General features: G+C 43.2%; 2 protein-coding genes and 1 long non-coding RNA gene across 3 annotated transcripts; 1 reads left to right on the top strand and 2 right to left on the bottom strand.

The window, feature by feature from the left end:
- Positions 1–22794: 22794 nt before the first annotated feature.
- Positions 22795–25924, bottom strand: LOC123061799 (GDSL esterase/lipase At5g45910). Its single transcript, XM_044485066.1, has 5 exons — positions 25390–25924; positions 25056–25271; positions 24813–24964; positions 24458–24731; positions 22795–23307 (listed from the first exon to the last, which is right to left on the bottom strand). The coding sequence occupies exons 1-5, from the start codon at positions 25907–25909 to the stop codon at positions 23072–23074; spliced, it is 1398 nt and encodes a 465-aa protein (XP_044341001.1). The 5' UTR covers positions 25910–25924; the 3' UTR covers positions 22795–23071.
- A 6717-nt stretch (positions 25925–32641) lies between these two features.
- LOC123061797 (ABC transporter B family member 4) lies at positions 32642–39782 on the bottom strand. Its single transcript, XM_044485065.1, has 12 exons — positions 39468–39782; positions 39334–39388; positions 38421–38596; positions 37917–38138; positions 37589–37827; positions 35760–36285; positions 35413–35686; positions 34678–35311; positions 34366–34594; positions 33994–34260; positions 33641–33904; positions 32642–33408 (listed from the first exon to the last, which is right to left on the bottom strand). The coding sequence occupies exons 1-12, from the start codon at positions 39726–39728 to the stop codon at positions 32764–32766; spliced, it is 3792 nt and encodes a 1263-aa protein (XP_044341000.1). The 5' UTR covers positions 39729–39782; the 3' UTR covers positions 32642–32763.
- On the top strand, positions 38374–40271 carry LOC123061798 (uncharacterized). The gene is made up of 2 exons (XR_006429312.1): positions 38374–38613; positions 39294–40271. It is a non-coding gene; the product is annotated as an uncharacterized lncRNA (long non-coding RNA).
- Positions 40272–72089: the final 31818 nt, after the last annotated feature.

Below are 72089 nucleotides of genomic sequence, written 5' to 3'. Positions count from 1 at the left end.
CTGCTCTATAGCCATCCTAACATTCTCTGTTGCCAGGTCTGCTTTAGCCTGGGCAATCTGATCTTTCACCTTTGCAATCTCCGCATTGTGTTGATCCCTGGCTGCTGCATCCACCTCCGCGACCATCAACGTTGCCAAAGCGTCGAACAAATCAGACAAGACTTGGGCCGGAGGCGGCGCTGAGCTTCCTGCCCCTGCTGGTGTGGCTGTTGTTGAACCGGAGAGCATTGCTGCGGCGGTAGATGAATGAGGCGTCGATTGTGTGCCGGCCATGAAGATGGCGGACCGATTTGGTAGATCGGGGGAATCCGGAATACTGTTGCCCTCGGATCCTCCATCAATCCGGCCGTCCTGCAACTGGTAAAGTGATTCGGTCTCTCCAGAATACTCGTCATCAGAACAGACCACGGTCTCTCCATCTGACACCGGCCCGTCCTCGTACCTGGATCCATGGATGACACCCACGAAAACATGCCTTGCCTCGGGCTGAACCGGCGAAGAACTTGCACGCCGAGCTGTTTCGATGATGTCGGTGCAGATGTCTGGCTGAGGGGCTGGTTCACCGATCTTGCCGATGAAGACGTGAATCCCACCAAAGGGGACCCAGTACCCGTACTCGATTGAATCGGCCTCGGGACCCCATCCTCCATTGTCGATGTAGAGCTTGCCGTGATGACTCTTCGTCATCCGGCCCACAGCATATCCCTTAAGTCCATCGAAGCTGCCCTTCAAGAACTCCAAACCATCGTGCGATAGCCCCACGGTGGGCGCCAACTGTCGTGGGTTTGTCACGGCAGATGTCCTTGTGAAAGGACTTAGTTGTGGAGCCATCACGTGTTAGCTTTAAGGGGTTAAACCAGATAAAGGGACACGGGGAATTTTATACTAGTTCGGCCCCTTCGAGGAAGGTAAAAGCCTACGTCTAGTTGTGATTGGTATTGCTAGGGTTTCGAAGGCTAGGGAGCGAATCCGCTTTGTCTGGCTCTCGAGTTGTTGTCTGTTGTCCTGAACTGCTGCCGGGTCGTCCCCTTATATACATGGGCGGCGCCCGTCGGTTTACAGAGTCCCGAGACCGACTCATAAACATGTCCCGTTCGGTCTCCACTCTTTCTATCTTACAATACAAGTTTCATACAAATGCCGGTTCACGGCTACGGGCCTTAAACTGGTTCTGGGCCTTGGACCTTTCCTCTTCTGTCTACATGGGCTTCAAGCATAATCAACTATGGATGAAGTCAACCCGGCCTTTCCTGGCCGGTTTACGCCCAGTAGTAATATCCCCAACAGGGGCCTTCTCTCTTTTTATGGCCTTTTCCCCTTTTTTATATTCCTCACTTGGGACAATGCTCTAGAAAATGATGATCATCACACTTCTATTTATTTACAACTCAATGATTACAACTTGATACTAGAACAAAAGATGACTCTATATGAATACCTCCGGCGGTGTACCAGGACATGCAATGAACCAAGAGTGACATGTATGAAAGAATTATGAATGGTGGCTTTGCCACAAATACTATGTCAACTACATGATCATGCTAAGCAATATGACAATAATGAATGTATCATGATGAACGGAATGATGGAAAGTTGCATGGCAATATAGCTTGGAATGGCTATGGAAATACCATAATAGGTAGGTATGGTGGCTGTTTTGAGGAAGATATAAGGAGGTTTATGTGTGAAAGAGCGTATCATATCACGGGGTTTGGATGCACCGGTGAAGTTTGCGCCAACTCTCAATGTGAGAAAGGGCAATGCACGGTACCGAAGAGGCTAGCAAGGATGGAAGGGTGAGAGTGCGTATAATCCATGACTCAACATTAGTCATAAAGAACTCACATACTTATTGCAAAAATCTACAAGTCATCAAAAACCTCGGTACTACGCGCATGCTCCTAGGGGATAGATTGGTAGGAAAAGACCATCGCTCATCCCCGACCGCCACTCATAAGGAAGACAATCAAATAACACCTTATGTTTCAAATTTGTTGCATAAAGTTTACCATACGTGCATGCTACGGGACTTGCAAACCTCAACACAAGTATTTCTCAATTTCACAACTACTCAACTAGCACGACTTTGATATTATTACCTCCATATATCAAAACAATCATCAAGCATCAAACTTCTCTTAGTATTCAAAACACTCTTAAGAAAATTTTACTAACTTTGAATACCTAGCATATTAGGATTTTAAGCAAATTACCATGCTATTAAGACTCTCAAAATAATCTAAGTGAAGCATGAGAGATCAATAGTTTCTATAAAAAAATCCATCACCGTGCTCTAAAAGAAAATAAGTGAAGTACTAGAGCAAAAATTATATAACTGAAAAGATATAAGCGAAGCACATAGAGTATTCTCACAAATTCCAAATCATGTATGGCTCTCTCAAAAGGTGTGTACAGCAAGGATGATTGTGGTAAACTAACAAGCAAATACTCAAATAATACAAGACGCTCCAAGCAAAACACATATCATGTGGCGAATAAAAATATAGCTCCAAGTAAAGTTACCGATAGTAGTAGACGAAAGAGGGGATGCCTTCCGGGGCATCCCCAAGCTTTGACTTTTAGGTGTCCTTAGATTATCTTGGGGGTGCCATGGGCATCCCCAAGCTTAGTTTCTTGCCACTCCTTGTTCCATAATCCATCAAATCTTTACCCAAAACTTGAAAACTTCACAACACAAAACTTAAAGTAGAAAATCTCGTGAGCTCCGTTAACGAAAGAAAACAAAATACCACTTCACGGTACTGTAATGAACTCATTATTTATTTATATTTTTGTTATACCTACTTTATTCCAACTTCTCTATGGTTTATAAACTAATTTACTAGCCATAGATTCATCAAAATAAGCAAACAACACACGAAAAACAGAATCTGTCAAAAACAGAACAGTCTGTAGTAATCTGTAGCTAGCGCAAGATCTGGAACCCCAAAAATTCTAAAATAAATTGCTTGACGTGAGAAATTTATCTATTAATCATCTGAAAAAAGAATTAACTAAATATCACTTTCCAAATAAAAATGGCAGCAGTTCTCGTGAGCGCTAAAGTTTCTGTTTTTTACAGCAAGTTCAACAAGACTTTCCTCAAGTCTTCCCAACGGTTCTACTTGGCACAAACACTAATTAAACACAAAAAGACACAACCAAAACAGAAGCTAAATAATTTATTTATTACTAAGCAGGAGCAAAAAGCAAGGAATAAAAATAAAATTGGGTTGCCTCCCAACAAGCTCTATCGTTTAACGCCCCTAGCTAGGCATAACAAGCAAGAATAGATCTAGGTATTGCCCTCTTTGGTAGGAAATTCTTCAATGAGGCATCTACCATATTTAGGAATTTCTTTATTTTTATTAATTATCAAACTTTTAGGCACAAGATCGAAAAATTCATTAGTAACAAATGGTTCCTTAATGATAGCAAAAAGATTGGGATGAACACTTATAGATTTGAGATCCGCATTTTCCTTACTAGATGATTCACCCTTATTTTTAGGAACGTACATAAGCTTGGCAACTTGAGTGGAAGGACTTGGAGTATTCTTTCTGGAAGAAAAGGCGGTTCCCAAGTTGGTAATAATATTCTCAAGTTTATCGATCCTAACGGAATCGTGATTTATTTTCTCATTAACTATGGGTTCCTTTTCTTTAATATCTTTCAAAGTAACTCCTACTTTAGATCCATATTGAGAGATTCGGCTGTGGATCTTTTTATCCAAATTTTTAATTAACTCTACGGTAGCAACCTTATTTTCAATAATTTCAAGCCTTTTCATTACATGCTCCAAAGTTAATATAGTTCCATTAACCAAAAGAGGGGGAGCCAAATAAATCTAACATAGCATTATAAGAATCAAAAGTATGGCTACCCAAAAAATTCCCTCCGGTAATAGTATCAAGAACATAACGGTGCCAAGGAGTAATGCCTACATAAAAATTGTGAAGGAGAATGGTAGTAGATTGCTTCCTAGCAGATTTATTTTGAGCATTGGAAATTCTATACCAAGCATCTTTTAGATTTTCACCCTCCCTTTGCTTAAAATTTAGAATTTCATTCTCGGGAGACAACGGAGAAGATAAGGGACTAGCCATAACGACAAGCAAGCAAACTAACACACAAGCAAACAAAAATCAAGCGGATAAAAAGGGCAAATAGAGAGGGAGGATAGAGAGAGAGGGTGAATAAAACGGCAAGGGTGAATTGGGGGAGAGGAAAACGAGAGGCAAATGGCAAATAATGTAATGCGGGAGATGAGGGTATGTGATGGGTACTTGGTATGTTGACTTTTGTGTAGACCTCCCCAGCAACGGCGCCAGAAATCCTTCTTGCTACCTCTTTTAGCACTGTGTTGGTTTTCCCCAAAGAGGAAGGGATGATGCAGCAAAATAGCGTAAGTATTTCCCTTAGTTTTTGAGAACCAAGGTATCAATCCAGTAGGAGGCTACACACAAGTCCCTCGTACCTACACAAAACAAATAAATCCTCACAACCAACGCAAATAGGGGTTGTCAATCCCTATAAGGCCACTTACGAGAGTGAGATCTGATAGATATGATAAAGATAATATTTTTGGTATTTTTATGATAAAGATGCAAAGTAAAATAAAGGCAAAGTAAATAACTAAGTAGTAGGAGATTGATATGATAAAGATAGACCCGGGGGCCATAGGTTTCACTAGTGGCTTCTCTCGAGAGCATAAGTATTCTACGGTGGGTGAACAAATTACTGTTGAGCAATTGACAGAATTGAGCATAGTTATGAGAATATCTAGGTATGATCATGTATATAGGCATCACGTCTGAGACAAGTAGACCGACTCCTGCCTGCATCTACTACTATTACTCCACTCATCGACCGCTATCCAGCATGCATCTAGAGTATTAAGTTAAAAACAGAGTAACGCCTTATGCAAGATGACATGATGTAGAGGGATAGACTCATGCAATATGAAGAAAACCCCATCGTGTTATCCTCAATGACAACAATACAATATGTGCCTTGCTGCCCTTACTGTCACCGGGAAAGGACACCGCAAGATTGAACCCAAAGCTAAGCACTTCTCCCATTGCAAGAAAGATCAATCTAGTAGGCCAAACCAAAATGATAATTCGAAGAGACTTGCAAAGATAACCAATCATACATAAAAAATTCAGAGAAGATTCAAATATTATTCATAGATAGACTTGATCATAAACCCATAATTCATCGGCTCAACAAACACACCGCTAAAAGAAGATTACATCGAATAGATCTCCACGAGAGAGGGGGAGAACATTGTATTGAGATCCAAAAATAGAGAAGAAGCCATCTAGCTACTAACTATGGACCCGTAGGTATGAAGTAAACTACTCACACTTCATCGAAGAGGCTATGGTGTTGATGTAGAAGCCCTCCGTGATCGATGCCCCCTCCGGCGGAGCTCCGGAACAGGCCCCAAGATGGGATCTCGTGAATACAAAAAGTTACGGCGGTTGAATTAGGGTTTTGGCTCCGTATCTGATCGTTTGGAGGTACATGGGTATATATAGGAGGAAGAAGTACGTCGGTGGAGCAACAGGGGGCCCATGAGGGTGGAGGGCACGCCTCGGGGGGCAGGTGCGCCCCCCTACCTCGTGGCCTCCTGTTAGTTGGCTTGACGTAGGGTCCAAGTCTCCTGAGTTGTATTCGGTGAGAAAATCACGTTCCCGAAGGTTTCATTCCGTTTGGACTCCGTTTGATATTCCTTTTCTTCGAAACCCTAAAACAGGCAAAAACAACAATTCTGGGTTGGGCCTCCTATTAATAAGATAGTCCCAAAAATAATATAAAAGTGGATAATAAATCCCAATAATGTCCAAAACAATAAATAGTATGGCATGGAGCAATCAAAAATTATAGATACATTGGAGACGTATCACCCACCATAGTGGGAGGCTGACTTGTGGGCCTACTTAGTTGTCGGGGATGGAAGGCTTTGTCAACTTAGTCAATATGAATGATTCTAGATCCAATGACCGTACGATGTCCATCCGACGGTCGTAGTGCTTCTTTAACCTCTGGTCTTCTTGCTCCAGCCGCCCAAACCAGTGACGGTCGTGCTTCCTGCTCCTGCCTTTCGTGGCCGGCTGTGCTGCCGCGGAGGCCTCACCGCCACCTACTACTCCCACCATTGGCCAGGCCATCCACTCACCCACACCCCCTGTTATTCTACAGCGACAGCATCCTCACACCGCAGCCAAACCAGTGAACCCTCATACTCCTCTCCGTGTGGGCTTCCACTGCCGCATCTTCCCCGGCTCCTCGTCGTCCCCTTCCTAGGCCTCGCCGTCGTCCACCGCCCTGGTGCTCTCGGCGCGGCATGGTCAACGTGGTTAAGGACCGACTTCCATCGGAAGAGTGCTGTACATGGAGAGGCTGACAGCTGGGTCCATGGCCGCAGCAAGGAAGTGCATCCTTATTACGCAGAAAATAATGATTCCTCCACCTAACAGCAGGGACCCACCGGACGGGCCAACGTATTTTGCGAAAAAAATGATTCGCCCCCTGACTGCTGGGACCCACCAGCTACATCTTTGCACGCAAGGAAGTGTGTCCATATTACTGGCAAAAAAATGATTCGCCCCCTAACTTCTAGGACCCACCAGCTACATCTTCGCACGCAAGGAAGTTCCTGACAGTCGGGACCCACCTGGTCGAAGCATACGTAGCGTTGTCATTCTGGTCGCGAACGTGTATGTACATACGATCGGTCTGTCTGTAGGCTGCAGCGATGAACCGTGGCCGTGTAAAGAAGGGCATGTGTCGTAGTATATACGCGCATGTGTCGTAGAAGAGGCGCGCATGTAGCATGTACACGTACGTACAGCCAGGGTGCAAGAAAGTAAATACGGCCACATACGTACATATGGGCGGGGTTTCGAACGCCTACTCGCGCATACGTACGACCAGGGCTCGTGTACATGGCTGGGTTGGAACGAAGAAGCTGCGCCATCGTCGTGTTCATGGGGAGGCAACAGAATGCGCCGTGTTCATCAGGAGGCAATAGGATACGTCGTGTTCATCAGGAGCCAACCGGCTTGGACGAAATAGCCGATCGAAACAAGGCCTGGCGTACCGCAAAACGAAGGAAACGGCCTTGTGTTCGACCGGCCACGGTTGAAACGGGATCTTTTTCATCGGGAGGGGTCTGGTGTGCCGCAAAACGGAGGAACCGTACTTCTCTTGGACCTCCTACAGTCAAAACGAGGTCCTGTTGATTGGGAGGGGTGTGACGTACCGCAAAATGGAGGAAACGGACTCGCGTTGGAGCGCTACGGTCGAAACGAGGGTCCTGTTCATCAGGAGGGGTGTGGCGTACCGCAAAACAGGACTCCACGGGATACCGTTCATATCCACCGTCGACTGCCTCCACGGGCTACTGTTCATCCACCGTCGACCTCCTCCAGCCTCCACCTACGACTATTCATCCACGGGCTCCTGTTCATCCAGCCTCCACCGCTCCTCCACCAGCTACTGTTCAACCAGCCCTCTCCACGGGGTCCTGTTCAACCACCCCTCCACCGGCTACTTTTCAACTAGCCCTCCACGGGGTCCTATTCATCCAGCCCTCCATGGGGTCCTATTCATCCAGCCCTCCATGGGGTCCTGTTCATCCACCCCCAACCGGCTCGATCGAGGTCATGTTCATCCAGCGGCAACGGCCTCTACTACCACGGGGTCCTGTTCATCCAACCCCCCACCGGGAACTGTTCATCAACCCCCCCCCCTCAACAACGCTCACTGTTCATCAAGGGAAGGAGGTAGAAGGTTCGATCGGTTTCAGTTAGCAGCAGTAGCGAAGTGTTGGAAATATGCCCTAGAGGCAATAATAAAAGTATTATTATTATATTTCCTTGTTCATGATAATTGTCTTTTATTCATGCTATAACTGTATTATCCGGAAATCGTAATACACGTGTGAATACATAGACCACAATATGTCCCTAGTGAGCCTCTAGTTGACTAGCTCGTTGTGATCAACAGATAGTCATGGTTTCCTGGCTATGGACATTGGATGTCGTTGATGACGGGATCACATCATTAGGAGAATGATGTGATGGACAAGACCCAATCCTAAGACTAGCACAAAAGATCGTGTAGTTCATTTGCTAGAGCTTTGGCAATGTCAAGTATCTCTTCCTTCGACCATGAGAGCGTGTAACTCCTGGATACCGTAGGAGTGCTTTGGGTGTATCAAACGTCACAACGTAACTGGGTGACTATAAAGGTGCACTATAGGTATCTCCGAAAGTATCTATTGTTTTATGCGGATCGAGACTGGGATTTGTCACTCCGTGTAAACAGAGAGGTATCTCTGGGCCCACTCGGTAGGACATCATCATATGCGCAATGTGACCAAGGAGTTGATCACGGGATGATGTGTTACAGAACGAGTAAAGTGACTTGCCGGTAACGAGATTGAACAAGGTATTGGATACCGACGATCGAATCTCGGGCAAGTAACATACCGATAGACAAAGGGAATTGAATACGGGATTGATTAAGTCCTTGACATCGTGGTTCATCCGATGAGATCATCGTGGAACATGTGGGAGCCATCATGGGTATCCAGATCCCGCTGTTGGTTATTGACCGGAGAACGTCTCGGTCATGTCTACATGTCTCCCGAACCCGTAGGGTCTACACACTTAAGGTTCGATGACGCTAGGGTTATAAAGGAAGTTTGTATGTGGTTACCGAATGTTGTTCGGAGTCCCGGATGAGATCCCGGACGTCACGAGGAGTTCCGGAATGGTCCGTAGGTAAAGATTTATATATGGGAAGTCCTATTTTGGCCACCGGAAAATGTTCGGGATTTTTCGGTATTGTACCGGGAAGGTTCTAGAAGGTTCCGGAGTGGGCCCCACCTGCATGGGGGGACCCACATGGACGTGGGTAGTGGGGGCAAGGCCCCACACCCCTGGTCAAGGCGCACCAAGATCCCCCCTTAGAAGGAATAAGATCATATCCCGAAGGGATAAGATCAAGATCCCTAAAAAGGGGGGATAACAATCGGTGGGGAAGGAAATAATGAGATTTCTTTCCTCCCACCTTGGCCAACGCCCCAATGGACTTGGAGGGCAAGAAACCAGCCCCTCCACCCCTATATATAGTGGGGAGGTGCATGGGAGCTATACACGAAGTTCTGGCACAGCCCTACCTCTCTTCCTACTCCTCCTCTCCCATGGTGCTTGGCGAAGCCCTGCTGGATTGCCACGCTCCTCCACCACCACCACGCCGTTGTGCTGCTGTTGGATGGAGTCTTCCTCAACTTCTCCCTCTCTCCTTGCTGGATCAAGGTGTGGGAGATGTCACCGGGCTGTACGTGTGTTGAACGCGGAGGTGCCATCCGTTCGGCACTAGGATCATCGGTGATTTGAATCACGACGAGTACGACTCCATCAACCCCGTTCACTTGAACGCTTCCGCTTAGCAATCTACAAGGGTATGTAGATGCACTCTCTTTCTACTCGTTGCTGGTCTCTCCATAGATAGATCTTGGTGACACGTAGGAAAATTTTGAATTTCTGCTACGTTCCCCAACAATGGTATCAGAGCCAGGTTTATTGCGTAGATTCTTTGCACGAGTAGAACACAAAGTAGTTGTGGGCGTTGATGTTGTTCAATATGCTTACCGTTACTAGTCCAATCTTGTTTCGACGGTATTGTGGGATGAAGCGGCCCGGACCGACCTTACACGTACTCTTACGTGAGACAGGTTCCACCGATTGACATGCACTTGGTGCATAAGGTGGCTAGCGGGTGCCAGTCTCTCCCACTTTAGTCGGAACGGATTCGATGAAAAGGGTCCTTATGAAGGGTAAATAGCAATTGGCATATCACGTTGTGGTCTTGCGTAGGTAAGAAACGTTCTTGCTAGAAACCCATAGCAGCCACGTAAAACATGCAACAACAATTAGAGGACGTCTAACTTGTTTTTGCAGGGTATGCTATGTGATGTGATATGGCCAAGAAGAATGTGATGGATGATATGTGATGTATGAGATTGATCATGTTCTTGTAATAGGATTCACGACTTGCATGTCGATGAGTATGACAACCGGCAGGAGCCATAGGAGTTGTCTTTATTTATTGTATGACCTGCGTGTCATTGAAGAACGCCATGTAAACTACTTTACTTTATTGCTAAACGCGTTAGTCATAGAAGTAGAAGTAGTCGTTGGCGTGACAACTTCATGAAGACGCGATGATGGAGATCATGATGATGGAGATCATGGTGTCGTGCCGGTGACGATGATGATCATGGAGCCCCGAAGATGAAGATCAAACGGAGCAAAATGATATTGGCCATATCATGTCACTATTTGATTGCATGTGATGTTTATCATGTTTATGCATCTTGTTTGCTTAGGACGACGGTAGTAAATAAGATGATCTCTTACAAAATTTCAAGAAGTGTTCTCCCCTAACTGTGCACCGTTGCTACAGTTCGTCGCTTCTAAGCACCACGTGATGATCGGGTGTGATGGATTCTTACGTTCACATACAACGGGTGTAAGACAGTTTTACACAGCGAAAACACTTAGGGTTAACTTGACGAGCCTAGCATGTGCAGACATGGCCTCGGAACACGGAGACCGAAAGGTCGAGCATGAGTCGTATGGTAGATACGATCAACATGAAGATGTTCACCGATGATGACTAGTCCGTCTCACGTGATGATCGGACACGGCCTAGTTGACTCGGATCATGTGATCACTTAGATGACCAGAGGGATGTCTATCTAAGTGGGAGTTCATAAGATGAACTTAATTATCCTGAACATAGTCAAAAGACCTTTTGCAAATTATGTCGTAAGCTCGCGCTTTAGTTCTACTGTTTAGATATGTTCCTAGAGAAAATATAGTTGAAAGTTGATAGTAGCGATTATGCGATCAGTAGAAAGCTTATGTCCTTAATGCACCGCTCAGTGTGCTGAACCCCAACGTCGTTTGTCGATGTTGCGAACATCGGACATACACGTTTTGATAACTACGTGATAGTTCAATTAAATGGTTTAAGTAGAGGCACCAAAGACGTTTTCGAAACGTCGCGGAACATATGAGATGTTTCGAGGGCTGAAATTGGGATTTCAGGCTCGTGCCCACGTCAAGAGGTATAAGACCTCCGACGATTTTCTTAGCCTGCAAACTAAGGGAGAAAAGCTCAATCGTTGAGCTTATGCTCAGATTGTCTGAGCACAACAATCACTTGAATCGAGTGGGAGTTGATCCTCCATATGAGATAGTGATGTTTCCCCAAAGTCATTGCCACCAAGCTGCTAGAGCTTCGTGATTAACTATAACATATCAGGGATAGATATGATGATCCTTGAAATATTCATGATGTTTGACACCGCGAAAGTAGAAATCAAGAAGGAGCATCAATTGTTGATGGTTGGTGAAACCACTAGTTTCAAGAAGGGCAAGGGAACAAAGGGATACTTCATGAAACGGCAATTCAGCTGCTGCTCTAGTGAAGAAACCCAAGGTTGAACCCAAACCCGAGACTAAGTGCTTCTGTAATAAGGGGAACAACCACTGGAGCAGCATTACCCTAGATACTTGGTAGATGAGAAGGCTGGCAAGGTCGATAGAAGTATATTGGATATACATTATGTTAATGTGTACTTTACTAGTACTCCTAGTAGCACCAGGGTATTGGATACCGGTTCGGTTGCTAAGTGTTAGTAACTCGAAATAAAAGCTACGGAATAAACGGAGACTAGCTAGAGGTGAGCTCATGATATATGTTGGAAGTGTTTCCAAGGTTGATATGATCAAGCATCGCACGCTCCCTCTACCACCGAGATTGGTGTTTGCGTTGAGCATAGACATGATTGGATTATGTCTATCGCAATACGGTTATTCATTTAAGGAGAATAATGGTTACTCTATTTTTGAATAATACCTTCAATGGTCTTGCACCTAAAGGAATGGTTTGTTGAATCTCGGTCGTAGTGATACACATTTTCATGCCAAAAGATATAAGATAGTAATGATAGTACCACTTACTTGTGGCACTGCCATGTAAGTCATAATGGTATAAAACGCATGAAGAAGCTCCATGTTGATGGATCTTTGGACTCACTCGTTTTTGAAAAGTTTGAGACATGCGAGCCATGTCTATTGGTGTATATGCATGAAGAAACTCCATGCAAATGGATCGTTCGGACTCACTTGATTTTGAATCACTTGAGATATGCAAATCATACCACATGGGCAAGATGACTGAAAAGCCTCATTTTCAGTAAGATGGAACAAGATAGCAACTTGTTGGAAGTAACACATTTTGATGTGTGCAGTCGAATGAGTGCTGAGGCATGCAGTGAATATCATTATGTTCTTACTTCACAGATGATTCGAGTAAATGTTGAGTATATTTACTTGATGAAACACAAGTCTGGATTATTGAATGGTTCAAGTAATTTCAAAGTGAAGTAGCAGATCATTGTGACAAGAGGATAAAATGTATATGATATGATCATAGAGATGAATATCTGAGTTACGAGTTTTGGCACACAATTAAGACATTGTGGAAATTGTTTCGCAATTAATACCGCCTGGAACACCATAATGTGATGGTGTGTCCGAACATCATAGTTGCACCCTATTGGATATGGTGCGTACCATGATGTCTCTTATCGAATTACCACTATCGTTCATGGGTTAGGCATTAGAGACAACCACATTCACTTTAAATAGGGCACCACGTAATTCCGATGAGATGACACCGTATGAATTATGGTTTAGAGAAACCTAAGTTGTCGTTTCTTAAAAGTTTGGGGCTGCGACGCTTATATGAAAAAGTTTCAGGTTGATAAGCTCGAACCCAAAGCGAATAAAATGCATCTTCATAGGAAACCCAAAACAGTTGGGTATACCTCCTAATTCAGATCCGAAAGCAATATGGATTGTTTCTAGAATCGGGTCCTTTCTCGAGGAAAAGTTTCTCTCGAAAGAATTGAGTGGGAGGATGGTGGAGACTTGATGAGGTTATTGAACCGTCTCTTCAACTAGTGTGTGACAGGGCACAGGGAGTTGTTCCTGTGGCACCTACACCAATTGAAGTGGAAGCTTATGATATTGATCATGAAACTTCGGATCAAGTCACTCCCAAACCTCGCAGGATGACAAGGATGCGTACTACTTCAGAGTGGTACGTAATCCTGTCTTGAAGGTCATGTTGCTAGACAACAATGAACCTACGAGCTATGGAGAAGCGATGGTGGGCCCGGATTCCGATAAATGGCTTGAGGCCATAAAATCTGAGAGAGGATCCATGTATGAAAACAAAGTGTAGACTTTGGCAGAACGGCTCGATGGTCGTAAGGCTAATGAGTACAGATGGATTTCAAAAGGAAGACGGACAATGATGGTAAATGTCACCATTAAGAAAGCTCGACTTGTCGTTAAGATGTTTTCCGACAAGTTCAAGGAGTTGACTACAATGAGATTTTCTCACTCGTAGCGATGCTAAGAGTCTATTGGAATTATATTAGCGATTACTGCATTATTTATGAAATCTTGCAGATAGGATGTCAAAACATTGTTTCCTCGACGATTTTAATGAGGAAAGGTTGTATGTGATACAACCGGACGGTTTTGTCAATCCCGAAAGATGCTAATAAGTATGCAAAGCTCCAGCAATCCTTCTAAGGACTGGAGTGAGCATCTCGGAGTTGGAATGTATGCTTTGATGATGATAAAATTTTTTGGGTTTGTACAAAGTTTATGAGAAACTTGTATTTCCAAAGAAGTGAGTGGGAGCACTATAGAATTTCTGATGAGTATATGTTGTTGACATATTGTTGATCAGAAATGACGTAGAATTTCTGGAAAGCATATAGGGTTATTTTGAAAGTGTTTTTCAATGGAAAGCCTGGATTAAGCTACTTGAACATTGAGCATCAAGATCTATAAGGATAGATCAAAATGCTTAATAATACTTTCAAATGAGCACATACCTTGACATGATCTTGAAGGTGTTCAAGATGGACCAGTCAAAGAAGGAGTTCTTGCCTGAGTTGTAAGGTACGAAGTTAAGACTTAAAGCTCGACCACGGCAGAATAGAGAGAAACGACGAAGGTCGTCCCCTATGCTTAAGACGTAGGCTCTTCAGTATGCTATGCTGTGTACCGCACCTGAAGTGTGCCTTGCCATGAGTCAGTCAAGGGGTACAAGAGTGATCCAAGAATGGCTCACAGGACAGCGGTCAAAGTTATCCTTAGTAACTAGTGGACTAAGGAATTTTCTCGATTATGGAGGTGGTAAAAGAGTTCGTCGTAAAGGTTACGACGATGCAAGCTTGACACCTATCCGGATAGCTCTGAGTAGAGAGACCGGATACATATAATGGAGCAATAATTTAGAATAGCTCCAAGTAGAACAGTTGTTTGGAATAGCTCCAAATAGAGCGTGGTAGCTGCATCTAGGAGATGACATAGAGATTTGTAAAGCACACACAGATCTGAAAGGTTCAGACCCGTTGACTAAAACCTCTCTCACAAGCAACATGATCAAACATAAAACTCATTGAGTGTTAATCACATAGTGATGTGAACTAGACTACTGACTCTAGTAAACTCTTGGGTATTAGTCACATGGCGATGTGACCTGTGAGTGTTAATCACATGGCGATGTGAACTAGATTATTGACTCTAGTGCAAGTGGGAGACTGTTGGAAATATGCCCTAGAGGCAATAATAAAAGTATTATTATTATATTTCTTTGTTCATGATAATTGTCTTTTATTCATGCTATAACTGTATTATCCGGAAATCGTAATACACGTGTGAATACATAGACCACAATATGTCCCTAGTGAGCCTCTAGTTGACTAGCTCGTTGTGATCAACAGATAGTCATGGTTTCCTGGCTATGGACATTGGATGTCGTTGATAACGGGATCACATCATTAGGAGAATGATGTGATGGACAAGACCCAATCCTAAGCCTAGCACAAAAGGTCGTGTAGTTCATTTGCTAGAGCTTTGCCAATGTCAAGTATCTCTTCCTTCGACCATGAGAGCGTGTAACTCCTGGATACCGTAGGAGTGCTTTGGGTGTATCAAACGTCACAACGTAACTGGGTGACTATAAAGGTGCACTACAGGTATCTCCGAAAGTATCTATTGTTTTATGCGGATCGAGACTGGGATTTGTCACTCTGTGTAAACGGAGAGGTATCTCTGGGCCCACTCGGTAGGACATCATCATATGCGCAATGTGACCAAGGAGTTGATCACGGGATGATGTGTTACGGAACGAGTAAAGTGACTTGCCGGTAACGAGATTGAACAAGGTATTGGATACCGACGATCGAATCTCGGGCAAGTAACATACCGATAGACAAAGGGAATTGAATACGGGATTGATTAAGTCCTTGACATCGTGGTTCATCCGATGATATCATCGTGGAACATGTGGGAGCCATCATGGGTATCCAGATCCCACTGTTGGTTATTGACCGGAGAACGTCTCGGTCATGTCTACATGTCTCCCGAACCCGTAGGGTCTACACACTTAAGGTTCGATGACGCTAGGGTTATAAAGGAAGTTTGTATGTGGTTACCGAATGTTGTTCGGAGTCCCGGATGAGATCCCGGACGTCACGAGGAGTTCCGGAATGGTCCGTAGGTAAAGATTTATATATGGGAAGTCCTTTGGCCACCGGAAAATGTTCGGGATTTTTCGGTATTGTACCGGGAAGGTTCTAGAAGGTTCCGGAGTGGGGCCCACCTGCATGGGGGGACCCACATGGACGTGGGTAGTGGGGGCAAGGCCCCACACCCCTGGTCAAGGCGCACCAAGATCCCCCCTTAGAAGGAATAAGATCATATCCCGAAGGGATAAGATCAAGATCCCTAAAAAGGGGGGATAACAATCGGTGGGGAAGGAAATAATGAGATTTCTTTCCTCCCACCTTGGCCAACGCCCCAATGGACTTGGAGGGCAAGAAACCAGCCCCTCCACCCCTATATATAGTGGGGAGGCGCATGGGAGCTATACACGAAGTTCTGGCACAGCCCTACCTCTCTTCCTAATCCTCCTCTCCCATGGTGCTTGGCGAAGCCCTGCTGGATTGCCACGCTCCTCCACCACCACCACGCCGTTGTGCTGCTGTTGGATGGAGTCTTCCTCAACCTCTTCCTCTCTCCTTGCTGGATCAAGGCGTGGGAGATGTCACCGGGCTGTACGTGTGTTGAATGCGGAGGTGCCGTCCGTTCGGCACTAGGATCATCGGTGATTTGAATCACGACGAGTACGACTCCATCAACCCCGTTCACTTGAACGCTTCCGCTTAGCGATCTACAAGGGTATGTAGATGCACTCTCTTTCTACTCGTTGCTGGTCTCTCCATAGATAGATCTTGGTGACACGTAGGAAAATTTTGAATTTCTGCTATGTTCCCCAACAGGAATCACTCGGGTTCAGTTAACAGCAAGGGATCGATCGGTCGGGTTCAGTAACGTAGCTAGTGCAATCGCTCGGGTTCAGTTAGAGCCCAACACCTCGCTCGGGTTCAGTTAGAGCGCAACGCCTCGCACACACGCGCGTACGTGTACGAGAGAAACACGCATCGCTCGGCCCCTGACCACCCACCGTAACTGGGAACTCCTCGATATTTTCCTCGCCCTTGCTTCTACCACGCTGTCATGCACGGCCCAAAGAATGTCATGCAGTTGCGTCTCTGGCCCGCCCAGGACGAAAAGCCCATTTTTTGTCATGATTTTTTGTCATAAAAGTAGGAGCCCCCACATCTATGATGATACCGGGTTTTGTCACAATTATCATCATAGAAGTGTCATAAGCATGACAGGAAAAAAATCGTTCGACCCAAAATGTTACAGATGTATCTTTTTTGCCAGTGTTGATAGTGTGATCAAAGCATATGGTTTTATACAGACTTTCGGAGAAGCCTGTATTTACAAGAAAGTGAGTGGGAGCTCTGTAGCATTTCTAATATTATATGTGAATGACATATTGTTAATTGGAAATGATATAGAATTTCTGATAGCATAAAAGGATACTTGAACAAGAATTTTACAATGAAAGACGTTGGTGAAGCTGCTTATATATTGGGCATCAAGATCTATAGAGATAGATCAAGACGCTTAATTGGACTTTTACAAAGCACATACCTTTATAAAGTTTTGAAAAGGTTCAAAATGGATTAGTCAAAGAAAGGGTTCTTGCCTGTGTTACAAGGTGTGAAGTTGAGTCAGACTCAATGCCCGACCACTGCAGAAGATAGAGAGAAAATGAAAGGCATTCCCTATGCCTCAGCCATAGCTAGGTTCTATCATGTATGCAATGTTGTGTACCAGACCTGATGTGTGCCTTGCTATAAGTTCAGCAAGGAGGTACCAAAGTAATCTAGGAGTGGATCACTGGACAACGGTCAAGAACATCCTGAAGTACCTGAAAAGGACTAAGGATATGTTTCTTGTTTATGGGGGTGACAAAGAGCTTGTCGTAAATGGTTACGTTGATGCTAGCTTTGACACTGATCCGGATGACTCTAAGTCGCAAACCGAATATGTATTTATATTGAATGGTGGAGCTGTCAGTTGGTGCAGTTCCAAGTAAAGCGTCGTGGCGGGATCTACATGTGAAGTGGAGTACATAGCTGCTTCGGAAGCAGAAAATGAAGGAGTCTGGATGAAGGAGTTCATATCCGATCTAGGTGTAATACCTAGTCCATCGGGTCCAATGAAAATCTTTTGTGATAATACTGGAGCAATTGCCTTAGCGAAGGAATCCAGATTTCACAAGAGAACCAAACACATCAAGAAACTCTACAGCTCCATCTGCGATCAAGTCAAGGAGGGAGACATAGGAATTTGCAAAATAGATACGGATCTGAATGTTGCAGACCCATTGACAAAGCCTCTTCCACGAGCAAAACATGATCAGCACCAAGACTCCATGGGTGTTAGGATCATTACAATTTAATCTAGATTATTGACTCTAGTGCAAGTGGGAGACTGAAGGAAATATGCCCTAGAGGCAATAATAAAGTTGTTATTTATATTTCCTTATATCATGATAAATGTTTATTATTCATGCTATAATTGTATTAACCGGAAACTTGATACATGTGTGAATACATAGATGAAACAGAATGTCCCTAGTATGCCTCTAGTTGACTAGCTCGTTAATCAAAGATGGTTATGTTTTCTGACCATAAACATGTGTTGTTATTTGATGAACGGGATCACATCATTAGAGAATGATGTGATGGACAAGACCCATCCGTTAGCTTACCATAATGACCTCTAACTATGAGATTATGCAACTCCCGAATCCCGGAGGAACACCTTATGTGCTATCAAACGTCACAACATAACTGGGTGATTATAAAAATGCTCTATAGGTGTCTCCTATGGTGTTTGTTGAGTTGGCATAGATCGAGATTAGGATTTGCCACTCCGTGTATCGAAGAGGTATCTATACCTCTGGGCCCTCTCGGTAATGCACATCACTATGAGCCTTGCAAGCAATGTGACTAATGAGTTAGTTACGGGATGATGAATTACTGAACGAGTAAAGAGACTTGCCGGTGACGAGATTGAACTAGGTATGATGATACCGATGATCGAATCTCAGGCAAGTAACATACCGATGACAAAGGGAACAACGTATGTTGTTATGCGGTTTGACCGATAAAGATCTTCGTAGAATATGTAGGAGCCAATATGAGCATCCAGGTTCCGCTATTGGTTATTGAACGGAGATGTGTCTTGGCCATGTCTACATAGTTCTCGAACCCGTAGGTTCCGCACGCTTAACGTTCGATGATGATTTGTATTATGAGTTATGTGATTTGATGACCGAAGATTGTTCAGAGTCCCAGATGAGATCACAGACATGACGAGGAGTCTCAAAATAGTAGAGAGGTAAAGATCGATATATTGGAAGGTTATATTCGGACACCGGAATGGTTCCGAAGTGTTTCGGGTATTTTCCGGAGTACCGGGAGGTTACCGGAACCCCCCGGGGAAGTAATGGGCCTTAATGGGCTTTAGGGGGAAGGAGAGAAGGGCCTCAAGGGGTGGCCGCACGCCCCCCTCATGGATAGTCCGAATTGGACTAGGAGGGGGCGGCGCCCCCCTCCTTCCTTCTCCCCTCTTCCTCCTTCCCTACTTATCCTAGTTGGAATAGGAAAGGGGGGGGGGGAATCCTACTTGGACCGGGAGTCCAAGTAGGACTCCCCCCTATGGCGCGCCCCCCTTGGGCCGGCCTCGTCTCCCCCCCCCTCATTTATATATGTGGGAGGGGGCACCCCAAAGGCACACCAAGTCTTCTCTTAGCCGTGTGCGGTGCCCCTCTCCACAGTTACACACCTCGGTCATATCGTTGTAGCGCTTAGGCGAAGCCCTGCGCTGGTAACTTCATCATCACCATCAACACGTCGTCATGCTGATGAAACTCTCCCTCATCCTCAACTAGATCAAGAGCTAGAGGGACGTCATCGTGCTGAACATGTGTTGAACACGTAGGTGACGTATGTTCAGTGCTAGGATCGGTTGGATCGCGAAGACGTTCGACTACATCAACCGCGTTACTAAACGCTTCCGCTTTCAGTCTACGAGGGTACGTGGACACACTCTCACCTCTTGTTGCTATGCATCTCCTAGATAGATCTTGCGTGATCGTAGGAAAATTTTGAAATATTGCGTTCCCCAACACAAGTTACCTTCCTCCTCTTGGCCTTTTAAGGCCCGTTGATATTTAATTTAATATAAAAGCCTTCTAATAATTACTAGACCCTTTTATATATAATTAAACATAACCGAAAACATTTTCCTCCTATATATTATTTATCGGTATTACCCGATACTCTCCGGAACCCTTTCGGTGACCCCGAAACGCTTTTGGATCCTCTCGGGACTGTTTTGAATATTTATGAAACAATGCCACAAATATATTCTCATCACTCCCATCTCGCTAACACTCAGCAGATTGTGATTTCCTTAAGCTTGTGACCCCGTAGGTTCGGTAACTCATAGACATGAACGGAACCCCTTCGTTCAATGACCGATAGCGGAACCATGGGCGTCCATATCGATCCCTATGAGCACACAATGATATTCGAGTGAACCTTTTGGTTATCATGTGATGTTCCCTTTGCTTCATGATACTTTACAATGCTCGGGGTGCATCGATATCCTCCCGAGTCATACACATGCTCATTATACCGTTGATCCCCTTACCGGTATTGTTCTTCTTTCTCGTTGAAATGTTCTGGCATCCCCCGTGACATAATCACCTGTGTCTGGCGAGACAATGATGGATGCCATCACACCGAGAGGGCCCTAAGAATATCTCTCCGTCATCATAGGACCAAATCCGACTCTCGAGCTATCCAGTCCCTTGTCAAACTTCTCAATGTACCAGTAAGTTGTCGTTATGATCACCTAGTTACAGATGACGTTTGAGCAACCCCCAAAGTCCACCGTACGGTAGGAAGTGACTAAGATACTCTCATAGTCTGAGGAACTAAAACACATGCTAACACTCCGTGTTATAACAATTGGTTACAAACGATATTATCTCAAAGTATAACAAAACAAGATTGGGTTGATTCAATATGATTGTTCTTCTAACGTCATATTCTGAATGTTGTTTCAGGACTATCATTACACTTAACGATATCCTGAGATCCAGAAAACATGATGGCCAACAACACTTGATCCAGTCTTAGAGGCAAGACCGGGAACCTTTATTTTACTGTTAATCATCTCACACGTGCATATGAGTTTTCCATTGAATCACATATTCTAGAATCATAGCAGTTATAGCAGTTGAAATAGCGGTATGTTACTTGCCCGAGATTCGATCGTCGGTATCTTCATACCTAGTTCAATATCATTACCGGCAAGTCTCTTTAATCGTTCCGTAATACATCATCCCGCAACTAACTCATTAGTCACTTTGCTTGCAAGGCTTATTATGATGTGTATTACCGAGTGGGTCCAGAGATACCTTTCCGATACTCGGAGTGAAAAATCCCAATCTCGATCTATGCCAACCCAACAAACATCTTTGGAGATACCTATAGAGCATCTTTATAATCACCCAGTTACGTTGTGACGTTTGATAGCACACAAGGTATTCCTCTGGTATCCGGAAGTTGCATAATCTCATAGTCGAAGGAATATATATTTGACATGAAGAAAGCAATAGCAATAGAACTGAACGATCAATATGCTAAGCTAATGGATGGGTCTTGTCCATCACATCATTCTCCTAATGATGTGATCCCGTTCATCAAATGACAACACATGTCTATGGTTAGGAAACTTAACCATCTTTGATTAACAAGCTAGTCTAGTAGAGACTTACTAGGGACACGATGTTTTGTCTATGTATCCACACATGTATCAAGTTTTCGGTTAATACAATTCTAGCATGAATAATAAACATTTATCATGATATAAGGAAATAACAACTTTAGTATTGCCTCTAGGGCATATTTCCTTGCCGGCGTGCCGATGGCGGCCCTCGTCGCCACGGCGAGGCTCCGTTCGGTTCCATCCAGCTGCGAGGTTGGGGGACGCAACTTCCGGTGAAAATCGCGCCGACTTCGGTCATGGAGGACGATGGCGGCATCTATGACGTCGTTCCCTTCTCGAGGCATCGTTGTTGCAGGTCGTGGCACCCCACTCGTGATACTCCAGGGAAAACCCTAGATCCGGATCTACCGGATCGGACGATGATGGTACCTTTGATGTCGTTGTCCCTCCCGAGGGCATTGTTTTGGAGCAAGTGCTAGTTGGGCAGGACAAGCGGAAGAACGGTGCCGCATCCATCGCAAGGCCGACGGCGGATCCCGGTGGCATGGTGCTGTGGAGGTTCGTCGACGGGCGTGTGTGGATGGACGTGCATGATGATGGAGTTGTCTGGCGTCGTGGTGGCGTCGACGGCGGGCCAGGAAAGGTCGATGGGTCAGTTTCTGCTCTGGAGATGGACCGGTGGAAGATGGCGGCGGCAGTCTTTGAGAGTGCATCGGTCCGGTATGGACCCAGTCTCGGTGTGTGGATGGGCTGGGGCATCCAGGTTTAGATGTTAGGGTTTGGTGCGATGTCCGTTTGATATTAGACCTGGATATTCGGCACACCTTCATCAATGGGATAGGAGTAGCAACGGGTGTTGCCTAGATGGTGGCTTTAGGCTGACTGATGTATTACTTTGTATGGCCTCCGTAAATAATTAATAAAATGGCCGCATGCATCGTTTAAATGCAGAGGCCGGGGTCTATCCTCTTTTTCCCAAAAAAAAGTGAGAGATGAAGCCTACCTAAAGACCTGTCAAGGCGGATGTCCATACCCAAATACTTCATCTCAAACTCACTCTTGAGCATGATCTTCACCTCATCAATAGGAGAACGGCTCTGTGGCGTCCGAGAAATAATGACCGCAGCAGAGAAGAATGAACACGTCGTGTTCTTTCGTAGTTCATTTTCCTTCGGGATCCAAAGAGTGTGGAGCTGCTATATAGGAAACGTGCTTTGGAGCTTGAGAAGGAGATAGAGCGTGATCACGTAATCCTGGTAACATACTGTAACATTCTTCAAAACCATAGTACTACATAACAAATGAATAATGTTTTTTTGCGAAACAAATGAACAATGTTAACCGGACCATTTTCCTTAATAATTCATAACAATTAACATGAGAGAAACATCTCGTCGCAGCAAAGCACAAGATTGATGCTAGTTTGTATGCAAGAATGCACACATGAGAAAGCCAGAAGTACTCCAAAATTCTATCAGTATCATATTTCGCAGAGGCAATATTGATTGGTAATCGTGATGTTCATTACATTTTACATTTATACCACCTCGCAGATAAAACAAATCATGGTTTTGGTATCCCCTATTTCACCTTTGTACCCCACTTGCAATGAATTCAATCAAATGAAAATATACACGTATGAACCATTGGGACTATATGGAAGAACTACTTTCCCTTGTCCAGTTTAGTGTGCTATTCTCAGACGCTCTACACGTGCAACAGCAGAGGTGGAATGCTCACGAGGACTGAACAATCGGTTGGTCTGCAAAAGGGCCATATAGCCAGCCCCTGGCGATATGCCCATAAGCAGCCTCCGTCAAGTGAATACCGTCCCAGCTCCAGTGGGTGGTTGGGTCAGCACAAGCGGTGGCACCAGGCTCCCCGCATTTGGCTGTCACGTTGAAGTTGTAAGCGGCTTTGGCAACGGACCCAGGAGCCCCACAGCATGCCCTAGGTAACTGCTTGTAGAATCCTGAATTATAAAGAGGAAATGGTTAGGCCCCTGCATTGTGCCATTCTCATCAAACAATAAAGCATCCGCATACTTCCGATTTAGTAGTTGAGACAGAAACATCATCCCTGCCAGCAAGATCAGGTTGGCAAAGGCATGCATGCCCTGAGAAAGTACAGGGTGTACTTTCTGTTACAAGGCAACACTGAAATGGAAACTCTAGAGGACGAGTACATGGGATCTAGATATGGCAGGGACATGTAGTCATGTATTGACAAAATGCGCTACCATCCAGTACTCTAAACTAATGAAGATCTTCTTCGAAAAGAGAAAACTAGTAAGTGAAAGATACAAGCATAAATCATAACGAAGGTTAATTGCCAATAGGTGAAGGCATACATTGGGAGAAGTATACACAATAAAAAGGAAGTGATTTTCTGATACAAAAAAAACACGTGTTTACAGTTCATGGAGTACATATGCGTTTTGAGTTAAGGTTATAAGGATATTACAGTAACCTGTACAACTCATACGCCAGCATTTTACTGTACTAGAACACTAAATGCAAAAAACGTGAGTCCTTTAGCCTAGGTGGGAGTACGGGCAGGTTGTGTAAGTTCTCATTGGAGTAGATGATCTAACCATCCCAACTATTAGCCCCACATGACCACTAAACAAGACAGCTATCAATTGGACGAGCTTTGAAGTACTAATTGAAGTGATAGCTAGTACTTCCCCTTTACAGACTAGATAAATGATCCTAGAGCATCGGATTAGCAACCTTTGCTTCTAATATACTCTGAACATGGGTGAAGGTGCTTGAGTTGATATTCTGGCTGCAAGTTGTGTTGGCCATTTTTGTATTATATGCTATGTGCTCCAATCCAGGCGAAAGCATCTCTTGCTCTCTGCCCAGATCTGAACTGTCTAATTATTTATAGTATTGTGTTCCTTTCAAGGCGAACGGAAGGAAATCGCTGACTGCCTAACAGTTGACTTTACACCAGACAAAAATAAGCACATGCACACTAGTAATTAAGATCCATCTACAGTAATTAGTAGCACATCAGCAACAACATATGCATACTACAACCGGAACAATTTGTAAATCACTAAATTCTGATGCTTCGTGAGTTAGCTATGGCAAAAGTCGAGGTGTTTGAGAACTAACCAAACTTCTCAGGCTGGAGCATGAACTGGACAACTGGCGTGTAGTAGTCGCCATATATGATCCGCACATTGGGGTGCTTGGGCCGGAGCTTCTCGAGTGCTCTCTTGAGGTGTGCATTGTGCACCCATGAGAAGGTGTTGTACTGACGGATGCACCCGCTCCGGGCGCCATACTCGTGGGCTGGCATGTCGAGCATGTTCAGGTACACGGGGAAGCACCCAGTGGGCATCACCCCTGGCACGATGAGATCCACTGCCCCCTCGGCGATCAATTCCTGCACCATGCCGTACATGAGGAATCGTGGTTGACAGCGAGGAAACAGATATGTGAGTAACAAGGAAGAAGCAATGGCTACCTCGACGCCATCGGAGATGCCCTGGATGACATCCGGCATGAACTTGTACGCCTCTGAGAGGCCCTTCCCGGCGAACAGGGGCGCGTTGTAGTCGTTCCCACCGAACTCGCCGACGACGAACAGCGAGTTGGCATAGAACTCCTTGCATTCCTCTGCAGAAACATTCCCAAATCACCAATTAGTTGATCACAATCCAGCACGTATATGGCTGCAAAGGCGCGATTGCTTTTGACGTTTGTTTACCCTTGGTGCCGTTGCAGAAGAAAGGCTTGAGGTCACGGAACCACTGGATTTGGGTCATGAGGGCGCCGGAGTTCCAGACGACGGCGCCGAGGCCCCTGGCCTCGAAGTAGGGCGTGTCGAGCGCGGTGGCGCCGGTGATGGCGAAGTTGGCGCCGTGACTCAAGTCGGAGCGATTGGCCTTGGACGGCGGCAGCAGGGGCAGCCCGAATTCCTGCGCTGCAGTTGCGGTGGCCGATCGAGCAAGCGCGTCAGGACAGGACCCACCGAATCTCGGAGGCAGAGGAAGCAAGCAGCCAAACCAAAATCAAACACGGCAGTCAGTCAGTCAACTCACCCAGGTGGTCGATGACGAGGCGGCCGTCGGAGCAGCGGCCGGTGGGCTTGCCGAAGTAGGTCTGGCCGTAGGGCAGCCTGGCGGTGGCGAGGATGTCCGGCACGCCGTTGGCGATGAGGTTGCCGGCGTCGGCCAGCGAGTCCCCGAAGTTGAACAGCGCCCGGTACTTCCCCTTGGCCTTCCCCTTGGCCTTGGCCGCGCCCGCCTCCCCGGCCGCCGACGCCGCGAGGACTACGACCGCGAGGAGAACCGCGAGCGCCTCCCTTCTCCCCATGCCGGCCGCTCCTTGGGTGTCTGTGGGTCGCTCGGTTCCACGCGGGGCGGGCGAGAGGAGGAAGAGAAGCGGGAGACGGAAGACGAGGTGGTGGGTCGAACCGCTCGCTCGGTCGTCGCTGTTTGTAGGAGAGGGAGGGGGACGCGGTGCTGCCTGCTGGCGCGGCCGGTGGCGGCTGCTCGTGTGGCGCTTTCCCCGGTTGCCGAATTTTAAAACCACACCAGCAGGAAAATGACAGTGCGCCATCACCCACCAACCACGAACCAATCGTGTTCCGTTCCCGTTCCGAAAGAGAGAAAGAGGAGAAAAATAGAAGCTGGTGGCACCAAATGGGTCAAATACAAATCGGGCTGGGTTTGGTACGGAATATTAGGTTAGGTGGATAATACCTTTCTCTACCGCCCGCGATGCACGGTGACATAACATGGGATCAGAAAAGAAATGGATCCTCCTAATCTCTCGCATGCAACGGTAGGTGGGAAGTCAGCAGCCAGCCAGCGCCAAAGACCCAGAGATGCTAGACTTACGGACGTATTTCCGCAGAATTTCGGTTACGGACGCACGGAAGAGTTATGGTTGGAGAAGATTAAGGATGAGAGGTCCCACCAGCGAAAATCAAAAGGGTTGATTGGCGAGAGAGCAGTCCGTGAAGCCAGTCCGTACTAGAATGCCGTAAGTGTAGCATTTTTGGCCAAAGACCAAACGCTTCCAAAGCAAAGCAAGTTGGTCTAATTATATATTGTAATCATCATATAAAAAATACGGGGAACGTTCCTACTCCTACTCCACTCCACCGACTGATTTCTCACGCCGCGCCGTCCGATCTCCGAGGGCTCGATCCCAGCGCATGCGCGGGGTTTGTGCCACGCATGTGCCTGGTCCCCGGGCTGCCCACCTTGCCCATTTTTTCCTTTCTGTTTTTGTCTGCTTCTCTTCCCTTTCCACACGGGTCGCTACCGCATCGTTGCGCTACAGTAGTACTAGTAGTATACCACGACAAGCCGTAGCCGTTGGCTCCTTGCTGCACTACATACACTTGTATTTTTTCTTTTTGTGGGTACATAGACTAGTATACTATACGTAAAATGCCATGGCGAGTTGTTGTGCGCCGTTAGATCCATCGACGGCGATAGTCTGGCAGCAAGGCAACTGACTGACAATGACGGTGGTGTTGGCCATTTTTTAAAACTCTTTGATGTTGCATCGGTTGTTTGGACATGTTGCAACTACCTATGATTTTTTCTATGTGTCGCATGTGGCTAATATTTTGAAATAGTTACTCGCAATTTTTGTTGTTGTAATAGTTTATTTTGCAAAGTGATTTTATCATTGTGTTCTTTCACGCTTGATCTGTTAACCTTGTTATTGCTTCTTTTTCTGCGGGGTGTTAACCTTGTTATTGTTGTATATGTTGAAACCATTTTTAAATACTTTGTTTCATAGAAGAAGGATTTATTGTATACATACACCTAATTACAATTTCCTGTTCGTCAACCTATAGCCGCTTCAAAAATGATGGATCGTCCCTGAAAGCAAATAAGTATTGTTTTTTTTAAACGAGACAAAAGATTTGCCATTTTTATTGATTAAGAAAATAAGTTTGAGGGACAGAACCCGCAACAGCCGAAGCAAAACATATAGCTACTCTCTCGGCATAATATTACACAGCCGCTTAGCCCCGGCTAAGGCCCAGATACAAGCTCCGTCCTTGATGATGCGCACAATCACCGCCACCGGCGACGCCTTGGCCCTGCATACGTGTGCATTTTGCTCCTTCCAAATCTCCCAACTAACAAGATGAAGCAATGAGGCTAGAGCTATCATTGGCTGAGCATTGTTGGTGAGGTCGCCTTCCCACCAAGATTTAACTATGTCGAATTAATTGGTGCCAAGACGCGGTGCTGACATGCAGATCAAGCCACGAGATCACATCATTCCAAACACGCATGGAGAAACGGCATCTGAAGAGGAGGTGGGCTACCGACTCGCGCATCTGATTGCACAGCGGGCATCGGTCGCAGTTTGGCCACCCACGGCGCTATCTACAGTCCAAATTCTATTATGTGTGACCAACCAAGCAAATAAGTATTGTAATGGTTCATCCAATTTCAACCGGTTCTACAATAAATTAAATTTGAAGAAAAATAAAAATAGTAATTTAACGACATCAAAAAGACCAAGTAGACATGGTGATGGTGGACGTCACTATGCTGCTGCAAGCCGGGATGCGCATGTTGAAGTTATTAGCGTTTAGCTCGTTTATTATTTTCAATAATTCCTGAAAAAATCAGAGGCATGTATGGCTCATTTATGCATGATAAAAGAGTGTGGAAAGTTTGGTAGTCCCAACTGTGAAGGGTATATTGAACCAACATATAATATTGGTTTTTTTACATGCTACCAAGAGCTTGAGAAATGATATATACGCGTGCTCCTTCTTCGTCGCTCGCCTCGCCATTGTCACGCCTCGCAGACATTTCATATATCGTGAACGAGTTGAGTCGGGCTGTGACTTATGCCACGGGGACGAGATGCTACAAACCGGCCGTCGCTGCTGCATATGCCGGGGCGATCGATGGGCTCCAGACGAATCACCCGTATATCAGAAAAGAAATCAATCCCCATGTTTCCCTCTAATAATCTCTTGCAACGGTAGGTGACAGGTCTGCAGCTAGCCAGCACCAAACCAAACCAAACCCTTCCAAAGCAAGTTGGTCTAACCATAAGAAAACATTGTGTAAGGAAGTGGTTTCCTCTCGAAACGTTGTTGTCATTTGTCAAGTTGTCAGTTGTTAGAGAGAAAAAAATACAGGCTCTGGTTTTTCTAGTTGTATTCGCATGTGCACCTCTTTCCAAGAAAGAAAAGAAAAGCAAACCACAACCTAATCTCGTAGCTGTGGTGTGGCCAAATGATTGAGGCATGAAACAGATGCTTTTTAAGGGCCAAAGGTTGTGAGGCGATGATGAGATCCTGGTGGCAGCAAAATCCATCTCTTTCTCTCACACACTCACACAAACTTTCATAACAAGATATGCACGTGTATGAATTGCAAATTTTGCATCTTAACAATAATTGGAGGAAGTTGTTAAAACTTATCACTGCCACTTGCCGGTATAGTTCTACAGTTTTTAAACTTGGTAGGATCATATTTTTGACAGATTCTTGGGCCCGGCGATTAACGGGGATCCAACATCTATAATCCGAGGATGGCGTCGGGTAAGTGTTTAGGTACATCTTGCCGATTTTGACCAATCTACTCTGATTTGCCTCGTCGCTCAAACTGGTGCTCCGAAGCTGCTCCGGCGGCTCTCTCCTTGATCCACGTCCTCTGAAAATTCCTCACCATTCTCTCTCGCACTCCCTCCCTCTCTCTCTAAGAGTTCTTGTGAGTCGGACACATAGCTAAAAGCAACAACAAAAAAGTGCGCGCTACGCAAAAGAGGGACCAAGCATTTGCTGGCGCGCTTGCTAACCACTAGACTACTCCAGTATTCTTGTCAAAGCTGAGATAGATGGACCCTTTCATCCTTCGAAAAAACCTCATAGCCTTTTCACGCTCTCACGAAACTAGTTCTAATAGTTTGGACATACTTTGTTGGTTGTCATATGGTTTCAACATTAAATAGTTTAATATGTCATCTAACAACAACTGTTTGCAAATGCAGTTTGATTAGATAACTCAATACAATTTTTAGTCGATTTTTAACCCAAAAACGGTTATTGTTTTTTAGAAGCTGGATATTTTTAAAACCTATTAAAAATAGAAAATATATTTTAGAAAATATGTTCAGTATTCGGTTTTTGGCTAGTTTCCCGTATAAACTGGTCAATTCTATTCTTCTTAATGAAAAGGCAGAGCTCTTGCCGGTTGCTCGAAAAAAATATGTTCCGTGTGTGTTTTATAAAAAAGTCCAGTATATATTAAAAATTAACCATATATTAAAACAATGTTTAGTGTGTATCAAAAAAATGTTCGTCGTCTAATTTAAAAAGTTCATTGCATATTAAAAAATGTTCAATGTACATAAAAAATGGTCGACATTATATTATCATGTTCAGTGTGCATGTATATGATAATTTTCAGAGTGTACTTCTGAAATCTTCAACGTATGGTAAAAAGTTCAGTATGTATTTGAAAAATATGTTCACCATATATTAAAAAAAGGTTTACCATATATTGCAAAACCTACATAAAAATAGAAGTGTGCAAAAATAAAAGAATATGAAGAAAACCAAATATCTGAAAAGAAGATAAAAACAAAACAGAAAACACACGTAAAGAAACGAAACAGCTGAAAAAGTCCGGTCGGTCTGGAAGCCAACTTCAGCAAAGCTGATCATCGACCGGCCAGGATGTGTCTGAAGCTATAAGATTAGAAGTAAATCTGGCTCTGTGTCAGAGGGTGTTTGTTTTCAGAGACTTATTGGTCTAGGGACTTAAATAAGTCCCTATAAGTCTCATCTAAACCAAACAGGAGGGACTTATAGGGACTTAAAGTGGGCATTTGGGACTTATGAAATAAGACTCTCAAGGAGGGACTTATAGTTGTAATATGGTCTTATAGAAACTTATAAGTACCAGTAACCAAACAGGTAGGGACTTTTTATGGACTTGGGACTAAAAAAAGTCCTAGGACTTATGAACCAAACAGGGCCTCAATCTGGCTCTGCTTAGACACAAGAGCTGTAGTGGTGTACTGGTCGGCACGTTCGTGCTGTACGTGGTTGGTCTCAGCCGGATCAGACCAAAAACTCGTAGCTGGCGAGTTTAATGAACACTCGATAGCTCGACTCATTAATCTCCTCTTTCGCTCTTGAATAGAGTCAAACATAAGTTTCAACTCATTAAACTTAGCGACCTTAATGAGCAATTTTCATAATTAGCTCATTAAGCTCATTAATACATCACAACGCATATTTGTATGTTAAGTGACAAAAATTCTTGGCATTTCAACCCATCTATTCCATCTAATTGATCCAACCTAGCCCACATGAGACAATAACTAAGCGAGGGAGCTTTTTGTACTAGTTTTTAGCCTTTTTTCTCTACTTTATTATTTTTGGTCATTTTTCAATTGGTATTCCAAAAAGCCAAAATTATTTGATTTTTTAAATAAAATATTTTTTATAGATGAATATTTTTTAAAAAAACTATCTATATTTTTAAGTCTAGAATATTTTTATTTTTTGTGAACATTTGGCAAAAATATAAACATTTTAAAAGGGAAAAGAAAAGGCAAAAAAAATAAAAAGGTAAGAAAAGCACAAAAAACAAAAAGAAACTGATATGGAATAAACAGAAAAACCAAAAAAGAACCTTTCAAAAGGTTCCTAAAGGCCGGGAAAACCAAAGCCGCATTTTTTTGAGCCAAAAAAACCCAAAGCTGTAACCTTCCTAAAACCGGAATCCTCTAGCACCAATCTCGCTAGCTAATTGGCTGGCCCATCAGTACACTTTCTGTGCGGTTAATCAACATTTTGTTGCAACGAGCACCAATAAATTTCGGTACATTTTGTCGTTGAAATATGAACTTATTTCAAAAAACAGTTTTGCTAAAGCACAAAATAATAATACTTTTGCGACATATTTCAAAATAAAAAACATTGTACTACTACTATTCTAGCCGGCCCAGCTACTTGCCCATCTATTACGGCCCATTCGCCGTGTCGTCTCCTTCCGTTCTGCAGTCTGCAGCTTCCCACGCACACACAGGGAGAAAAAAAAAACACAGGACCGCGTCTGCAATCACCTTTGCGGCTAGCGCAAGCGGCGGCCCGCGGGGGGCTGGGGAGCCGGGCGCCAAGGCAGGGCAGGACCTCAGCCCGCAGGAGCTCCCCGGCCGGCCGACCGGTCCGCGACCTGGGCATCTGGGTGCACGCATCTCCACATCGGCCGCTGGAGGGCCAAGCCGCCACAGGTATATCTCTAAATCTCAAACTATTTTGCTAAGTGACTAACACTAATAGGTAGTTTATGAACTGCTAGTCGATCCCGGGCTTAGAATACCAATGTAAGAATAGAAGATTATGCCTCTGAACTTAGAAGTGAATCGGAAAGTGCGTATTTGTTGAATGGGCGAAACAAAGCTATTTAAAAGGAGAAAGGAGGGTAAACACTATCTAAAAGCCTCTCTGAAAAGATTCAGCTCATCTCTAGCCAAAGCAGCAATTACACTATCTAAAAGCCTCTCTGAAAAGATTCAGCTCATCTCTAGCCAAAGTTACACTATCTAAAGGCCTCTCTGGAAAGATTCAGCCCATCTCTAGCCAAAGCAGCAATTACAAAGCCTCTCTGAAAAGATTCAGCTCATCTCTAGCCAAAGCAGCAAATCTTTTCAGAGGCTTTTAGATAGTGTTTATCCTCCTTTCTCCTTTCTTCTTTCTTGTCTGTTTTGCTGAGTCTGTGAGGCCACATTCTGTGTGACACCCTGGGATCTTTGATCCTTTTCTCCTTTCTTATATTGATGCATGTTATAGTACTAATAATTGCGGTAATTTCAAACTTGCGGCTGGGCACTTGGGAATACATTTCCCTTTTTATTGTTGTTTCTCTTGTACTGATGTATTGTTGTGTGGATTCAGAATACATGAGACTATTTTTTCTATGATGATGCCGATTTAGTTTAGTCACCATTAACTTTGAGCCCACCCTCCATTTTCCTCTGCGTTCGCCACTTCTTGTATGTGTTTGTAGTCAAATGATATTTGCTTGAGTATGCAAGAAGACTATCTTTAATGCTACGTGCGAGTCGTTTGCGTCGAACCTGCAGTTTTTGTGAAGTAGCACCTCAGACCTCGATTTCTTTAGGGACGGAGGTAGAAATCCTGTCTCTTCTTCCTTCTATCATATTGATGCATGTTAGTATTTAAAGACAACTATTTAATGATGTTGGTCTAATCTTCTGTATTATCAGTTGCTACACACATAGTTGTTATTCTCATTACTTACCATGCTCATAGGTCTTCCTTGCAACAAACCGCTAACCTCTTGCATTCATTTCTCAAATAAAAAATCATTGTATTGCATGGTGAAATAATTGTACTAGGAACAAACAAATGCAGTAAGAAAAAAAGAAAAAAAGTCAAATAATACACAATTCTACTCGGAATTTGAGCGGAGTTCTACTAGTGAAGCATAGACTCCACCCTTGATTCGCATCAGGGCCTCATGCTTTCCCTTTTCTGCAATTTTGCCTTCCTTGAGGACTGCAATCATATCAGCCCCTTTTATTGTGGAGAGGCGGTGAGCCACCACTATGGTGGTCCTGCTCACCATGACTCGATCCAATGCATCTTGAACAACGCGCTCTGATTCCGCATCCAGGGCACTGGTTGCCTCATCAAGTAGTAGTATCTTCGGGTCCTTTATAATGGCCCTTGCGATAGCTACCCTCTGCTTCTGTCCACCAGATAGTTGCACGCCTTTCTCGCCAACCAGAGTGTCGTATCCCTGTGGCAAGCTTGATATGAACTCATGAGCATTTGCTGCCTTGGCCACAGCTGTGACTTCTTCCTCTGTCACTTCTCCGTGTTTCCCATATGTTATGTTTGCACGGATTGTGTCATTGAAAAGTACTGGCTCCTGGCCTACCAGCCCCATCTGATCCCTCAACCAGCTAATTCTCAAGCTCTTAATTTCGACTCCATCTACTGAGATTCTACCAGAATCAGGATCATAGAAGCGTTCCAGTAAAGCAATTATAGTGGACTTGCCACTACCACTTTCTCCAACTAGTGCTATGGTCTGAAAAAGGAAGGAAAAAGTGTCAACATAGCAGTTTTTGTGGTTCTGAATGATCATATGTGAAATAAATCAGCTGAAAGCTTCTTATATTGTAACACTGTAACTAGATGCATCACCTGTTTTCAAGTATTATTCTTGGTTTTATGAGGTGGTACTTTAAGTTGGTTATCTGAATGGAAAACAATTGGGTGCAACAATGATAAACAAGACTATTAAAGGATGCAAATCATACCTTTCTGGAAGGAATGTGCAAGGTGAAGTCACTGAATATTTGGACATCAGGGCGTGATGGGTACTTGAAACTGACGTTACTGAAATGAATGTCGCCAGTGACATTTTCCAATACCAGGCCCTCGTCGTTACTTGTGTCAATTTTCGACTTCCTGTCTAGAATACTGAAAACAGAAATGGCTGAATCCCTTGCCTTTGTTGCATTAGATGCCAATGCACTTGCCTGCGAAACCCCAACAGCTGCCAAAACCAAGGCAAAGAAAACCTGAAAAACATCCAAAGCATCTGTGACTGATTATTAAAAGTTGACACCCATACAGAAACTGTAACTCGAAATGATTTAGGATCTCTTACTTTGAAAACATCTGCAAAAGTAGTTTTTCCCTGACGTACAAACTGTGCACCAACATAGAAACATAGAGCATATGTAAGATACAACACTAAGAATGAGAAACCAAAACCAAGCCCTCCAACGATTCCACTTCGAATTCCCTGTTTCCTTAAAGCTTCACATTTCTTGTTATACGTTGTAACCACTCTTTTCTCTGCACAGAAAGATGCTATAGTTCTGATACTACCAACAGCATCAGTTGCAACCTGACTTGCATCTTCATACATCTCCTGCACAATAATTGAATATATTATTGTGATAGTCGATTCCAGGGTCCTTAGGATTGCTCATCCTGAATCAAACAGGAAGTAAATTTTAGAGTTGTTATACGTTACCTTAGCTTCTTCACTAAACCCTTTCAAGAACTTCACTTGAGCATAACCCTGTGCACCCACTAAAGGAATGACACAAGTGATAATCAGTGCAAGCCTCCAGTCCGCCGTAAATGCTATGACAAAGCCAGTGATTAGTGCAGCTGTAGACTGCACTATAAGGCCCAGGTTATCTCCTACTAAGCGTCGAACATTTAATGCATCAACTGAGAGTCGTGTACCAAGTGCACCACTGTAAGTGAAAGCAGAATCTTAGCATCTGTGTAGATCTATGTATGAGAAGATAAAGTAATTGAGACCATTTGAATATGTTACCTGGAATTTGAGGGATTATCGAACCAAGCAACTTCCTGATGAACAATATTTTGAAATGACAGAGTACGAACACGCTCTATAAGCTTGCCACCAGCAATTCCAAACAAAAGGTACTCTGCTGGGATTGCAATGAATGATGCAAACCCCAGAACTACAGATATCAATGCCCAAAAGCTAGAATCTTTCCGCAGCTTATCTGGTGGCTCGTAGAATGATTTTATAACGCCAGACATTAGTATGCCAAACAATGGGAAAATGACTCCATGCGCCGATGCTGCTATAGCACCGAGCAGAAGAAATGGTACCTCCGGCTTGTTAAGATAAAAAAGACGTCCAATTGGTGCTTTCTGAAGGGTCTTCCCATTGGAAAGGTCGTCTTTGTTCTGTTCACCTGTGATTTCATCCTCATGCAACTCAACTGATAATCCTAAGGGGTTCTTGAAGGAGTATCTGTTGCTGTTGCCAAAAGAATCTTTAGTCATTGACCGTCTATTTGACAAACTAGTGCTTTTTGATAAGGAATTGGGCACTCCAGAATCCTGTATTTTACGTCTTTCATCACCACGAGTTTCTTGTAGCCTAATAAGCTGTGAGTAAGCTCCATTGGGATCCTTCATTAATGCATGATGAGGACCTGTACACATAGGATATGTTTGTGGGGTGAATGATTCATTATAGGTTGACAATAGATATATCTAGAATGGGAAAAATAATGTATATTCAAGAGATTCTAACCTTGTTCCACTATTTTCCCTTGATGAACAACTGTGATGCAGTCAACATTCCTTACAGTGCTCAAACGATGGGCAACGACGAGTGTGGTTCTTTGTACCATTATCCTATTGAGTGCCTCCTGAACTATCCTCTCAGATTCTACATCCAATGCACTTGTTGCTTCATCTAGCAAAAGGATTTTTGGATCTTTAAGGATGGCTCTCGCAATTGCAATTCTTTGTTTCTGGCCCCCAGAAAGCAGAGTGCCACGTTGACCAACCAATGTATCGTAGCCCTGGTATGAAATTAAAATGTTGTTAATTTAAAGTTCAAGAATTCATTTGAAGCATGCAATCTTATTTACGTACATTTGGTAACTTGTCGATGAAGTTTGCTGCATTTGCAAGCTCGGCTGCTCTCTTGATCTCTTCAAGTGTTGCCTCTTCTTTACCATAGATTATGTTATCTTTAATGGAGGTCATAAACAGCAATGGTTCTTGGCTAACAAGGCCGATCTTCCCTCTTATCCAATCAAGATTCAGATTCTTGATGTTGACTCCATCTATCAAAACTTCTCCAGCCTGTGGATCGTAGAATCTTTCAACTAGGCTGACAACAGTTGACTTGCCACTTCCACTCTCTCCAACTATGGCCATTGTTGTTCCACTGGCTACTTGTAATGACAATCCATCTAATATTAACTGCCCGGGTCTTGCAGGGTAGCGAAAGCACACATCCTTTAGTTCAACATCACCCTTGATATTTTCCATGATCATGCCGCTGGTATCATCTGAATCTATTTCAGGCTTCCTCTCAATCGTTTCGAACAGTCTGTATGCTGCAGATTGACCTTCAGCAATTGCAGAAATTGATGGTGTTGCATTACCTAATGAACTGTTACAAAAAATTGTAAGTGCCAGGCTTAGGACATTAACATACCATATGCAATGGTCGCCTTTTCTATTTCTTGGCATGAAATACAGTTTAAACTACTAGTCCTTCACATATGTATGCTTTGCTGAGGTAACATAAGATGAAGATAGAGCAATGTAAATAAAATAATTAGCGTCCTGTGGAGGGTTTGCAAGCTGGTTATCCGATGAATTATACTCATCTACTGAAAAATGTAAACCAACTAGTGATTTGATTTGATTCAAGTTCATCTGCTCATGTGTTGTAGGTCGAAAAGTTTATTGAACTTAGATAAGTGGCATGTAGGTACAGAGCATTACTAAATTAAATTTACGCATATCACATGCAACGTACTTGTAACTTCCAGGTGAATACTTCTTCGAAGCTTAAATTTCTCTCTGCCTTTACTTGTCTTCGTTTTACAATTCTAATGATACTATGTATAACTTTTACAATTTCATTTAACTTATTTTTTTAAGTAGGATTATTGTTCATACTTAGTATAAATAGTGTAGTTGATTTGTTTGCTAGAATTTGATAGTGCTATCTGCAATATATAAGCTTGTCATATTTATTGTTTGACGGAATGTTTTAGTTCTCACCAACACTAGAGTAATGATAATTCCATACTTAAAACATAATGATTGAATCTGAAGTAGCTTCGACAATATCTAGCGATTGCTGTTAGAGCTTTCTCGGGATTCATGGGATCCTGCTGTGAGGTTGCAATACTTGCAATTTACACCTGTTTCAAAATTGTACTTCCAGTGGTCGATTGGGTTGATCTTTTTAGAAAGACTTTTTTTTTCATATATAATCTGATCCAAAATAAATAGCAATTTCGATCATTCTATTTTTCTTCTAAATTTATGGTACATTTTTTTAGGATTATTGTTGAATTTCTTTTACCTCAAAGGGAAGGAGTCACCTTGAATCTCGTGGGCTATTTGTATTTATAAAACAATTATTAGCCTTGAGCTCAAGCATTACCAATTTACATTATTTACAACTAAACATAAATAAGTAAACAAGATTAGCTATCTAAAGGTAATCTCTGAACACTCCTTAAAAGGAACATCAAACTGCCATGTAAAGTTCCTTATATAATTTACGGAAAAATATGTATTCGCAGGTCATCCGTAAGAGAAAGGGTTATCTTGAATTTTAAACTTTGGTATATAATGTATATATTTCCTTCCATTCAAGTAGTCCTTCAATTTATATACAATAAATATTACTACTTCTCAGCAAAGGTATTTGCAATGTAAAGATTTCAGAAACTCACGTTGCGCCAGTCAGTACGGCAAACAATATAGTGAGGACCTTCCCTCCGGTATAACCTTTGTCAATGATCAGCTTTCCACCATACCAGAAGGCTAGACCATAACTGCTAAATAAGATGCAGAAGACAGAGCCCATGCCAAACCCATTGACAATGCCTTCCTCAACAACAGTCTTGTATGCATTTTTTATGAATTTATTGTACATTTCTATAGCTTTCTTCTCGCCATTGAAGGACACAACCTGTTTACACGAGTGTTGCTAAATTAATGTTTACCACAATTTATATGAACTGAGATAATTGATGAATAACTGATATAATTTGAACTCACTGTTCGAATAGATCCAATTGTCTGTTCAACTGTGTCTGCAGCATCACTATACGATGTTAGTCGCTTGCTGGAAACCCGGGTTAGCAGCTGTGCAGACACTGCACCAGCGATAGCAATTAGTGGTAGTGATGTTAGCATGACAAGAGTTAGGAGCCAGCCTTTTGTGAATGCTATGATAAAACCCCCAAAGAAGGCAGATGCGAGTTGCACAAGCTTCCCTGCCTGTAAATCAGAATGCACGAATGTCAGCACCGGCAGCACTAGGTGGGCTGCATAGAATGTACGAACTATGAAATACACTTAGTAACACAAAAGCTTATGTTGTATCAATAAAAAATACTGATACTCGTGCCTGCGGGTCTGTGCGCACTTTGCAATGTGATGAAAAATATTGCAATTCTTCTTTATTTGGTACTACTCCCTCCGTTCCGAATTACTCGTCGCAGAAATGGATGTATCTAGATGTATTTTAGTTCTAGATAGGGAGTACAAAGGAAGTATTACCTTCTCACCAAGAGCATCTTGAATTATAACCGTATCGCTAGACATTCTAGAAACTGCTTCACCAGTTGTCATTTCTGTGTCGAAGAATGCAATATCCTGTCTCAGAACAGATTTCAGGTACAAAGAACGGATACGGGCTGATTGCCTTTCTCCTGCCATAGTCCAGCATGCCACCTCTGGAAGAAAATGAAGGGTGAGCCTTTTTTACTAACATCTCTACCATTAGCATATAATTTAACTAAACATATCCAATTATTAGGAATTCAATTGGTACTTCTCATGGAGTGAATACATGATAACTGATGACGATTGCTCTGTTATGATCATTATATCTGCATGTTCCTTAGCTAGAACAAATTTGTGTCATTTTTTATTAAGACGACGCTGAGAAGGTGGCGGCATCCACAGCTAACTAAACGCAAACGCAGCGCTATATGATTGCACATTCATTTATCACTACTGGCCAATTTTATATCTTTGAAATGCAGTTGAGTTCTCTCTCTCTCTTTTTTTGCGAAAGGAAATGCAGTTGAGTTGGTACTGAAAATTGACAAGTTTATAGAGTACCAGCTCTGCCCATAGAATTTTCATGGAGAAGTTGGTTTCCATGTGATATTAAATAACCTTGTTAATTGTCCTCTGCAGTTCAGTTTATTTGAAAATGGTATATACTGAATGTGAGAATGGCGTTTTGGCTCCTGGGAGCACGCACTCCTGCATGAATATTAAACAAAAAAAAATATACTAGTAAATTTTTGTTGGAATATTTTTGACATTTCAAAAAAAAAACGCACCAACGGATTTCCGCTGAATGTGTAACTATCTTCTTGTGTGTACTATTGCTTGACATCTAATCTAAGGTTTCATTGACAGAAAACATGCATTCCAAGAATTGAATGGAAGTTCCACTTACGAAGAAAGGCAGCAACTGTTGTCCCAATGCCCAAATATATGAAGTTGAGAACAACCTGGAGATAAAAAGAATATTCTCTGTTAACTCAACTAGCCATTCTTCAAGTTAAGTGATCACCATAAGCCGTGGCGCACCTTGGTGACAGCACGGAGGACGGTGCTGGTCGTGCTCTCGCCGAAGGAGTTGATGACGTCTCCAAAGAGGACCGAGATGAGGGGCTCCGACACGCCGTTGCCCACCGCCCCGAGCGAACCGACCACCATGAGCAGCATGTCGAGGCGGTCGGCGTACCTGAACATGCCGAGCAACGGCACCTTCTTCTCCGGCCGGTCATCTTTTGCGCCGTGGGCGTGGCGTGCTCCTTCTCCACTACTAGCTTCTGCTGTCGCGTCCATTTCCTGGCTGCTACTTGCTTTGTTGATGAGCCCAACGACGAGCCCGGCCGCACTGCGCTGTGTGTAGTTCCTGTCCCCGGGGGTGGTGGAGGCACTATATATACGCATCTTGCGGGCCGCCCGGAGTGCCTTTGACTGTTGGGCTGATTGGGTGCTCCGGAGCTGGAAGCGACCGGGAAAGTTTGCCATGGAAAATTACACGGACTATTGTTACGGCATGTGATTAATTATGGGAAAGTTCACAACTCTTGCTGCTGTAGGTGCGACAATTCAAGATTCATATCGTACTTTTGTGCTTTGTCAGCATAGTCAGTCGGATGGATTGCGTTAATCTTGTGGCCTGAGGTGCGCTAAGCTAGTTGGGCTCTTTGGTGTTCACAGATAATTACTCTTGGAAAAAAAGAAAAGGTCACACCACGTTTTACTTTTTGATTTGACAGTGTAGTATGAAAACGTCAAAAAACAAATATGGATGTATTCATGAGCGTGCATTTTTGGAGCACAGTGCCAGTGAGCACTTTATTTTGAATAGTTTGAAAACTATGTTTTGAGGTTTCAAAAAAAAAGCTAGCAAAAGAAATCCTGCATGGTAATATGGATGTATACTATATGGTGTAAAGTCTGATGATGAAATAAGTTAACATGTGAGCTACATAAAAATGACAAGTTCATGATTTTGAAGAGGTGAAAAACGTTAAAAATCTATACGTTTCTTTTGGGGTGCTCGCTGGCACCAGTGTTCAAAAAAAATAAAAATTGCATCGACCGTGGAGGATGGGCGACGGACATTTTGGCCGGGCGAAGGTTGGCTGTACAGACGTCAGCACACACGCTGATGCAGCAACTTGGGCACAACGTTTCGACCACACTATCCAGACACCTGGCACGGTTAAAGAACACGAGGCGTTTTGTTCCGCTCTACTACTATGCCTGCTTCACATCCAAGTCACCAAGAAGGTGCAATCAGGAGTTCAAAAAAAAAAAAAGAGGTGCAATCAGCAGAGAAAAATCGTCCAGCTATTCTCGAGGGCCCATTGCACGTGTGGGCTCAAGAACGGACGGCAGGCATTCCTTGGGTGCCAAGCATGCACCCCGCACGTGGTCCCTTCTTTTTCCGGAGGTGCCGACCTAACTAGTCCACACACGAGTCCGTTCTTGACTTTGCTTGTCTTGGTCAGCACCTTCGACGGCCGATCAGCATTTGTTTTCCTTAGCATCTCCAACGGGAGATTTGTAAATTTCCTCCCGCATTCGTTCTGCAGACACAAATGTGGAAAAACGTCATTTAATGCTAGCCGCATACATTTCAATCCATATTAATAAATCTGACGAAATTCATGTAAACTAGACGATATTCATCAAAGTTCGGATAGTAAATAGTATAAATCGTTCATACATACCATGCAGATTAAGTCTAGTACAATAAGATCTCGTATGTCCAACAAGTTTTTCATGAACGGATCATATCGTTCCACACAAACTCCCCTTTCATCTTCATCCAACAGTGTGTGCACGTAAATGACCGTCCCTCTATCCCGTGGTACACCACCGCAGCGCGTGCAGGCTACATATAATGTGTAGACCAACATTGAGTGAATGTATCAATCAACAAGTTAAGCAAGAGGAAGAAAAACTTACAATCTCGTCCTCTGCCGCGTGCAATGGCCACCTTGCCTCGAGCTGACGAACCATGTTGTAAAACTTGGTGACGCTGATCTCGATTGCGTGCTAGCAATACGACAACGACCTCACGTTGCGTGGTTGAATGATGTACATGTCATAGGGCGCAATGTGTTTTTGTGCGTGAGACTTTTCATGCACTTGCTCCCAAAAGGACCCCTCCTCTACTCCTGCCTACGAAATCCATGGATACGGTCAACCACGCATCGCACAACACATCATCCTTCATGGTCGAGTGATAACCCACAAGTATAGAGGATCAACTGTAGCTTTTTCGATAAATAAGAGTGTCGAACCCAACGAAGAGCTAAAGGTAGGATTCATATTCTCTCAAGTTCTATCGACCACTGATACAACTCTATGCACACTTAACGTTTGCTTTACCTAGAACAAGAATAAAACTAGAAAGTACTTTGCGAGAATAAAACTATGAATAAATTACAAGATAATAAATTTAGTAGTTTAGTAGAAAGCTTTTGTCACACAAGAAAGTTATTTGTCCCTAGGCAATTGATAACTAGACCGGTAATCATTATTGCAATTTTATATGAAGGAGAAGCATGAGCTGACATACTTTCTGTACTTGGATCATATGCACTTATGATTGAAACTCTAGCAAGCATCCGCAACTACCAAAGATGATTAAGGTAAAATCCAACCATAACATTAAGTATCAAGTCCTCTTTATCCCATACGCAACAACCCCCATACTCGGGTATAGGTTTATGTCACTCTCCCCACCCACTATAAGAGAATCATGAACGTATTGCAACACCCTACAGTGGGGATCCCTCACGTTTGCGCGACACAGAGGGCACCATAGGACAACACCAAAATAAAATATACAACTCAAACCAATCACAATCATCAATTAACCCATAGGACAAAACACATCTACTCAAACATCATAGGATAACCACATATCATTGGATAATAATATATATTGTTGAGCACCAAGTTTAAGTAAATAATTGCAGCGGGAATAGAGAGATTACACCACTTCATAGAGGGGGAGAAAGTTGGTGTTGATGGTAGCAATGTTGTTGGTGTAGATCGCCGTCACAATCCTTGCCCCGGTGGCACTCCGGCGCCACCGGGAGAGAGGGGGAGAGAGCCCCCCTTCTTCTTCTTCCATGGCCTCCACCCCTAGATGGGAGGGGAGTTTCCCCTCTAGTCCATGATTGGATCTATCTCTCTGTTCTCTTTTGTTTCGCGTTCCTGTTTTCTGGCCTTTCACCGTTTCTTAAATATCCGAAGATCCATAAATCTGATCACGCTAGAATTTTAACACGATTTTTTTTCCGGATATAAGCTTCCTTGCGGCTGAAGAAGAGCCCCAACCGACTTATGGGGTGCCCACTAGGCACCGCCGCGTGCCAGGGGGTGTGGGTTGATACGTCTCCGTCGTATCTACTTTTCCAAACACTTTTGCCCTTGTTTTGGACTCTAGCTTGCATGATTTGAATGGAACTAACCCGGACTGACATTGTTTTCAGCAGAATTGCCATGGTGTTATTTTTGTGCAGAAATAAAAGTTCTCGAGATGACCTGGAAATTAACGTTGAATTATTTTAGAATATATAAAAAATACTGGAAGAAAGATCCACGCCAGGGGGCCCACACCCTGTCCACGAGGGTGGGGGCGCGCTGATAACCCACAAGTATAGGGGATCGCAACAGTTTTCGAGGGTAGAGTATTCAACCCAAATTTATTGATTCGACACAAGGGGAGCCAAAGAATATTCTCAAGTATTAGCAGCTGAGTTGTCAATTCAACCACACCTGGAAACTTAATATCTGCAACAAAGTGTTTAGTAGCAAAGTAATATGATAGTGGTGATAACAGTAGCAAAAGGTAACAATAGTAAAAGTAGTGTTTTTGGTATTTTGTAGTGATGATAGCAATAGCAACGGAAAAGTAAATAAGCGAAGAACAATATATGAAAAGCTCGTAGGCAATGGATCGGTGATAGAGAATTATGCCGGATGCGGTTCATCATGTAACAGTCATAACCTAGGGTGACACAGAACTAGCTCCGGTTCGTTGATATAATGTAGGCATGTATTCCGAATATAGTCATACGTGCTTATGGAAAAGAACTTGCATGACATCTTTTGTCCTACCCTCCCGTGGCAGCGGGGTCCTTACGGAAACTAAGGGATATTAAGGCCTCCTTTTAATAGAGTACCGGAACAAAGCATTAAAACATAGTGAATACATGAACTCCTCAAACTACGGTCATCACCGGTAAGTATCCCGATTATTGTCACTTCGGGGTTAACGGATCATAACACATAATAGGTGACTATAGACTTGCAAGATAGGATCAAGAACACTCATATATAGATGAAAACATAATAGGTTCAGATCTGAAATCATGGCACTCGGGCCCTAGTGACAAGCATTAAGCATAGCAAAGTCATAGCAACATCAATCTTAGAACATAGTGGACACTAGGGATCAAACCCTATCAAAACTAACTCGATTACATGATAGATCCCATCCAACCCATCACCATCCAGCAAGCCTACGATGGAATTACTCACACACGGCGGTGAGCATCATGAAATTGGTGGTGGAGGATGGTTGATGATGACGATGGCGACGGATTCCCCTCTCCAGAGCCCCGAACGGACTCCAGATCAGCCCTCCCGAGAGGTTTTAGGGCTTGGCGGCGGCTCCGTATCATAAAACGCGATGATTTCTTCTTTCTAATTTTTCTCTCTCCGAAACTCAATATATGGAGTTGGAGTTGGAGTCGGAGAGGCAACAGGGGGCCACGAGGTAGGGGGGCACGCCCTAGGGGGTAGGCGCGCCCCCACCTTCGTGGAGAGGTGGTGGGCCCCCTGGCCTTCATCTTTTGCATGTATTTTTCTTATTTTCTGAAAAGTGGCTTCGTGAAGTTTCAGGTCATTCTGAGAATGTTTACTCCTGCACATAAATAACACCATGGTAATTCTGCTGAAAACAGCGTCAGTCCGGGTTAGTTCCATTCAAATCATGCAAATTAGAGTCCAAAACAAGGGCAAAAGCGTTTGGAAAAGTAGATACGTTGGAGACGTATCAACTCCCCCAAGCCTAAACCTTTGCTTGTCCTCAAGCAATTCAGTTGACAAACTGAAAGTGATAAAGAAAAACTTTTACAAACTCTGTTTGCTCTTGTTGTTGTAAATATGTAAAGCCGACATTCAAGTTTTCAGCAAAGATTATAACTAACCACATTCACAATAATGCATAGGTCTCAAGTTTACTCATATCAATGGCATAATCAACTAGCGAGCCATAATAATAAATCTCGGATGACAACACTTTCTCAAAACAATCATAATATGATATAATAAGATGGTATCTCGCTAGCCCTTTCTGAGACCGCAAAACATAAATGCAGAGCACCTTTAAAGACCAAGGACTGACTAGACATTGTAATTCATGTTAAAAGAGATCCAGTCAAGTCATACTCAATGTAAACTAACAGTAATGAATGCAAATGACAGCGGTGCTCTCCAGCTGGTGCTTTTTTAATAAGAGGATGATGACTCAGCATAAAAGTAAATAGATAGGCCCTTCGCAGAGGGAAACAGGGATTTGTAGAGGTGCCAGAGCTCGGTTTTGAAACAGAGGTGAATAATATTTTGAGCGGTATACTTTCATTGTCAACATAACAACCAAGAGATGGCGATATCTTCCATGCTACACACATTATAGGCGGTTCCCAAACAGAATGGTAAAGTTTATACTCCCCCTTCCACCAACAAGCATCAATCCATGGCTTGCTCGAAACAACGAGTGCCTCCAACTAACAAGAGTCCCAGGGGGAGTTTTGTTTGTAATTATTTTGATTTAGTTTGCATAAAGCACGGGACTAGGCATCCCGGTGACCAGCCATTTATCTCGTGAGTGAGGAGCGGAGTCCACTCCTCTTGAGAATAATCCGCCTAACATGGAAGATATGGACATCCCTAGTTGATACATGAGCTATTTGAGCATACAAAACAGGATAATTATTTGAAGATTTAGAGTTTGGCACATACAAATTTACTTGGAACGGTAGGTAGATACCGTATATAGGTAGGTATAGTGGACTCATGTGGAATAACTTTGGGGTTTAAGGAGTTTGGATGCACAAGCAGTATTCCCGCTTAGTACAGGTGAAGGCTAGCAAAAGACTGGGAAGCGACCAGCTAGAGAGCGACAACAGTCATGAACATGCATTAAAATTAATCAACACCAAATGCAAGCATGAGTAGGATATAATCCACCATGAACATAAATATCGTGAAGGCTATGTTGATTTTGTTTCAACTACATGCGTGAACATGCGCCAAGTCAAGTCACTTAAATCATTCAGAGGAGGATACCACCCTATCATACCACATCATAACCATTTTAATAGCATGTTGACACGCAAGGTAAACCATTATAACTCATAGCTAATCAAGCATGGCACAAGAAACTATGATCTCTAGTTGTCATTGCAAACATGTTTATTCATAATGGGCTGAATCAGGAACGACGAACTAATCATATTTACAAAAACAAAAGAGGTCGAGTTCATACCAGTTTTTCTCATCTCAGCCAGTCCATCATATATCATCATAATTGCCTTTCACTTGAACGATCGAATGATGTGAATAATAATAATAGTGCACGTGCATTAGACTAAGCTGGAATCTGCAAGCATTCAATAAACAGGAGAAGACAAGGCAATATGGGCTCTTTTGTCAGATAAACAATAATGCATATAAGAGCCACTTCAACAATTTAACTATAGTCTTCTCCTATCGACCCCCAAAGAAAAGAAAAGAAATAAAACTATTTACACGGGAAAGCTCTCAACAAGCAAAAGAAGAACAAGAAATCTTTTTGGGTTTTCTTTTTAATTACTACTACAAGCATGAAAATTAAACTGATTAAAAACTACAATTAATTTTTTTGGTTTTTCTTAAGGTTTATTAAACACACAAGAAGAAAGCATAAAAAGGAAAATAAACTAGCATGAATGATACAATGAAAAAGTATGAGCACCGACATCTAGCAATGAGTGTGTGAACATAAATGTAATGTCGGTGGGAATATGTACTCCCCAAGCTTAGGCTTTTGGCCTAAGTTGGTCTATGGCCACGGCTAGCCTGGCGGATATCCATAATAATAGTTGGGGTCGTACTACATGCAGCAGCTATCGCCTGCTGAGCTGCAACATGGCGACGAGCGGCCTCCTCTCTCCTCTCGTACTCATCTGCCTCCTCTCTGGTAATAATATATCCTCCTCTTTCCTGATAATCAAAGAAGACAGGAGCAGGGAGAGTAATACGGACAGCGCGGCGTCTGTCAAAGATTAGTTGATACTGGAGAGGTGATTCGTTCCTCTCAACAAACTGGCGGTGAACCATAGCATTAAAATCTAGATAAGCAGGAGGTAATTCAATATCATCTTCGCGTATGGCTATACCAAGAAAATTAGCTATGCGGGTTGCATAAATTCAACCAAAGAAATCTCCATTAAGTCTATTAAGATGCAACCTACGTGCAACAATGGCTCCCAAATTATATGATTTGTCTCCTAACACAACACTCCTAAGAATACTAAGATCGGGGACACACATGTGACATGCCCCATCTTTACCATTAATGCATCTACCTATGAAGAGAGCAAAATAATGTATAGCAGGAAAGTGAATGCTCCCTATGGTAGCTTGTGTAATATCTCTAGATTCTCCACAGTTATGCTAGCAAGAAAATCTCTAAATTCAGATTTGCGAGGATCCCTTATACTACCCCATTGTGGAAGTTTGCAAGCAGTGGTAAAATCCTCCAAGTCCATAGTGTAAGATTTATCATAAAGATCAAACAAGACAGTTGGAGAATTACGTGAGGTTGAAAATTCAAACCTCCTCACAAAGGTACTGGTGAGGTTGTGATACTGGCTGCACTTCTCTTCCTCGAAGCTCACAAGATCAGCGTTACGCAAATATGCGTTGAATTCTTCTTTAATTCCTGCTCGATCCATAAAGTTCTCAGAGGGCCACTCACAAGGACGCACTGGAGCATCTCTTGGTGGCTCTTCATCAGCATCACGCATTGCAAGCCTGGGTCCTTGCTTCCTTGAGGAACCACCTTGGAACATTTTCCTAAGCATATTTCTTCCTCTGAAAAATTCTAAAAAAATTTAGTAACTTCAAAATAAAAGTAAGCCAAACTCAATAATATTGATAGCAACTACTCCTACAAGTGCCTAGGGCCTATATCATGCATCAAAACTACTTTTGACCATATAAATTTGACATGCAAGCTCAAGAACAGGGTCACCTAAGCAGCAAAAATTTGCAATGAAGAAAGCACTAGAACAAAAACTAATTGGACCAATGGAGGAGTCACATACCAAAGAACAATCTCCCCAAGCAGTTTTGTGAGAGGTGCTTTGAGCAAGGAGATCGAAAATGGCAGCAAAGTAAGCTAGAACTCGTGCTTGATCTGGATATTCGTGTTTGTGGGAGGAAGATGAAGTGTGTGGGTGCAAGAATAAGTGGAGGAGGGCCACCATGGGCCCACGAGGCAGGGGGCGCGCCCAGGGGGGTAGGGCGCGCCCTCCACCCTCGTGGGCAGGTGGTTGGCCCCCCCTGCTGTGTTCTTTGTGCCAAATATTCTCAAATATTCTGGAAAAAAATCATATTTAAATTTCAGGTCATTTGGAGAACTTTTATTTTCGAGGTATTTTATGTTGCACGGATAATTAGATAATAGACAGGAAAATATTTATTTTATTTTATTTAATATAAATAACAGAAAGTAAAAGTGGGGTACAGAAGGTTGTGTCTTCTAGTTTCATCCATCTCATGATCATCAAAAGGAATCCACTAACAAGGTTGATCAAGTCTTGTTAACGAACTCATTCTGAATAACATGGAACCGGAGAAATTTCGAATAACACTATGTTACCTCAACGGGGATATGCACATCCCCAATAATAAGAATATCATATTTCTTCTTGACAGTAGGAAGAGGAAATTCAAAACCTCCAAATATAATTGATGGAATTTTTTCAATAGAGTTGATACTATGAACTTGAGGTTGTTTCCTTGGAAAGTGTACCGTATGCTCATTACCATTAACATGAAAAGTGACATTGCCTTTAGTGCAATCAATAACAGCCCCTGCAGTATTCAGAAATGGTCTTCCAAGAATAATAGACATATTATCGTCCTCGGGAATATCAAGAATAACAAAGTCCATTAAAATAGTAATGTTTGCAACTACAACAGGCACATCCTCACAAATACCGACAGGTATAGCAGTTGATTTATCAGCCATTTGCAAAGATATTTCAGTAGATGTCAACTTATTCAAATCAAGTCTACAATATAAAGAGAGAGGCATAACACTAACACCGGCTCCAAGATCACATAAAGCAGTTTTAACATGGTTTCTTTTAATGGAGCAAGGTATAGTAGGCACTCCTGGATCTCCAAGTTTCTTTGGTATCCCACCCTTAAAAGTATAATTAGCAAGCATGGTGGAAATTTCAGCTTCCGGTATCTTTCTTTTGTTTGTAATAATATCTTTCATGTACTTAGCATAAGGATTGGTTTTGAGCATACCAGTTAATCGCATACGCAAAAAGATAGGTCTAATCATTTCAGCAAAGCGCTCAAAATCCTCATCATCCTTTTTCTTGGATGGTTTGGGAGGAAAAGGCATGGGTTTCTGAACCCAAGGCTCTCTTTCTTTACCATGTTTCCTAGCAACAAAGTCTTTCTTATAATAACATTGATTCTTTTATTGTGGGTTATCAAGATCAACAGCAGGTTCAATTTCTATATCATTATCATTACTAGCTTGGGCATCATCATGAACATTATCATTAACATTACCACTAGTTTCAGGTTCATTACCAGATTGAGTTTCAGCATCAGAAATAGAAATATTATTTGGATTCTCAGGTGTTTCAACAATAGGATCACTAGAAGCATGCAAAGTCCTATCATTTTTCTTTTTCTTCTTTTTAGAAGAACTAGGTGCATCTATATTATTTCTCTGAGAATCTTGCTCAATTCTCTTAGGATGGCCTTCAGGATACAAAGGTTCCTGGGTCATTCTACCATTTCTAGTAGCCACTCTAACAACATAATCATTATCTTTACTATTCAATTCATTGAGCAAATCATTTTGAGCTTTAAGTACTTGTTCTACTTGAGTGGTAACCATAGAAGCATGTTTACTAATAAGTTTAAGTTCACCTTTAACATTGGCCATATAATCACCCAAGTGTTCAAGCATATTTGAATTGTTTTTCAATTGTCTACCAAAATAAGCATTAAAGTCTTCTTGCTTAGCCATAAATTTATCAAACTCATCTAAGCATGGGCTAGCAAATTTATTAAATGGGATTACAGCTTTATCATATCTATAGAGAGAATTTACCTTTACTACCTGTGTCGGGTTATCAAGACCATGAGTTTCTTCAATAGGTAATGGATTAAGATTATATGTTTCTTCAACAGGCGGTAAATTAAGACCATGTATTTCTTCAATAGGAGGTAAATTCTCAACATCTTCAACTTTAATACCTTTTTCTTTCATAGATTTCTTTGCCTCTTGCATATCTTCAGGACTGAGAAATAGAATACCCCTCTTCTTCGGAGTTGGTTTAGGAATAGGCTTAGGAATTGGCTCCGGAGGTGTCCAATTATTTTCATTTGTCAACATATTATTCAATAGAATTTCAGCTTCATCCGGTGTTCTTTCCCTGAAAACAGAACCAGCACAACTATCCAGGTAATCTCTGGAGGCATCGGTTAGTCCATTATAAAAGATATCAAGTATTTCATTTTTCTTAAGAGGATGATCAGGCAAAGCATTAAGTAATTGGAGAAGCCTCTCCCAAGCTTGTGGGAGACTCTTCTTCAATTTGCACAAAATTATATATATCCCTTAAAGCAGCTTGTTTCTTATGAGCAGGGAAATATTTAGCAGAGAAGTAATAAATCATATCCTGGGGACTACGCACACAACAAGGATCAAGAGAGTTAAACCATATCTTAGCATCACCCTTTAATGAGAACGGAAATATTTTAAGGATATAAAAGTAACGAGTTCTCTCATCATTAGTGAACAGGGTAGCTATATCATTTAATTTAGTAAGATGTGCCACAACAGTTTCAGATTCATAACCATGAAAAGGATCAGATTCAACCAAAGTAATTATATCAGGATCAACAGAGAATTCATAATCCTTATCAGTAACAAAGATAGGTGAAGTAGCAAAAGCAGGGTCAGGTTTCATTCTAGCATTTAGGGATTGCTTACTCCATTTAGCTAATAACCTTTTCAGTTCATTTCTATTTTCGCAAGCTAAAATAGCTAAAGAAGCTTCTTGATCAAAAACATAACCCTTAGGAATAACAAGTGATTCTTCATCATCACTTTCATCAGTATCATCAGATTCAATATTTTCAATTTCTCTATCCCTAGCAAGTTGTTCATCAAGAAAATCACTAAGTGGCACAGTAGTATCAGGCATAGGGGTACTTTCATCATAAGTATCATGCATAGCAGAAGTGGCATCGTCAATAACATGCGACATATCAGAACGAATAGCAGAAGCAGGTGTAGGTGTCGCAAACTTACTCATAACAAAAGGTGAATCAAGTGAAGAGCTAGATGGCAGTTCCTTACCTCCCCTCGTAGTTGAGGGATAGATCTTGGTTTTTGGATCTCTCAAGTTCTTCATAATGATAAGCAGATATATATATATATATATATATATATATATATATATATATATCAAGTGACTCAAAGAATAAAGCTATGCTCCCCGGCAACGGTGCCAGAAAATAGTATTGATAACCCACAAGTATAGGGGATCGCAACAGTTTTCGAGGGTAGAGTATTCAACCCAAATTTATTGATTCGACACAAGGGGAGCCAAAGAATATTCTCAAGTATTAGCAGCTGAGTTATCAATTCAACCACACCTGGAAACTTAATATCTGCAGCAAAGTGTTTAGTAGCAAAGTAATATGATAGTGGTGATAACGGTGGCAAAAGGTAACAATAGTAAAAGTAATGTTTTTGGTATTTTGTAGTGATGATAGCAATAGCAACGGAAAAGTAAATAAGCGAAGAACAATATATAAAAAGCTCGTAGGCAATGGATCGGTGATAGAGAATTATGCCGGATGCGGTTCATCATGTAAGAATCAAAACCTAGGGTGACACAGAACTAGTGTAAGTGCATCTAGTGCCCCTTAGTGATTTTGGTGTATTGAAGACTTATAGGTTAAGGGACTAATGCGTCTGTGAGTGTACACAGGTCCATAAGTCTATGAGGAGTTTGATATTTACAGGAAAAGTTGACCCCTAAAAATGAAGAAATTGGTGTGTCCGTGAAGACTTGATATTCATGCGAGGAATATGAAGCTTGAAGACTTTCGTTTTCATAGTTTTGTTTTTCTCTTTCTTGAGTCATAGGAAACACCGTACTGTTAAAGGGGGTCGAGGAAATACTAAGGAAAAATTTCCATGTGATGCTCAACTCAAAATCCTACGTCTACCAATCCCTTCGAGTGAAGCCATTGGAAATCTCATACAGTTCAGTCAATTTCTTCAGTGACAGAGACGAAGTTCTTCTGGTCTCTGAGGAATTTGTCCTGACTGAGGAGTTAGGAATTCACCAGTGCGGATTGCCTACACAGTGAGGAACATGATAGCCCTGAGGATTTTGCTACTTAGAATTCCGACCGTTGCTGTGCTATGCACCAACTGTCCCAAAATATCTATCCACCTAACGGTCATATCATTGAAGGGCATTTATGTCTTATCATGTCGGGCTGCTCCCTAGGCTATAAATAGCCACCCCCTTACAACCACTAGCTGGTTGGCTGCTCCAAGAGAAACCGACACTTGTCATTTGAGAGCAACCCATCCTCCGAGGACTTTGAGCGAAAATCATCAAGTGAGGAAAAACCCAAAACCCAAAACCCAAACACCTACAAACCCCAAGTGATTGAGCGTCACTGAAGAGATTGATCCTGAGTGGATCCGACGCTTGTTACCTTTGAAGACTGTGCTTCTTCCAGACGGTTAGGCATCATGGTCTAGAGCATCCAAGAGGAATTGTGGATCGCCGAGTGACCAAGTTTGTGAAGGTTTGGAAGTCGCCTGAAGACTTACCACGAGTGATTGGACGAGGTCTGTGTGACCTTAGTTCAAGGAGAATACGGTGAGGACTGGGTGTCTTGGACTAAGTGTCCTTGACTGGGTGTCTGGGACTGTGTGTCCTCGAGTTTAAATACTCAGCCGCTCCAACCAGACATACAACTGAGACAGCAGTTGGAACTGGTCTACCAAATCATTGTCTTCATCAAGCTTACTGGTTCTATTTCCTCAACTCTTTCATTTCCTCATAATTGTGTTGTGTGCTTGTTCATATCTGTGTTTGAAGACTTTGACTGAAGACTTTCTCAATTTCCTTAGTTCAATTTCTTCAGTCTGTTTGTCTTCATCCTGTGATTACGCTTCCTGTACTCTGTGCCTGTCTTCATTTCATCATGATGACTATGCTTGTATTATGTTATGTTTACTTTTGAGTACTTATTCCGCTGCTAGTAGTTCTTCGCTAAGGAATTTCCTCACCAGCAAATTCCTCAGTGAAGAATTTCATAAAAATCGCCTATTCACCCCCCCTCTAGTCGATATAATGCACTTTCAATTGGTATCAGAGCAAGGTACTCCCTTGTTCTGTGTGATTTTGGTTTAACCGCCTGGAGTTTTAGTTATGTCGACCGCAGGTATGACGAAGGTGACATGCACCATCTTTGACGGTCACGAGTATCCCAAGTGGAAGGCCATGATGAAGAAACGCCTCATGGCGATGAACAGCAAGTTGTGGACCGTCACTGAGATTGTCCTGACTGATCTGTGCAAGATGGCGGATGCTGATGACATTCGCAAGTATACTCTTCTCAACCTCACGGCGAAGGATGTCATTTGCTCCAGCCTATCACAAAATCAGTTCAGGAATATCATGCATCTCGATCATGCGAAGCTCATCTAGGACCGTCTCTCTGAGGTCTATGAAGGTCATCGAACCTATCATGATCCTTGGTTTGAGGACTTCAAGGAATCTCTCAAAACAATGACATTCGAACCAGAATCATCATCTTCTGCATCATGCCTTATGGCAAAAGATGCTGAGGTAACTGAATGCTACCTATCCGAGTCCAGTGATGATGAATCTGGTGATGAATTTGGACCCAGCTATGTCAAACTTGCTTCCCTTGCTACTAAACAACAAAGAGCTTTGGAAAAAGCTCACTATATGCTAAATAAAAGTGATGATATGTTGGGTGAAGAAATGGATCGCACTGAAACTTTGACTGAAAATCTTCAGAAACTTCAGTCCAAGCTTGACAAACTTCAAAGTCATCATAACACTCTCTTATCAGATCATGAGAAGCTTTCTTATGAATTTCTTCAAAGAAAGCAAGACCTTGAGAAGCTAAGAGTGAGTTATGAAGATCTTCAGAAGGAGCGTGATTCATTACTTGCTCAACAAATTAGCGCTTCTCAGGAAGAATTTGTTCCACCATGCTTGAAGTGCATTGAACCTGAATCTGCTAATTCTTCACCTGAATGTTCAAATGCTGCTAATGTTTCAAATTCTTCACATGCCTCTGCTATCACTAATTCCTCATATGAGGACATTGCTAGTATCATTGATGATGCAGGGCTGAAGGAATTGTACACGACAGGCATGTACAAAAGCCTCAAAGGGCATCAGGCTCTTTGTGATGTGCTTAAAAAGCAGATCCTCAATAGGAACCCTAGGAAAGAGGGTATCGCCTTTGAGAGGAAACTCAATGCTGATGGTACATATTGGAAGCCTGAGCAGTACCCCAAAACTACATGGGTCGCTGCAAAGGGATCTCCAGTTGATCCATCTAACTTATCTGGATTTGCATATGAATCTCCTCATTCTAATGATGAGTCAATTGACTCCAACTATAAGCTATTCAAAAATCAGAATGGTGAAATATTTGCTAGATATGTTGGCACTAACTGCAGGAACGGCTCCCCTATAAAGAAAATCTGGGTTCCCAAAAGATGTCTTGAAAATCTTCAGGTGAATGTCATCATGACGCCACCTGTGAAGAATAGGAACCCCAGATCAAATTCTTCATATGGACCAAATTCCTCATATGGAGCAAAGTCCTCATATGAACATCATCGTGCTAACACGTCTGTTTCGCAGGGAAGATCTAAGGATTATGGATATATGCATTATTCTTAAAATCATTATGTCCATAAGTCCTCAAAGAATTTCTATGCATACTCTTATGCTTACTCTAACCCCTCTTATGTGAAACGAAATGGACTGACTTCTATGCCATCCTTCTCGTATGGAGCTCGCAGAATGATGAACTCTTTGCCACCCCTTCAGATGTGGGTGGTGAAGAAAAAGAACTAATCTCTTCTGCAGGTCAGGTCTCTAGACGCACATAATCGTCTAAAGAATTTGCTGGAGACCTGAGCATGCCTGAAAGGACGCAAGCTCACCATGAAGAAATGAACTTTCATTTCTCACGTCCTCATATTGCTTCATTAGTTCTTTTACTTGATGAAATTGATCTGATGAATTGATGTCATATTCTTCACTGATGAAGTATATGAGTTTGTAAGCTGCACTAATTCATCTGCAGGATGATCAACCCAAAGCCACTGAGTGGGTCCTCGATAATGGATGTACAAACCACATGACTGGTGACAAGAATCTATTGATGGATGCTCCATTATCTCCGTCGCATCTGAAGCATATCATCTTTGCTGACAAAGGCAAAAGTCAGGTACTGGGTCTAGGTAAGGTTGCGATTACAAAGGATCGACACATGGACAAAGTCATGCTTGTTGAGTCCTTAGGATACAACCTTATGTCTGTCTCAATGCTTTGTGATCTTGATATGGTTGTTGTATTTGGCAAGTACCGTTGTGTTGTGGTTATGGAAGTTGACAATTCCAAAGTCTTCGAAGGCTTTAGGAGAGGAGACCTGTATATTGTTGATTTCTCTACAGGACCACAACCAGCCATGTGCTTACTTGCAAAAGCTTCAGAAGGCTGGCTCTGGCATCGACGACTTGGTCATGCAGGCATGAGGAATAAGCACACGCTTGCGAATAAGAAGCATGTCATTGGTATCGAGAATGTCAAATTCCTCAAGGATCACCTATGCGGAGCCTGTGAAGCTGGGAAGATGACCAAGGCCAAGCATCCAGCAAAGTCTATCATGACCACCACTCGCCCGTTTGAATTTCTTCACATGGATCTCTTTGGTCCTAATCATTATTCTGCTATTTCAAATGAAGCATCTCAATATGGCTTTGTTATTGTTGATGATTATTCTCGCTACACATGGGTACACCTTGTTACTTACAAACATGAAGTGCAGGAAGTCTTCAAACGATTTTCCTCGAGGGCTTCAACCAACTTTGGTGTGAAGATCAAGCACATCAGAAGTGACAATGGCACTGAGTTCAAGAATTCTGGTCTCGATGACTATCTTGATGAACTTGGTATTACTCATGAGTTATCTGCTCCTTACACTCCTCAGCAGAACGGCGTCATGGACCGCAAGAACAGGACTCTTGCTGAGATGGCTCAGACTATGCTTGATGAATACAAAACGCCTCGTCATTTCTGGACTGAGGCAATTGATACTGCGTGCCACATCATCAACAGAGTATATCTTCACAAATTCTTCAAAAAGACTGCCTATGAACTCCTCACTGATAAGAAACCCAATGTAAGTTATTTCAAAGTCTTCGGTGCTAAATGTTGGATTAGAGATCCTCCTCACAACTCAAAATTTGCACCGAAAGCACATGAAGGTTTTATGCTTGGTTACGGAAAGGACTCGCACACCTACAGAGTCTTCAACAACGTTCTTCACAAAGTTGTTGAAACTGTAGATGTGCGGTTCGATGAAACTAATGGCTCGCAAAGAGAGCACCTACCTACTGTGATAGATGAACCAACACTTGAGGAAACTATCAAGTTCAAGGCTACTAAGGATGTCATTCCTACTGAATAATCTGCTGAAGAATTCATTCCAGAACATGAAGAACATCGAGCTAATGCACCTGAAGAAAATGCTGAAGAAAATGATGCTAAAGAAAACGCTGATCAAATTCTTCAACGACAACCAGCTCATCCTCGCATTGCAAAAGAAGTGCAAGTTGAAAAGATCATCAATGACATCAAAGTGCCAGGTCCTCTCACACGCTCAAAAGCATCACATTTGTCTAACTTTTGTGGGCAGTATGCTTTTGTCTCTATTACAGAGCCCACTAAGGTAGATGAAGCATTTCTGGAGCCTGAGTGGATTCAGGCCATGCAAGAGGAATTACATCAGTTCTAGCTTAACAATGTCTGGGAACTGGTCAAACATCCAGATCCTCGCAAGCACAATATCATCGGCACAAAATGGATCTACCGCAACAAGCAAGATGAAAATGGCCTTGTGGTGAGGAATAAGGCACGGCTTGTAGCTCAAGGCTACACACAGGTTGAAGGAATTGATTTTGATGAAACTTTTGCATCTGTTGCTAAACTTGAGGCTATTCGCATATTACTTGCTTATGCTAACCATCATGATATCACTTTATATCAAATGGATGTGAAAAGTGAAGGAAATATGCCCTAGAGGCAATAATAAAGTTATTATTTATTTCCTTATATCATGATAAATGTTTATTATTCATGCTAGAATTGTATTAACCGGAAACATAATACATGTGTGAATACATAGACAAACAAAGTGTCACTAGTATGCCTCTACTTGACTAGCTCATTAATCAAAGATGGTTATGTTTCCTAACCATGAACAAAGAGTTGTTATTTTATTAATGGGATCACATCATTAGGTGAATGATCTGATTGACATGACCCATTCCATTAGCTTAGCACCCGATCGTTTAGTATGTTGCTATTGCCTTCTTCATGACTTATACATGTTCCTATGACTATGAGATTATGCAATTCCCGTTTGCCGGAGGAACACTTTGTGTGCAACCAAACGTCACAACGTAAATGGGTGATTATAAAGGTGCTCTACAGGTGTCTCCAAAGGTAGATGTTGGGTTGGCGTATTTCGAGAGTAGGATTTGTCACTCCGATTGTCGGAGAGGTATCTCTGGGCCCTCTCGGTAATGCACATCACATAAGCCTTGCAAGCATTACAACTAATAAGTTAGTTGTGAGATGATGTATTACGGAACGAGTAAAGAGACTTGCCGGTAACGAGATTAAACTAGGTATTGGATACCGACGATCGAATCTCGGGCAAGTAACATACCGATGACAAAGGGAACAACGTATGTTGTTATGCGGTCTGACCGATAAAGATCTTCGTAGAATATGTAGGAGCCAATATGGGCATCCAGGTCCCGCTATTGGTTATTGACCGGAGATTTGTCTCAGTCATGTCTACATTGTTCTCGAACCGTAGGGTCCGCACGCTTAACGTTACGATGACAGTTATTATGAGTTTATGCATTTTGATGTACCGAAGTTAGTTTGGAGTCCCGGATATGATCACGGACATGACGAGGAGTCTCGAAATGGTCGAGACATAAAGATTGATATATTGGACGACTATATTCGGACACCGGAAGGGTTCCGGGGAAGTTTCGGATAAAACCGGAGCACCGGGGGGTTACCGGAACCCCCCGGGGGGGTTAATGGGCCTTATGGGCCTAATGTGGAGAAGAGGAAGGGGCTGCCAGGGCAGGCCGCACGCCCCCTCTCCCCCTAGTCCGAATTGGACAAGGAGGGACGGGCGGCGCCCCCCCTTTCCTTCTCTCCCTCCACCTCTCCTAGTTGGACAAGGAACGGGAGGGGAGTCCTACTCCCGGTAGGAGTAGGACTCCTCCTGCGCGCCTCCTCTAGGACGGCCGCACCCCCCCCCCCTTGGATCCTTTATATACGGAGGCAGGGGGCACCCTGGAACACACAAGTTGATCTTCATGATCGTTCCTTAGCCGTGTGCGGTGCCCCCTTCCACCATATTCCACCTTGGTCATATCGTTGTAGTGCTTAGGCGAAGCCCTGCGTCGGTAGAACATCATCATCGTCACCACGCCGTTGTGCTGACGAAACTCATCCACGAAGCTTTGCTGGATCGGAGCCGGGGAGCGTCATCGAGCTATACGTGTGCCAAGAACTCGGAGGTGCCAGAGTAACGGTGCTTGGATCGGTCGAATCAGAAGACGTACGACTACTTCCTCTACGTTGCATCAATGCTTCCGTTGCGGTCTACAAGGGTACGTAGACAACACTCTCCCCTCTCGTTGCTATGCATCATCATGATCTTGCGTGTGCGTAGGAATTTTTTTGAAATTACTACGAAACCCATCAGTGGCATCTGAGCCTAGGTTTTATATGTTGATGTTATATGCACGAGTAGAACACAAGTGAGTTGTGGGTGATATAAGTCATACTGGTTACCAGCATGTCATACTTTGGTTCGGCGGCATTGTTGGACGAAGCGGCCCGGACCAACATTACGCGTACGCTTACGCGAGACCGGTTCTCCCGACGTGCTTTGCACAGAGGTGGCTTGCGGGTGACAGTTTCTCCAACTTTAGTTGAACCGAGTGTGGCTACGCCCGGTCCTTGCGAAGGTTAAAACATCACCAACTTGACAAACTATCATTGTGGTTTTGATGCGTAGGTGAGATTGGTTCTTGCTTAAGCCCGTAGCAGCCACGTAAAACTTGCAACGACAAAGTAGAGGACGTCTAACTTGTTTTTGCAGGGCATGTTGTGATGTGATATGGTCAAGACATGATGCTAAATTCGATTGTATGAGATGATCATGTTTTGTAACCGAGTTATCGGCAACTGGCAGGAGCCATATGGTTGTCGCTTTATTGTATGCAATGCAATTGTGTTGTAATGCTTTACTTTATCACTAAGCGGTAGCGATAGTCGTGGAAGCATAAGATTGGCGAGACGACAACGATGCTACGATGGAGATTAAGGTGTCGCGCCGGTGACGATGGTGATCATGACGGTGCTTCGGAGATGGAGATCACAGGCACAAGATGATGATGGCCATATCATATCACTTATATTGATTGCATGTGATGTTTATCTTTTATGCATCTTATCTTGCTTTGATTGACGGTAGCATTATAAGATGATCTCTCACTAAAATTATCAAGAAGTGTTCTCCCTGAGTATGCACCGTTGCGAAAGTTCTTCGTGTTGAGACACCACGTGATGATCGGGTGTGATAGGCTCTACGTTCAAATACAACGGGTGCAAAACAGTTGCACACGCGGAATACTCAGGTTATACCTGACGAGCCAAGCATATACAGATATGGCCTTGGAACACGGAGACCGAAAGGTCAAGCGTGAATCATATAGTAGATATGATCAACATAAGTGATGTTCACCAATGAAACTACTCCATCTCACATGATGATCGGACATGGTTTAGTTGATTTGGATCACGTAATCACTTAGAAGATTAGAGGGATGTCTATCTAAGTGGGAGTTCTTTTAAGTAAATTAATTGAACCTAAATTTATCATGAAACTTAGTACCTGATAGTATCTTGCTTGTTTATGTTTGATTGTAGATAGATGGCTCGTGCTGTTGTTCCGTTGAATTTTAATGCGTTCCTTGAGAAAGCAAAGTTGAAAGATGATGGTAGCAATTACACGGACTGGGTCCGTAACTTGAGGATTATCCTCATTGCTGCACAGAAGAATTACGTCCTGGAAGCACCGCTGGGTGCCAGGCCTGCTGCTAGAGCAACACTAGATGTTATGAACGTCTGGCAGAGCAAAGCTGATGACTACTCGATAGTTCAGTGTGCCATGCTTTACGGCTTAGAATAGGGACTTCAACGACATTTTGAACGTCATGGAGCATATGAGATGTTCCAGGAGTTGAAGTTAATATTTCAAGCAAATGCCCGGATTGAGAGATATGAAGTCTCCAATAAGTTCTATAGCTGCAAGATGGAGGAGAACAGTTCTGTCAGTGAGCATATACTCAAAATGTCTGGGTATAATAATCACTTGATTCAATTGGGAGTTAATCTTCCAGACGATTGCGTCATTGACAGAATTCTCCAATCACTGCCACCAAGCTACAAGAGCTTCGTGATGAACTATAATATGCAAGGGATGAATAAGACTATTCCCGAGCTCTTCGCAATGCTGAAAGTTGCGGAGGTAGAAATCAAGAAGGGGCATCAAGTGTTGATGGTCAACAAGACCACTAGTTTCAAGAAAAAGGGCAAAGGGAAGAAGAAGGGGAACTTCAAGAAGAACGGCAATCAAGTTGCTGCTCAAGAGAAGAAACCCAAGTCTGGACCTAAGCCTGAAACTGAGTGCTTCTACTACAAGCAGACTGGTCACTGGAAGCGGAACTGCCCCAAGTATTTGGCGGATAAGAAGGATGGCAAGGTGAACAAAGGTATATGTGATATACATGTTATTGATGTGTACCTTACTAATGCTCGCAGTAGCACCTGGGTATTTGATACTGGTTCTGTTGCTAATATTTGCAACTCGAAACAGGGACTACGGATTATGCGAAGATTGGCTAAGGACGAGGTGACAATGCGCGTGGGAAACGGTTCCAACGTTGATGTGATCGCGGTCGGCACGCTACCTCTACATCTACCTTCGGGATTAGTATTAGACCTAAATAATTGTTATTTGGTGCCAGCGTTGAGCATGAACATTATATCTGGATCTTGTTTAATGCGAGACGGTTATTCATTTAAATCAGAGAATAATGGTTGTTCTATTTATATGAGTAATATCTTTTATGGTCATGCACCCTTGAAGAGTGGTCTATTCTTATTGAATCTCGATAGTAGTGATACACATATTCATAATGTTGAAACCAAAAGATGCAGAGTTGATAATGATGGTGCAACTTATTTGTGGCATTGCTGTTTAGGTCATATCGGTGTAAAGCGCATGAAGAAACTCCATACTGATGGACTTTTGGAACCACTTGATTATGAATCACTTGGTACTTGCGAACCGTGCCTCATGGGCAAGATGACTAAAACACCGCTCCGGTACTATGGAGAGAGCAACAGATTTGTTGGAAATCATACATACAGATGTATGTGGTCCGATGAATATTGAGGCTCGTGGCGGATATCGTTATTTTCTCACCTTCACAGATGACTTAAGCAGATATGGGTATATCTACTTAATGAAACATAAGTCTGAAACATTTGAAAAGTTCAAAGAATTTCAGAGTGAAGTTGAAAATCATCGTAACAAGAAAATAAAGTTTCTACGATCTGATCGTGGAGAAGAATATTTGAGTTACGAGTTTGGTGTACATTTGAAAAATTGTGGAATAGTTTCGCAACTCACGCCACCCGGAACACCACAGCGTAATGGTGTGTCTGAACGTCGTAATCGTACTTTACTAGATATGGTGCGATCTATGATGTCTCTTACTGATTTACCGCTATCGTTTTGGGGATATGCTCTAGAGACAGCCGCATTCACGTTAAATAGGGCACCATCAAAATCCGTTGAGATGACACCTTATGAACTGTGGTTTGGCAAGAAACCAAAGTTGTCGTTTCTGAAAGTTTGGGGCTGCAATGCTTATGTGAAAAAGCTTCAACCTGATAAGCTCGAACCCAAATCGGAGAAATGTGTCTTCATAGGATATCCAAAGGAAACTATTGGATACACTTTCTATCACAGATCCGAAGGCAAGACTTTTGTTGCTAAATTCAGAAACTTTCTGGAGAAGGAGTTTCTCTCGAAAGAAGTGAGTGGGAGGAAAGTAGAACTTGACGAGGTAACTGTACCTGCTCCATTATTGGAAAGTAGTACATCACAGAAAAATGTTTCAGTGACACCTACACCAGTTAGTGAGGAAGCTAATGATGATGATCATGAAACTTCAGATCAAGATACTACTGAACCTCGTAGATCAACCAAAGTGAGATCCGCGCCAGAGTGGTACGGTAATCCTGTTCTGGAAGTCATGCTACTAGATCATGATGAACCTACGAACTATGAAGAAGCGATGGTGAGCCCAAATTCCGCAAAATGGCTTGAAGCCATGAAATCTGAGATGGGATCCATGTATGAGAACAAAGTATGGACTTTGGTTGACTTGCCCAATGATCGGCAAGCAATTGAGAATAAATGGATCTTCAAGAAGAAGACTGACGCTGACGGTAATATTATTGTCTACAAAGCTCGACTTGTCGCAAAAGGTTTTCGACAAGTTCAAGGGATTGACTACGATGAGACTTTCTCACCCGTAGCGATGCTTAAGTCTGTCCGAATCATGTTAGCAATTGCCGCATTTTATGATTATGACATTTGGCAGATGGATGTTAAAACTGCATTCCTGAATGGATTTCTGGAAGAAGAGTTGTATATGATGCAATTGGAAGGTTTTATCGATCCAAAGGGAGCTAACAAAGTGTGCAAGCTCCAGCGATCTATTTATGGACTTGTGCAAGCCTCTCAGAGTTGGAATAAACGCTTTGATAGTGTGATCAAAGCATTTGGTTTTATACAGACTTTCGGAGAAGCCTGTATTTACAAGAAAGTGAGTGGGAGCTCTATAGCATTTCTGATATTATATGTGGATGACATATTACTGACTGGAAATGATATAGAATTTCTGGATAGCATAAAGGGATACTTGAATAAGAGTTTTTCAATGAAGGACCTCAGTGAAGCTGCTTACATATTAGGCATAAAGATCTATAGAGATAGATCAAGACGCTTAATTGGACTTTCACAAAGCACATACCTTGACAAGATTTTGAAGAAGTTCAAAATGGATCAAGCAAAGAAAGGGTTCTTGCCTGTGTTACAAGGTGTGAAGTTGAGTCAGACTCAATGCCCGACCACTGCAGAAGATAGAGAGAAAATGAAAGATGTTCCCTATGCTTCAGCCATAGGCTCTATCATGTATGCAATGCTGTGTACCAGACCTGATGTGTGCCTTGCTATAAGTTTAGCAGGGAGGTACCAAAGTAATCCAGGAGTGGATCACTGGACAGCGGTCAAGAACATCCTGAAGTACCTGAAAAGGACTAAGGATATGTTTCTCGTATATGGAGGTGACAAAGAGCTCATTGTAAACGGTTACGTTGATGCAAGCTTTGACACTGATCCGGACGATTATAAATCGCAAACCGGATACGTGTTTACATTAAACGATGGAGCTGTTAGTTGGTGCAGTTCTAAACAAAGCGTCGTAGTGGGATCTACATGTGAAGCGGAGTACATAGCTGCTTCGGAAGCAGCAAATGAAGGAGTCTGGATGAAGGAGTTCATATCCGATCTAGGTGTCATACCTAATGCATCGGGTCCAATGAAAATCTTTTGTGACAATACTGGTGCAATTGCCTTGGCAAAGGAATCCAGATTTCATAAGAGAACCAAGCACATCAAGAGACGCTTCAATTCCATCCGGGATCTAGTCCAGGTGGGAGACATAGAGATTTGCAAGATACATACGGATCTGAATGTAGCAGACCCGTTGACTAAGCCTCTTCCACGAGCAAAACATGATCAACACCAAGGCTCCATGGGTGTTAGAATCATTACTGTGTAATCTAGATTATTGACTCTAGTGCAAGTGGGAGACTGAAGGAAATATGCCCTAGAGGCAATAATAAAGTTATTATTTATTTCCTTATATCATGATAAATGTTTATTATTCATGCTAGAATTGTATTAACCAGAAACATAATACATGTGTGAATACATAGACAAACAAAGTGTCACTAGTATGCCTCTACTTGACTAGCTCATTAATCAAAGATGGTTATGTTTCCTAACCATGAACAAAGAGTTGTTATTTGATTAATGGGATCACATCATTAGGTGAATGATCTGATTGACATGACCCATTCCATTAGCTTAGCACCCGATCGTTTAGTATGTTGCTATTGCCTTCTTCATGACTTATACATGTTCCTATGACTATGAGATTATGCAACTCCCGTTTGCCGGAGGAACACTTTGTGTGCAACCAAACGTCACAACGTAAATGGGTGATTATAAAGGTGCTCTACAGGTGTCTCCAAAGGTAGATGTTGGGTTGGCGTATTTCGAGATTAGGATTTGTCACTCCGATTGTCGGAGAGGTATCTCTGGGCCCTCTCGGTAATGCACATCACATAATCCTTGCAAGCATTACAACTAATAAGTTAGTTGTGAGATGATGAATTATGGAACGAGTAAAGAGACTTGCCGGTAACGAGATTGAACTAGGTATTGGATACCGATGATCGAATCTCGGGCAAGTAACATACCGATGACAAAGGGAACAACGTATGTTGTTATGCGGTCTGACCGATAAAGATCTTCGTAGAATATATAGGAGCCAATATGGGCATCCAGGTCCCGCTATTGGTTATTGACCGGAGATTTGTCTCAGTCATGTCTACATTGTTCTCGAACCGTAGGGTCCGCACGCTTAACGTTATGATGACAGTTATTATGAGTTTATGCATTTTGATGTACCGAAGTTAGTTTGGAGTCCCGGATATGATCACGGACATGACGAGGAGTCTCGAAATGGTCGAGACATAAAGATTGATATATTGGACGACTATATTCGGACACCGGAAGGGTTCCGGGGAAGTTTCGGATAAAATCGGAGCACCGGGGGGTTACCGGAACCCCCCCGGGGGGTTAATGGGCCTTATGGGCCTAATGTGGAGAAGAGGAAGGGGCTGCCAGGGCAGGCCGCGCGCCCCCTCTCCCCCTAGTCCGAATTGGACAAGGAGGGAGGGGCGGCGCCCCCCCTTTCCTTCTCTCCCTCCACCTCTCCTAGTTGGACAAGGAACGGGAGGGGAGTCCTACTCCCGGTAGGAGTAGGACTCCTCCTGCGCGCCTCCTCTAGGCCGGCCGCACCCCCCTTGGATCCTTTATATACGGAGGCAGGGGGGCACCCTAGAACACACAAGTTGATCTTTGTGATTGTTCCTTAGCCGTGTGCGGTGCCCCCTTCCACCATATTCCACCTCGGTCATATTGTTGTAGTGCTTGGGCGAAGCCCTATGTCGGTAGAACATCATCATCGTCACCACGCCGTTGTGCTGACGAAACTCATCCCCGAAGCTTTGCTGGATCGGAGCCCGGGGAGCGTCATCGAGCTGTACGTGTGCCAAGAACTCGGAGGTGCCGGAGTAACGGTGCTTGGATCGGTCGGATCGGAAGACGTACGACTACTTCCTCTACGTTGCGTCAACGCTTCCGTTGCGGTCTACAAGGGTACATAGACAACACTCTCCCCTCTCGTTGCTATGCATCATCATGATCTTGCGTGTGCGTAGGAATTTTTTTGAAATTACTACGAAACCCATCAAAAAGTGCATTCCTCAATGGTAAGCTTGAGGAAGAAGTATATGTTGCTCAACCCTCAGGTTTTGAAGATCCAAAGAATCCTGACAAAGTCTTCAGACTCAACAAGGCCCTCTATGGCCTCAAGCAGGCCCCACGGGCTTGGTATGATACTTTGAAGGAACTCTTCATGAAGAAAGGCTTCAAACCCGGTTCACTCGACCCTACTCTTTTCACTAAATCTTATGATGGTGAATTGTTTGTGTGCCAAGTATATGTTGATGATATGATCTTTGGCTGTACTGACCAACGTTATAGTGATGAATTTGCCTATATGATGAGTGAAGAATATCAAATGTCTAGGATGGGAGAGTTGAAATTCTTCTTAGGTCTTCAAATTCGTCAACAACACAATGGCATATTCATATCTCAGGAGAAATACCTCAAGGATGTACTGAGGAAATTCGGCATGCAAGATTGCAAAGGCGTAAAAATTCCTATGCCCACAAATGGCCATCTGTGCACTGATGAAAATGGTATTGACTTCGATCATAAGGTATACCGCTCCATGATAGGTTCCTTACGATACTTATGTGCATCTAGGCCAGATATAATGCTTAGTGTTTGCATGTGTGCCCGATTTCAAGCTGCACCGAAGGAATCACACCATAAGGCTGTGAAGCATATTCCTCGATATCTAGCTCACACACCAACACTTGGATTATGGTACCCCAAGGGCTCGGCTTTTGATCTTGTTGGATATTCTGACTCTGACTATGCTGGTGATCGTGTGGATCGCAAGTCAACATCTGGTACATGTCATTTCCTCGGACGATCTTTGGTCTGTTGGTCCTCGAAGAAACAGAACTGCATATCACTATCTACTGCTGAAGCTGAGTACATTGCCGCTGGTTCTTGCTGTGCCCAATTGCTATGGATGAAGCAAACTCTCAAGGACTACGGCGTCAACATGAAGAATGTGCCTCTCTTCTGTGACAATGAGAGTGCCATCAAGATTGCTCACAACCCAGTTCAGCACTCGAAGACAAAGCACATTCAGATTCGTCATCATTTTCTTCGTGATCATGTGTTGAAGGGCGACATTTCCATTGAGCATGTGAAGACTAAAGAACAGCTAGCCGATATCTTCACAAAGCCCTTGGATGAGAAGAGATTTAGCAAGTTGCAGTGTGAGCTAAATATCCTAGAATCTTTGAATGTTCTTTGAAAAGGACACTCATCCTAACACTTATGCAAAATTGATGACTTAGATGTGCAACACATGAAGAAACGTTTTTCTTCAATCAATGAAGAATAACACTCTTAGTGTGAAGAAATTAACGAAGAATTTGATTCTCAGAACCCTACGATAATTGTACGCTGTGTCTGAAATCATCATTCTTATACGGTGGGTCACGCCACCACCAAAAGTTGAAATTCCTCAAATTATTCATATTCTTCAACTTTGCATAGTCTTCACTGGTTCCGTCATTTTTCTTCATTGGCTATATATATATGTGAGTTTATGTCCTCTACAACATTCACTTATTGCTATTTCTTCAAGTTGGTTTTCTTCTTAGTGAATGTGATCGGACCCTTCCCCTCTATGCTATACTCAACCCAATCTGTTCACAAATTCTTCATGTGCGTTCTATTTGAAACTCATTCAAAATCTTCACTGTGTCCTTGTCAGCTGAAGAAAGTGCGAACGGAACTTTAAAACCTATCTTATCGATATTGTCGATTTTACAGCTCAAACCGTTCCGCATCCCACGATACACTTATGCACTCACCCACGATCTAACACGATCTCCACCTCTCACTGCATGGGTGACACATGTCATGCGAATGAGAAGGGTCAGGGGCACATTCATCCAATTTCTTCGGGCGAGAAGTTTTTTCACCGTGGCTATAAATACCCCTCCTTCCCTTCCTCACTTCTTTTACTCCGCTCGACCTCTCTCTCCAGCTCGAGCTTCTCAAACCCTAGCACCGCCGCTACTTCATCGCCGCCGGTGAGGAAGAGCTTCACTGCCTCGACCTCGTCGCCGACGTACTCACGCCGACCGCGGACATCTTCACTCCTCCGCCGCCGTAGCCGTCTTCCTCCGCCAAGTTAGGGCGTGGAAGATCTGCACAGACGAACTTCACATCTCCTCACTCCAGTTCGTCGTGTTCTTTGTCCAGGGTAATTAAAAGTTATTTTTACTGCCCTCGTTGATTCGAATGATTATCGACAAAATCTTCAAAAGTGTTTTTCTTCATATATTCACACACTGAACACCTCACAACTCATCCGTTCTTGATTCGTTTCTCTAAGCATCATTTTTCTTCAAGATTCCTCAATTGTGTGGATCTTCGATCTATACAACTCTGGAACCTAAGACAAAGAACACTTAGTGAAAATCTTCAAGACTCATCTGGTCAAATTCCTCAAACTTATTCATTTTGAAAAACCTTCTGAGAACGCATATGACCACTCCACATTCCTCGCAACTATACTCTGTTCACAGGTACACATGTCAGCTGCTGAATCACTAGGTTCTCATCAACTTAACTCATTTGCAGCGTTCCTCGAAGAAAAGTTGCATACTTCTTCAGAGAATTCGATTGTTCAAATTCCTCAACTGAAGAAAATGGCTGATGGTAAGAAGCCACAAAAGGGGGGAAAGAGGCCTGAGGTAAATACATCGTTTGAAATCCCTGATGACATATATGCTGGGTACTGCACACCTACTGAGGAAACCAAGAATGAGCGGAAAGTGCGCATTCAGAAGATAGAGAGGAGATGGGCAAGAGAATGGAGGGAGTACAGATATGTCACTCCTAAGTATATGAAGAAATTTACACTCAATCCTCCATGCCCAAGAGCACCATTGGCACCTGGCCAAATCGCTGATCCCACCAGCCTCAAGCGCGGTGAAGACTATCCTGATGAATGGGCCAAGCGCCAAGGCAAGTTGGCTATGCAAGCCAAAGAAGCAGTGAGGAAATTCAATGAAGACTCTGCTGCTGCTGCTGCCTCTGCTGAGGCCTTTGCTGTCAAGCCAAAGAAGGCTATGTCAAAGAAGCCTGCGCGCAAGCCAAGTGCTTCACCAGCAATGCCCTCACGGCCAGAATCATCAAAGCCCTCACGGTAAATTCCTCATGCTCCTTCTGTTCCTCCAAAGTCCTCAGCTCCTCCACCAAAGCCTTCAGCTGTTCCGACCAAATCCTCAGCACCTGTGCATCTCGCTTCATGCCAAAGGACTGCCGGCATCTCCATTGCCTCAAGTGTCTCAGCTAGTTCCTCAGCTGGCCCCTCACTACTGAAGACAAAGGCCACTGCTGTACGAGGTCCTCACCCAAGTCCTCAAAAGAAACAAGTCACTTTCCAAGTACCGTCTGAAGAAGACGAAGCTGATGATGATGAACTTGCAGAAATCATCAGAGACAGGCAAGTCAGGGCCGCTAGAGCCAAAGGATCAGAGGTGCCACTGCTTTTGGATCCCAAGTTGATCCTCGACTACATTGATGTCTGGCACAAGGACCCCAACACTCCCCTGCCTGACTTCAAGCTGACTCCTGGCCAGAGTCACATGCTGACCCACTTCATTCAAGAAGAAAAGTGGAAATTTGAGAAGGCCAGGCAGATCAAGAAAGCGCAGTACAAGAAAGAGCGCTATTTGAAGAAAAATGTTGTCTCTATGACAACTAAAGAACTTGTCACTATTCAGACTAAGATTAAGAAACTCAGTGATGACTTTGACGCATATCACGCTGTTTGGCTTGGAGCCAAGGTTCATTTTGTGGAACTTGCGGATAACTTCACTTCCAATGTTGTAGCCCCAACGCAACAGGAAATTCCTCAGGCTGAAGCATATGCTCAGCCTACTGAAGAAAATGCCAGCACCGCTGATGACAATCAGGCTGCTGAAGATAATGTGAGTTCCAGGGCTGATGACTGCATTCCAGCTGCTGAAGAAATTGCCAGGGCACCCACTAGTGGTGTGCCTGAAGAAACTGAAGAACTCAGGGCAACTGCATCAGTTGTGCCTAGAGAACATCAACCAGATTCCTCAGCTGCTCCTGCACCAACTTCAACTCCAATTCTTCCATCTGCATCAGATGTGAAGAAGACCAAGGCTGTAGAGCATGCTACAGTGAAGAAAAGGAAAGCATCGGCTGCTTCAGATTCTTCAGCTTCGAAGAAAATGAAGCCTATGACAAGCTCATTTGCAAATCCGATTGATATTGTTCCCATCTCAACCAGGCCATTAAAGGACCTCGTTCCTTTTGATAAAGAATATGTGATCCCCAGCGGATCTGATGAAGAAACTCCTTCTGCTGCTTCGTCTGAACCATTGGATGAAGAAATTGAAGTGGATGCGATCCCTTCAACACTTATCATCTCCTCGCCTATGCCTCAGTTCACAGCTGAAGAGGCTGGCGTTGAAGAAATGGAAGATGAAGATGTGGACATTGGCTGCTCCACACCCATAATCAGTGATGAATTCTGGGAAAGTCAGCATCCAAACTCTCCAATGTTCACCCCTCTACAGCAAATTCCTCAGTCCCCCACACAAACTGTTCACATGGGCTCTGAAGAAACTCATCCCACTGCATCTTTCCATGAGGAAATTCCAGCCACTAGCGCTGAAGAAACTGCTGCTGCTGAACAACCAACGATGCAGACTGCCACTGAGGAGGAACCAGAAATTCCTCAGCCTGAAGAACCTGCGATTGAGATTCCTGAGGTCATGATGCAACTCACTGACACTCCTCTGCCGAAGCCAAAGGATCCATTCTCATGCAAGCAAAAGTTCAAGGCTGATGATTTCTTTGGCGAGCACGTCTTCTTCGAAGACTACAACCCATATGACTCTGCTCGCATTAGGAAGAGGTGTTTCTGGACTACCAGTCAAGCCAATTTCTATTCCTCAGTGCTGTTCAACAAGGATAAGATTTTCTACCATGAGCATATTCCTCATGTGGATATGGAATCTCTATCGTGCTTCGCACCAGTCCTGAGTGTTCTTCACGATGCTGGACTGCTCCACTTTTTCTCTGACATCTGCGATTGGAATGAAGAACTGATTCTTCAATTCTATGCAACACTGCACATCACCGGAGATGCTGAAGATGTGAATTCATGGGTGCTGGACTGGATGTCTGAAAACACTCACTACACTGCACCAGCCTCTGAATTGCTTCGTGCTCTACCACTCAGTCCTCCCCTTGAAGAAGCTCGCTGCATCTACAGTGAACCTGAGCTCACATATCATTACATGCAGGTGCTGATGAAACCTTTGAAGCCAGGTCAAGCACCAAGAACCAAATTCCTCGTGAAGGAATTGCTGTACGTGCCCAGAACTGTCTATTGTATTCTTATGAGGACAATCAGTCCTATCAAAGGCCATGACTCATCTGATGAGGAAATTGTTGGCATCATGAAGAATCTGGTATTCAACATCGTTCATGGCATTCCTGTCAATTATCACAATTTCTTCATGAGGACTATGGCCAATGTTGCACTGTCTCCGTTTGAGCTGAAGCCCTATGCACCTTGGATCATGAGATTCCTCAGGACAAGGTCTTCACTCAACTACAAAGCTGATTTCCAGAATCACCTCAGCTACTTGCCCCCAATTGAAGTCCTCAAGCAGACATATTCCTCAGTTGATGGAAAGGGCAAGGCACCAGCTGTAGTAGATGAAGGCATTCGTCCATTGGATGGTCAGTTTCGCAAAGCTGCATCTTATTCCACCAATGATGACCCTGCCACACATGACTCTGCCAATGCACCTAAGTCCACTCCTCAAGCCACTGCTCCGCGCGTGATGACTGACCGTGAACTTCTGCTTAGTCTTCACCAGAAGGTGGATCGAAATCACAAATGGGTTAAGCGTCAGTTTGGTTCACTTCTTCACAACATGACTGTCACACACAATGCAGTGAAGAAAAACCACTACTACCTCCATCAAGTCTTCGGTCGCACCTGGGCAATCCTGTCACATCTATATGGTGAAGAAGATCTGAAGAACATGGGTCTCAAAGAAGATTTTGACTGGTCTGCACCTCCACCGAAGAAATTCAAGAAGGTCCAAGTTCCTTCTCTGGTGGCCAGCTCATTTTCTTCATCACACGACACTGATGAACATGAAGATTTGGACGACACTGCGGCAGGCCCTACATCAACAAACGACCCCAACAATTCTGGCGCTCCTTCAGCAACATGCTTATCTTCAGGGGTGATAGTCCTCATTTTCGATCCTTTTGGTCATTCGATGACAAAGGGGGAGAAATATGAGTTAGTCTTCAAGTGGGTCTACTATATGG

This window comes from Triticum aestivum, chromosome 3A (assembly GCF_018294505.1).
Source record: "Triticum aestivum cultivar Chinese Spring chromosome 3A, IWGSC CS RefSeq v2.1, whole genome shotgun sequence".
Classification (NCBI taxonomy): Eukaryota; Viridiplantae; Streptophyta; class Magnoliopsida; order Poales; family Poaceae; genus Triticum; species Triticum aestivum.
Note: the sequence above shows the minus strand (reverse complement) of the source record. Positions and strands in the feature narration are given on the sequence as shown.

Bases quoted from the DNA above. Each gene is read 5' to 3' on its own strand.
- LOC123061799 (XM_044485066.1), bottom strand. From the start codon at position 25,909: ATGGCGCACTGTCATTTTCCTGCTGGTGTGGTTTTAAAATTCGGCAAC. The intron at 25,272-25,389 runs GTGAGTTGACTG...CCGCAACTGCAG, and splicing joins CCTCGTCATCGACCACCTGG to CGCAGGAATTCGGGCTGCCC. The intron at 24,732-24,812 runs GTAGCCATTGCT...GGCATGGTGCAG, and splicing joins GCATCTCCGATGGCGTCGAG to GAATTGATCGCCGAGGGGGC.
- LOC123061797 (XM_044485065.1), bottom strand. From the start codon at position 39,728: ATGGACGCGACAGCAGAAGCTAGTAGTGGAGAAGGAGCACGCCACGCC. The intron at 38,597-39,333 runs GTAAGTGGAACT...ATTTTCTTCCAG, and splicing joins AACAGTTGCTGCCTTTCTTC to AGGTGGCATGCTGGACTATG. The intron at 35,312-35,412 runs GTTAGAATCTCT...CTATGTGTACAG, and splicing joins AGGGAAAATAGTGGAACAAG to GTCCTCATCATGCATTAATG.